Genomic DNA, 71,534 nt, shown 5'->3' on the forward strand with positions numbered 1-71,534 from the left:
GTCAGGAGCCCACTCAAATCCAGTATGACCTTATCTTAACTTGATTACATCTACAAAGATCCTATTTTCAAATAAGGTGACCTTCACAGGTGCTGGGGGATAGGACTTTAACATATCTTTTTGGGAGACACAATTCAAACAACTACAGGGGATATGACTAGGAAGTCTATACTTGACAACAATGAGGAGTGAGTGTTGAATCAAAGCAATGTGAGCCTTAAAAGAGCTGAAGTTTTTGCAAGTTGGAGAAAAATAAGTGGTCTGAAAGTAATGAGGAGCAAAAAAGACACCTACTCCACCTCCTGACCCTATGGTACTAGAAAAGACAACAAGCAGCCTCACCTAGGAAGGCAGAAGAGGAAAGAGAGCCTTTGGGTAGAACTAGCTTTCTGTTGGGCAAAAGAGGTTGAGAATGCTGCTAAGCGAGCAGCTGGTCCAGAAGGCTCTGATGGAAGAGTTGGGGAGATGGAGCAAAACTGGAGGGATGGACTGGGACAAGAAAAAATCAGAGCAGTATGATAATTAATGTGAGGGTAGAAGTGAGGCTTACAATTGGGGAGTGAAATAATTACTTTGGGAGATGTGGAGTAGTGTGAATTTAGTCCTAGTATCTTTGAGAAGTTGTTAGTCTCTCTCTCAGCCTGGGTTGGTGGCAGCTGCAGGAGACACAGACTTTGCATACTATAAGCTCTAGAATAATGGTGGTCCAATGGGTTACCTCTGTACCTTTGTGACCCAGAGTGGGGTGAAGTCTGGGGTGAAGTCACTGCTTCAATTACCTAGGGATGAGGCTGAATTGATTCCTCACACTACAAATTGGAAGTGAGAGGAAAAGCCCAATGTGGGCTAAAATATGGTCATTTACTTCTCTTGGTTTTGACTGAGAAGGTGTTGAAATATCTAAGAGGAATCCCCTAGGTTGTAGGTCTTAAAATGGTGCCCTCTAGCTCTCTGCCCCATCTGTGCCAACTCACCCACCACAGCCAAACAATCAAGCAAGCTGCAAATGCTATTTGGTATAAATTCAGGCAATTATACAGAATCACTAACCTCTTCTGAGTGGAGGTAAAGAAAGCATGAACTCTTGTGTTCAAATTCTTCCTCTGCCACTTGCTAACTGTGTGACCTTAGACAAGTGACTTAACCTGTCTGTCCCTTACTTTCTTCATCTGGAAAATGGAGACAATAACAGTTCCTATCTCACAGAATTATTGTCATGGAGTATTAAGTGACTTAATGTATTTAAATGCTTAGAACAGTACCTGGTACATACTAACAACTATACTAGTATAAGTGATTGTTTTGATTGTTATTAACTGTCCCATCCTTCTACTTAATCACTTGATACTACCTACTTGCTAAAATCCTAACTTGAATAACGGCTTTTGACACTCCTCCTGTGGGGGCTCTTCCTTGTTTACTTCTAGACCAAATAAGTCCAGGTTCTTGAACTGTTCCTCATATGATTTGGCTGCTCGTGTACCAGCCTAGAGACTCACATTTGAACACTTTGCACTCTGTCATTGTATCCCTGTTTAAATGGAGCACAATGCTCTCTGAGTGGGATGTGACAGGTATAGAGAAGGGTAGAACCATCTTTTCTCTTGTTCTGGTTCTACACTTCTATTAATGCAGTCTAAAAATCTAATTACCTATTTTGGCATCATCAACACTCTGTTGGCTCATATTGACTTTACAATAAAATCAAGATCTTTTTCATATATGTTGTTGTTAAACCAGGCAGGTATATTCTGTCCTGTACTAGAAGAATAAACCAGCTCGTTGCTGGGAGAAAGTCAGTTCAGCAGCCAAAGCCCAATAACTGAGGGGTTTAGTAAGAAAGGAAATGTGGTCTAAACAAGTAGTTGGTGGTTGGATTCATGACAGATGCTACCAGTTGCTTGCCCAATAAGGATTTCCCTCTTCCTCCTTACTTACAGAATTCCAACTTTATTCAGAGCAACAATGTGCCCAGCTAAAAACATTAGTTTTCCCAGCTTCCTTTGCATCTAGAAGTGTCTGTATGACACAATTCTAATCAGGGATATGTAGGTGGGTGACACTGGAGAGAGTGTTCCATTCTGGACAAAAGGTAAAGCTTCTCTAGAAGATCCTTTGTCCTTAGCCTTCCTGTCCTGTAGCTGTTTCCCTATCTATAATACAGACATACGGCCGGGAGCTGCAGCAGCTATCTTGTGACCACGAGACAAAAAGCAAATAGATAAAAGCCTTCCCGCGGGATGGTGGAGATGAAAAGCCAGGGTCTTGATGACATGTTGAACTGCCTTATCAGCTCTGGACCATGCCAGGGAATTTTTGTTGCATAAGACAAATAAACCTCTATCTAATTAAGCCACCTATTGCAGAGTTGTCTGTTTTTTGTTTGTTTGTTTTGTTTTTGTGGCAAAAAGTACACCTAACTGAAATAGGGTTACAACATAGGAAAACTGGGGATCCGATCAGAGGGTAAACATGACTACAGGAATTTAGCCATTAAGAAATACAAGTGGGCAGTTAGGATCAGAGAAGTCACTAGGCTATCAGGCCTCAGTCACTGGGTAAGGGTCAGGGTCAGGATGATAGAGCAAAAGAGCATGACTGGGTCTAGGCCCTGACAGGGGACTGGTGGTCAGGCAGCATCTCTGACTGGGGGACTCAGACATAGGACATGAGACATATGGCCAGGGATCATAAATGGGCAACATGGTAGAGGCTCATTGGAAACTTGAGGTCAGAATCAGATTGGTGGCAAAGGAACTACTTGATGCCGAGTTCCAGTATGTAGGGTGGGGTTATTTCAATCCTTCGTGTCTTAGGACAGGTGCAGTCTGCAGCTGGGGGAATATTACTCCAACTATGAAGGGAGGAGGAGAACAGAGTGTGGGATCCAGGCAAAGCCTGAGAAGCATCAGCTCAAGCTGTGCTTTAGCCATCCTGACACTCTTTTTACAGGTTCTTAAATTCACCCTTAATTTCTTGTTTCCATCTTTTGCCCATGACCTTTTAAGATCTGAGCTTAACAGAAAGTTAACAAATGTGTAACTCTGTTGGTCTCTCTAAATGGCTACCACTTTTTATTCTTCCTAATTGTCAGAATTTCGCTGTGGAAAACCTTCCCTTCTCCCCTATACTCCAAGGAATCTTCCCCCTGCCTGGATTGAGAGCACTCTGGGTGCCCTGGGAAGTGACCCACCTTTATCCTCTGCCTTTAGCCTCTGCTGACCTGGAAGTAGGTGTAGAGAAAGAGCTGGGAAGAAGGTTGGCCAGGACCCACCAGTTCTGGGGAGCAGCAACCCCATTCCTACCTGGTTATTTTGCTTCAGAAGCCTGGAGCAAATGCCTTCCCTTCCCCCATCCCAATTTCTTGTGTCTTCTAGAGCGAGAGAATGAGAGCTTCTGACCACTGGTGTGCTACCTTTTTTCTTTTGTGTGCAGCAGGTACTGTGTGGGTAAGTTATTGCTATATTGTGCTCCTGGGAGAAATTGACCTTTGCTGAGATACTTTTTGCCCTGTGTGTGCTGGGGAGAAGGAAGAGGTCTTGCCTGAGTGCTCAGAGCTGATAGTTTAGGCTTGTCATGCTGCTCTTTCATTGGCACGCAAGGCTGTCAATCATTGTGGCTGTGCCCATCAGCTCTGAACTAGGTATCTCTAAGTGACTAGCCTTCTTTGTTATGCAGAACACTGAACCCTCTAAGGACTGAACAAAGAGTCACTCTAGAAAGAAACAGTTGCTAGGTGGGCAGGGGCAGTTGTGCCAATGTCACCAAATCAAACCCTTTGGTTTCATCCTCCTTATTCAGGCCCTGTCTCTACTTTATGCCTTAAATTTAGACCCATCCTAGGTCCTTTCCATTCTACCTCTATCATTTCCCTCCCATGTGCATTTCCTCTCCCCACCCCTAATGCTGCATTCTTTGTTCAGCCCTTAACACCTCTCACCTGGACTACTCTAACCAGACTCCTAACCAGTTTCCTTGCCTCAAGTCTCCTCCCACCCCCCACTCCAATCCAGTCTCCATCCTGCAGCCAAATCAACTTTCTAGAAATACAAATCTGCTGAAAATCTTTCAGCCTCTTCTGTGGCTCTTATTACCCTTGGGATAAAGTCCAAACTGCTTAGCACGCACCCAGGGCCTTTTGTTATTGGTTCCTGCTAAATCCTCACCCTCATTTTTGAAAGTGCTCCCCTTTCACAACTAGTCACAATGAATTACTTTGCAGGTTTCTGAACATGCCATTCTTGGCTTGGCTTCTGGGCCTTTCCACATGACATTCCCTCTGATTGGGACATCCTTCACACACCACCTTCTCTCTTGTCTAGGCAATTCTTACTCAGCCCTTAAGAATTCAACTAAACTCCTTCATCCCAAGACAGGTATTTTATTCATTTCTATATCTTGGATGCCTAATACAGCGTCTGGACCATAACATATCGTCAATAGACATTTGCTGAATAAATAAATGAATGTATGCCCCACCCCCAACTCAAGTGGCTGTGTGCAAAATCATCTCTGAGGGAAGCTGACAGAGTTGATCAGTGCCCACCTCTATGAGAGGAAGCCCTCTCCTCCCTCCCATTCATACCATTCTTGTTTCAATGGATTGCAATGCCTCCTTTAAAATGTCTGCATCCCTAATTCACCATTGATCTTCAGAGAGAGTGGGAGGGAGGGGGAGAGACACACAGAGAGAAACATAGATGTGAGAGACACACATCGATTGGTGGCCTCCTGAATGCACTCTGTCCAGGGCCAAGGATAGAGCCTGCAACCAAGGTACATGCCCTTGACCGGAATTGAACCCGGAACCCTCCAGTCTGCAGGCCAACGTTCTATCCACTGAGCAAAACCAGCTAGAGTGAATTCCACTACTTCTTTAGGAACCAGCTCAAACTCTCCCTCTTCCAGAAACTTTTCCTGCATCCACCCCAACCCACCCTGGCCCATCTCTGAATAGTGCTAATGATCCACATCTATCTTATTTAGCCATTGGCATTTCCTCATGGAAAACCAAGACTCAGTGAGAGAAAGGACTCTCTCAAGGGCACATAGCATGTCAGTGGTAGAACTATTACCTGAACCCAAGTCTCCAGGAAAGCCCTAACCAACATATATGCCTTGCTTCCTCATATAGACTATAATTTCCTGTATGGCAGGAAGGACTGTGTCTTCCACCCCTTCATTTTTTCCAGGGTTTACTGGAGTGTTAAGAGAACTCTAGACTCTAGAGCCAGACTGCCTGGGTTTCTATCTTGGCTTCATTGGTTATTAGCTGTGTAACCTGAGGCAACTTAACCACTCTAAACCTCAGCTTCCTCATATGTAAATGAAGATAACAGTAGTCATAAGATTGTTGTGAAGATTAAATGAAATAACGTGCGTAAAGTGCCTAGAGCAGTAACCAAACACCTAGTATACATGCAATAAACAGTATTTTTATTGTTATTATTCTCAATATTAGCAAATCCTTACTGGTAATGGTTGATTAAAAATTAGAATGTGGGAGTTACTGGGAGTGGGACGGAGTGAGAAAAGGAAGTAGACAACCAGATCACTCTGAGATTTGGTGAAATCCAAACAAGGTTAGTGGCACAGCAGGACGTTTGTTCATCAGAGTTCTTAGTGCCATGTGACTCTGAGGGCCCCAAGCACATGGATCCATCTGGGCGGCACTGCTTCCCGAACTATCGTTCAGCTATTCTCAGCAGCCTATAGGGGGAGCCAGGAAGCTAAAACGGGGAAGAGGCTGCTGGAAATCTTACTAAGGGCAGAAACGACACCCCATCACTAATAACCATCTTAGCCCACTGTCTTGTCCCCTCAAGGACGCAGTCCAAGCTCTGTCCCGCACAGCTGCTAAGCAGGGAGCTGTCATTCAGCACCAGGGGCCTCCTTGGCCTCAGGCAGGACAGCGGAGTTAGGGACGAGGGACTGGTCCGATCCGCAGCCAGCTCCAGCTTCGCCTAGTCACGGGGACAGGGGAGGCAGCGAGACGCTACGGAGATGCCTCCTGCCTCCAAGAATCACTCCCAGAAAGCCCCCGAACCCTCGGGGGCAGTGAGCAGCCGCCCTGGGGAGGAAAGGGCGCTTGGGTTGGCGGCGGTGGGGGAACGCCAGGACCTGGGACTCAGCGTGTGGCGGGTGCACGCGAGGAGCGGGTGGATGAACGGAGGCGCTGAAGTGAATGGAGTTGGGGGTGGACTGGAAACATCCCCAAACAGCACAGACTGTGGCCGGCGGGGGCTGGGGGGCCGGGCGGCGGGGGGTGGCGTGGGGGGGGGGGGGGGAGAGAAAGAGTCCTAAGGCGCAGGCGCAGTCGGGGCCCCAGTCCTGTTCCCTCCTCCTCTCCGTGCCTCTTTCTCCGCCCCGCTCCCCACCAAACACACTCGCACACGGGCTCTCAAGGTGTTCTCACAGCGGAAGATGGCGACAGACTGAGGGGGCATGGCCAGCGGGAACCACGGGCCGTGCCGCTCTGCGGCCGCCTCAGCGGTGCGAACGAGAAGCAGAAGCTAGAAGCGCACTAAGTAAAGCCCGGCGTCCGCGTCCGCGTCCGGCGCCTGTGGCGCTGCTGGGAGCCAGGTGGCCCGCTCGAGCCGGAACTCCGGGAGCAGCCGGCGAGGAGCCAGAGCAGAGCCGGCCCAGAACCGGCCCCGGCGAACGGCCAGAGCGAGAGCGAAGCCCGAAGGGCCAGGCAGCGGGCCGACCGGCGGACCTAGGAGGGCGCGAGAGAGGCAGGGAGCGGAGCGGCGCGGCGCGGCGCGGGCGGACGGGCGGGAGCAGAGCGGCGCGGGGCGAGCGAGCGGAGCGAAGCGCGGCGACAGGGCCCGCACGGCGGCGCTGAGGGGCGCGCAGAGGTGCGCCGAGCCCAGCCGAGACGGCCGGAACGGAGTGCGAGCAGGGCTGCCGCCGGCGCCGAGTGGAGTGTCGCGGAGCAGAGGGCAGCTGAGGGGCCCGACACTATGAAGAGCGCGGCGCTGCCGCCGCAGCCGCCACCGCCCCAGTGCCCCGCACCGCCCCCCGCCGGGACGCCGGGCAGCGCCTAGCGGGCCGGGTGGCCGCGCCCGGGCTACAAGCGAGGGAGCGCGGGAGGGGCGCGGGGACGACACCAGAGCGCTCCGCGACTCCGGCCTGAGTGGGGCCCCGGGCCGGCCGGCCTGCCTCACCATGCAGCCCCCGAGGTAGAACCTGGACGGCGCCGAGGAACGTGGAGCGGCGGGCAGCCCGCTCGCTCGCTGGAGACGGCCTCGTGCCTGCCTGCTTTCTCCAGCCCGGACCCCCCTGAAATATGTTCAGGGGCGCTTGGATGTGGCCTGGAAAAGACGCCGCCGCGCTGACTATCTGCTGCTGCTGCTGCTGCTGGGCTCCCAGGCCGAGCGACAAACCTTGCGCCGATTCCGAGCGGGCGCAGCGATGGCGACTGTCCCTGGCGTCCCTGCTCTTCTTCACCGTGCTCCTCGCTGACCATCTGTGGCTGTGCGCGGGGGCCCGGCCCCGGGCCAGGGAGCTGAGCAGCGCCATGCGGCCACCCTGGGGGACCAACCGTGAGCGGCAGCCAGTGCCTCCTCGTGCGGTGCTGCCACTGCTGCAGCCGTCCGGCCAGCCCAGTGCGCCCCCAGGCACCTGCGGTCCCCGATATAGCAACCTGACCAAAGCCGCTCCCGCCGCCGGTCCCGGGCCGGACTGCGGCGGCATCCCAGAGCCCACGGGGCTGGATGCAGCTTGCACCAAATTGCAATCTTTGCAGAGACTTTTCGAACCGACTACCCCAGCCCCACCTCTGCGGCCCCCTGACTCCCCTTCCCGTGCTCCGGCCGAGTTCCCCTCCGCCCAAAAAAACTTGCTCAAAGGCCACTTTCGGAACTTCACTCTCTCCTTTTGCGACACCTACACGGTCTGGGACTTGCTGCTGGGCATGGACCGCCCCGACAGCCTAGACTGCAGCCTGGACACCCTGCTGGGGGACCTGCTGGCCGTGGTGGCCAGCCCGGGCTCCGGGGCCTGGGAGGTGTGTAGCAACTGTATCGAGGCGTACCAGCGGCTCGACCGACATGCTCAGGAAAAATACGACGAGTTTGACCTCGTGCTGCATAAATACTTACAGGCTGAAGAGTACTCAATCCGGTCCTGCACAAAAGGCTGTAAGGTAGGGACTGGCATCCGTGGCCACGAGGCGGAAGTAGTGGTGATGGGCCCGAGAAAAGAAAAAAAAAGAGGTCTCCCCCTCTGCCCACCACACCTCCTCCCAATACCCCCACCATTTGAGCGCTGCTTTGGAACCCGCCCTGGAGGAGCCTCAGGGATTCAGGTCAGGTCACCACCTGGCCAACTTCTATTAATTCCAGGTTTGGGCATGGTCTGACTGGGGCCTCCTGGCGCCCTGCCCCGCTTGAGGAGGGAGGGGTCTTGGGGCCCTTGGCTGGCAAAGGGGTGGAAAGAGGGATCTGGCCTCCATTTTCAGCCATAGGTACCCTCCATCTTCAGCTATAGGTACCCTCTTTCCTAGGCTGTAATTGAAAGTCTTGGGAGTGGCTGGTGCAGGGGGAAGGCCAAAGGCGGAAGGAAGAATATTTGTCAACCTAGCCCTCATCCTTTGGCCTCAGGAATGGGCTAGAGGAGGGGCACCCCTGCTTGTGGGGCACACCACACTGTTGACCTTATGTGACCTGACGTGGCCGGTCAGAACCTAGATAGGTGGAGCCTGTCATCTCCCAAGGAGAAGCTCCTTGCCAACAACTCTTCCCTGACAAAAGGAGCTGGGAACAGAGCACAAGCTCCCAGTGCTTTCCCAGCGCCCTGGGGTGGCAGTGGGAGGACAGCTGGCTTTCTGGCTTATGGGAAAAGGAATCCAGAGTAGAGGCGACGCTGCTGCAGAACGGGCCTGCCTAGGGTAGAGCTGAGTTGAGAAACTTCTTGACCCTCAGCAGGATAGTTCTGGGCAGTAGGTGTATGGGGGCTGGAAACACTTGTGACATCATGCTACTGCCTTGTTGGCTCAGCCTGGCCAGATGGCCCGCCTTTGGGAGGAAAGAGAACAGCAAGGTCAAAGGGTCAAGTGACAAGGAGATAGGGTGGGCTGGTGGCCTCACCCATCCTCAAGCAGGGACTGGGTGGGGAAGTGGGGGAGATACTGGGAGCTGGAAAGGGAGATAGTTGCCTCCTAGTCTAGCTTGTCTCCCACCAAGGCTTTGGAGAGGGGCAGAAAGTGCCCCTTTCCATCCAGTGGTGCCCCCTGTATACTTCAGTAGGATTCCATGCTCTTGGTACGCTCCTTATATGGTTGGGTAGGTAAGGGGTAGCTCCTTGCTTCTGACTTCACTTTCTCATTCTCCTTTTCCCTTTTCTCGTAACCTACCTGTCTTTCTCCCGCCTCCCTCAGCCTCAGCTGACTCACTGCCTCACTCACACTACCAAATGAGATATTTCATTTCTTAAAGGTGTACACACACACACACACACACACACACACACACACACTGTCATACACCACCACCACTACCCCGGGCAAAGTCACACAGATATAGAGAGGTTGTCACACCAAACAGTGCCATGGAAGCAGGCACCCACACGTACATCTCCCCACCATGTTAGAGACACAAAGGCAGAAGTCCTGTCACATGAAGAAGGACATATTTTGTCATAAAGAGATAGAGACACACATATATATGTACACTCAGTGGGAATAGATGGACATGATCTAATAGTAGAAGGAATATAGAATGTGTGTCTTTTGTGGCCCTCAATTCAATCCCGTGGCCCCAACTTTTCCTTTTCTTCAATCACCAGGATGAATGAAAGACCATGCCACAACTTTTCCATAGGTTTTCCCCATGTTATAGTTGGCTTCAAGCTGTGTCTGATCCCACAGTAAATAAAAATCACTCATGTTGATTATTTTTACCAGGCAGTTTAGTATAGGAGAAAGACCACTGATCTCCAGGATTTAGGCCTTATCAGCCTCTACCACTTGTTAACAGAATGACCTTGGGCATGTCACTTCACTTTAAGCTTTCATTTGCTCAGTTATAAAACAGGGATAATAATCCTTACTCTGCCCACATTCTGAATCTTTTGTGTGAGATTCAAGTAGGAAGAGAGGTAGCTGATAATATTTTAAAATAATAATATAACATCCAACATTGTTCTCCCATATATTATGAGATCACAACTTCCCAAGGAGACTGGTTATACCAGCACCATTATCTCCATTTCACAGATGAGGAAGCTGAGGTGCAGGGGGATCAAGCAGCTTGTCCTAAGGTTTCTCAGCTAATGAGCAGGAGTGCCAGGCCTCCAACTCACATGCTCTGTTGCTAAGCCCATGTGTTTTCCAGTGTCTCCCATCAAGTTCCCAGTGGCCAGGGTGCTCCCTCCTCTGCTATGTCTCTTTGTCTGTCGCTGTTGCTTTCCCTCTCCTGCTCTCCCTCTCAAAGGTACTCTGCCTGCTCTCTTGCTGCCTGCTATGCCAGGAGAAGGGCAGTTCCAGCTCTATAGCTTTCTTCCTGTCTTTCCCACCCCTCTCCAATGCTCTCTCCCTCATCTGAGGCCTAGATCTAAAGGGCTCTTGATTCCAGTTGTATTATGGGCACTAAGGGAAAAGACATCCCTCTCTCCTCTTTCCTGCAGCCCCTCTCTCTTCACCCTAGCACACCACTTGTATCCCAGGCCTTTTCTGCCGATCCTTTATCCTACCCCCAGGCTCTGAGCCTACATATTTAGCTCCTACCCAAAATGGGATCCCTTGGAGATGATGACCATCCTTAAAGCTTCTCCTGGGTGGAGGGCTCACAGCCCCAGGCCAGGATGAGGGGGCTTCCTCTACTTCTGGAAGCCAAGTCTGAACCTGCTTCAGGGCCAGGTGACCCCCATCCCTGGGACCCTGTCTTAAGTGTCTCAGTCAAATCTTTCCTGGGAAGCCCCAGAAACCCTGTTCTCTCCCTTTGCAATGTCTGCCCCTGTTTTGGGCCCCACAGGGCCCCACAAATCATACCTGTTCTCACTGCTGCTGCCTGTGACACCTCCCAATTTAGTACCAGTTGCAACATTTCCTTAATGTGAGACTTACTTCCTCTCACACAGCAGGGCGATGTTAACTGAGGCAGGCCATGCCTATCCCCACCCTGGCCTCTCCAAACCCCATGCTCCACTCCCCTAATTTCCTTATGCATACCCCAAAACACTTACCTCCCCATCTCCTTGGCCCTCCTGGCCCTGCCTAGGGTTATTGGACAGCCACCTCACTTCCCACAGCTCTCCATCCTCCCAGCCCTGCCATGCCCCTGCCTGCTTTTGATTGCCTCTTCCCCACCTCTGCCCTTCCCTCCTCTAATTCAGGGGTTGAGGGGAGCGGTGGAGATAGGAACAAATCTCTGGCCTCTTCTCTCGTAGCTCTTATCCCAAAGGGGCTAGAAACCCAAGAGAAGGATAGTTCTCAGCTTTCTTACCAGTCATTGGACCACAACAGTAAAGGTTAGTGCCAAGGAAGGATGTGATAGTTCTACTCTGTTCTGAACTGGCCCAAACCCACCTGAAAGACCATGTGTTTGGTTCTGGGTCATACACTGAGCAGGTCTGGAGGAGGCTGGAACCCAAATTCTCCTGGACAGAGTTGAAGAAGCTGTTTCACCTGGAGAAGAGGACACTCAGAAGGCTGTGGTTTCTGCTTTCAGACCTCTGAAGAATTGTCATGGTGCAAAAGAAGAGGCATGTCCTACTTAGCCCCAGGGGCACTTCGTAGTTAGAAAGTCCTGGGTTCAGACCCTGCTCTTTCATTTATTATCTATGTGACCTTGAGCTAGGGACTTTTTTCCTCAAAGCCTCACTTTTCTCATCTGTAAAATGAACCTCAACCCTGTGAGGTCATTATTAATGAGAAGTTCACAAGGGCACCTAGGCACAGCAGAGTTACTCAGTTAACAGGTATTTTTTCTTCCAAAGAGGGACCAAACTGCCTTAGGAGGAGGTGAGCTCCTATTCTCCAAGAAATGTCTAGCCTAATTCAGGCAGACTCCTGGAAGAAATGCTGTGGAGATGACTCTAATTCAAGATTATGGGGAGAGCTGGACTAAGTGACCTCTGAGGTCTATTTCAGCCCAGAGTTAAGGCCCATGAGCCCAGCCTGCTCCATGAACACCAGCACTAAATGGGAAAGGCTGGGGCAGGAAGCCTAACACCCACACACAGTAGGGAGTGTCTGCCAGATCCAGTGCCTTGCCTTATGTCCATACCCTTTGGGGTCCTGCTCTTTCTCCACTCTGGCTGGCAGCTGTTTCTGCCTCGCTGCCTTCCTCTCTCCTCTGATGTGCCAAGCAGGACTTCTGGGCTAACGCTGGTGCTGAGAACAGGGAGCTCAGGGCTCTGGCCAAGTGCTGGAGTCCCAAGTTGGCCAGCGGTCCCTGTTGTCACCCAAGCTCACTGGCTGGGAGCAGTGCCCACAGTCAGCCTCCCCAACCCAGGATTCTTGTGGGCAGAGGAGGTGCCCTGGTCCCTGTTTGGGGGTGGGATGAAGGCGACGGCAGTCAAGAAGCTGCCTCCTGGGGACTATGGCAAAGCCTCCTCTGGGGAGGGGCCTCCAGATTCACAGAAGCCTACTTACTGCCCAGGAATTTGGGCCTTGGGTTTTCTAGAAGGTGCAAGGACAGAAAAGAGGCAATGTTTATAGCTCAGACAGGATACAGTGGGTCAAACAAGGGACTGGGAAAGTGGCCTCATGCTACCCATGCCTCTCCAGGCCCTCTGACTCAATCCTGATCCCCCACTATTACACCTCATATTCCTCTTAAATTTTCATCCACACTCAACACCTCCCATCCACATACCAGTGACCCTACAACCTTCCCAATCTTCTACTCGAAGATCACCCTAGCCAAGCATGTCAAACTCGCGGCCATTGGGCCACATGCCTCGTTTAAATCCAAACTACTTCCCACATCTCACTCTCTAGTCCTTACCCCTACACCTTCACTCTTTCTACCCCCACTCCTCACAATAGTTATTCCTCCCCTCCCCCCTCCCTGCCCCACTCCTCTTGACCCTTTCCCATTTCCCACCCCTCTCCACTCCTTTTCCTACCCACCTCTTCCTCACACCCCTCCCAACCTTTACCACAAGCCCTTACCCCCAGTCCTCCTGGAACTGCACCTCTTGCCCTTGACACCTACATGCCTCCTCACCCCTGGCATCCCTCATATCCCACTTTCCCCATCCCTCCTCCTGCCCCCCTTTCATCCTCTGGTCCCCTCTCTTCCTGTCCCCTTTATCCCTCCTCCATCTCTCTCTGCTTTTTTCCTCCCTCCCTTCTCTCCTCCCCACTTAGGGCAGACATGCATGCATGCACACACATACACTTAGCCACATGACTCACACAGACATGCAGTCTTCTTCATGGCTACTTCCCATTCTTCCCACAGGCTGGTTCTTGACTACTATAGTCACCATAGCAATGGGAACTTCCGAGAAGGATACACTGGTATCTCCTGGAGGTGGGGGTAGGGGAATTGAATGGAGGAAGGGAGCCTAGCAGCCTCCCACCCAATCTCATGGTCTGGCTGGAAGTCTAGTCTACTGAACACAGTGGAGGTAGGGAGTGAGGAAAGGGAAGACAGTGGGTGGGGGCGAAATTAAAGGAGAGTCAGGGATCTCCAAACTCATCATGAGCAGGAGAGAGTGCATTATAAGCCACATAGGGATCTAGACAAATATGGGCTTTCAGAAGCACCATACTCTGATGCTGACCTGGGAGATCTCTGGGGAACATGCATGTCATGCATGTTCCTGTGGTTATGCAGACCAGTGTCTGTGCAGGTGGCCAGGGACACTGGACTAGGCTTTTCTCCATGGGCATAAGAGGGGGTTCAGAGAAGCCTGAATTTTTGACACCTTGAGCCAGGCAGGTGCTTAGAAGAGAGAGCAAGGGCACCAGGTGAGCGGCAGCTGGCCCTGGAAAGGGAAGTCGTTATTATGGAATGATGGGCTTCCAGGGCTGCTTGAATGGATTCTGGAGAAAGGAGCTGGAATCTAAACCACAAGTCTCTGGGCCAGAAGTCTGGGCAGGCTGGCACCAGAGAAGAATGGGGTAAGAAAGGGGAAGGGGAAAAGGAAACAGCAAGCTTTTGACCCACAGCGTGCCTAGGAGATGCCAGGGCCCTTGCATGTGTCCATGAAATCATTTTATTCTGATAATGGTCCTATAATTATCCCCATGTTGCAAGTGAGGAAACTGAGGCTCAGTGAGGAAATGTGACCTACCCAGGCCACATAGCTAAAAGGTGGGAAGACTGGGATACACAACCAGGTCTGTCTGTTCTTTCCCCAGTGCACACATGTATAAAAATGTTAATAATCTCCTCTAATTGTCCAAGGCAACCAATGGCCAGCTGGCTGCTGAAAGACTGGGGCCAGAAGCTGAACTGTTGGCAGGTGCCATCCGGCAGGGCCTTTTGGTAGCTTGTAGGGGGCCCCTGGGGCATTTCAAAGAATGGGGATCCACCAACATCCTCTTTGTTCAATACCCTAGTCTCATGTCCCTGAGAATCAGTGCCAGTCACCAGTATCCTTCTAGGATAGTGATGGAGGAAGGCATGAGGAAGGGGGATATTTACTCCCTCTTTTTTCTGCAGGCTCTGCAAATGAGATAGGAGGAGCTGGGCTCCTCTTGCCTAGAGAGAAGGTATCTGTTATAGTCTCAGCTTCAATCTGCTGGAAAGATCAACTGGGGCAGGAGGACAGAAGGTCCCCTAGGCAGGCCTAGTGCAAGCCTGAGCCCTGTCCACCTGCTGGGTGGGAGAGCTGAAAGGGGAAAAGTGACATTTGTCACCCCACAGCCTGATTAGGCCTGGCCTGGGCTTTGGGCACCTAGTTTCCATGCCAGGGTTTAGGTGAGCCCTGGTCTGGAATAGCTAGGCTTCTCTTGGGGGTAGAAGGAAGTGCCAACTCACCAAGTTTTGCCTGGAGAGGACATGTGGTAGTGGTAGGGATACCATTATTTCCTGTCTTTTTGTTTGGTGTTCAGAAGATAGTATGGCCATCTGGCTGGTTTGTGAAAGGTGAGCCTGTCTGCTTAGTATTGAACCCAACTAAAATTTCCATGTTAATCCTTCAGAATTATTATAGTCTCAGAATCTTTTTTTACAATTAAAAAAAGGTCTTTGAGAAACTTTGGAAAATAGAAGTATAACATAAAAAAGGTCGCAGAAACACTCTTAATGTTATAGTGTATTGATATGTATTTTTGTGGCACATATGAAAGATACATAGATATAGATATATAATAGTTTTAGTTTTTTATTGTGGTAAAATACACGTATAAAATTTACCACTTTAACCACTCTTAAGTGTACAAATCCAGTAGCATGAAGTACATTTGCACTGTTGTACAATCATCACCACTATCCATTTCTAAAACATTTTTATTCTTCTAATCAGAAACTCTATACCCATTAAGCAATAACTCCCCTCCCTCTCTTCCCCCAGCTCTTGGTAGCCTCTATTCTACTTTCTTTCTCTATGAATTTGACCACTCTAGGTACCTCATATAAGTGGAATCATACAGCATTTGTCCTTTTATGTCTGGCTTATTTCATTTAATAAGTTTTCAAGGTGCCCCCATTTTATAGCATGGATTAGTACTTCATTCCTCTTTATGGTTGAATAATATTAAATTGTCTGGATATACCACATTTTGTTTATCCATTCATCTCTATGGACACTTGGGTTGTTTCTACTTTGGGGCAATTAAGAATAAAGCTGCCATGAACATTCATGATCAAGTTTTTGTGTGGACATATGTTTTCATTTCCTTCCACCTCTTTCTATTGTGAATGAGGTTGTTATAAACATTGGTATACAAATATTTGTTTGATTCCCTGTTCTCAATCCTTTTGGGTATATACCTAGATGTGGACTTATTGGATCACATGATAATTCTATATTTAACTCTCTGAGGAACCGCAGCACTGTTTTCCACATTGGCTCCATCATTATACATTCTTACCAGCAATGCAAGAGAATTCCAATGTCTTCATATCCTCATCAACACTTGTTATTTCTCATTTTTTATAATAGCCATCCTAATAGGTGTGACTATATTTTTACACGTTGAAATCACATAGTTTTTTACTCTGGTCTTTTTAACATTGTATTAAAAGTTATACTGAGTATATTTCCATGTAATTAAATATTTGTAAACATCATTCTTTTTTTTAATCCTCACCCGAGGATATGTTTTTATTTATTTGAGTGAGAGAGAGAGAAACAGAAACATCAATGTGAGAGAGAAACCTGATCGGTTGCTTCCTGTACATACCCTGACCCGGGATGGAACCTATAACCTAGATAAGTGCCCTGACTGGGAATCAAACCCACAATCTTTTGGTGTATGGATGACGCTCCAGCCATCTGAGCCACCTGGCCAGGGTCATAAACATCATTTTTAATGAGTGTACAATATTTCATCACATGAATATAATGCAATTTATATATATTGCAATATAGTTCTCTGTTGTTAAATATTTACTGCCAACTTTTACTATTATAAATAATTCTGTGATGAATATTTTTGTTCATAAATCTTAGTCAGACCTGTTTCCTTTTTTTAAATAAATACTATCTCAAATTATTTTTTTCTTATTTCTCTACTTTGCTGAGTTTCGTAAATCACAAAGTAATGCATACTCATTGTATAAGACCTAACAATACAGAGGCTAATAAAGAAAACATTAATAATCCTCCCAGTCCCTCCCCTCACAGTCCCACTGCCCTTAGGTCACTGATGTTAGCAAATTTTGGAACCCCTCTCCAATGAACACCAGAAGAAAACAATACTGTCAACAGGAGGGTTGATAATTTTACTTGACTCTGTGTTGATAAACTCTATCTGGGGACACAGTTGCAAGGGACACAGGAAAATAGGAACTCGTCTGACTATGGACAACCAGTGTAGAGACAACCACATTACATGAAAAAGTTGAGGAAAAACTGGAAATCTTTGGCTTCTTGGAAGAGTAATCTACATATAGCTATATCCATTTTTCTTTCCTCATGCTCCCTTTTATATTGGCTAGTCCAGTTTCTTTCCCCACTGCTCCACCGAAACTGATCTCACCATGGTGAGATTGCCAACATGATACTGTCTAAGTCCTAATCTGTTGACCATTCCCTATTCTTTGAAACTCCTCCCCTAATTTACAGAATGTCACTCTCTTCTGTTTCTCTTCCAACCTCTTAAACCACTCCTCCATCTTCATCAGATTGCCTTCCTCCATCTGCCCCTTAAATGTTAGTGTTTCCAAGGGACCCACTGTTGATCCTATTTCTCTCTGTGCTCACTATCCCTAGACAATATCATCACTTCCTTGGCCTTCACTATTGCTTTATCAGTCAGGGGTGGGGGTGGGGGAGGCTAGTTCATGCTCTGGTAACAACTCCCAAATATCAGAGGCTTAACACAACAAACAGTTATTGCTTGCTCACAATACATGTCCAAAACAGGTCAGCAGGGACCAGTGCTCATGATAGTCACCAAGAGACCCAGGCTAGTAAAGGATTCATTTCAACACCGCTTACACAGTCAGCACCAGAGGGAAAAGAATATGACAAATTATATACTGGATCTTAAAGCTTCTCCCAAGAGTTATCCATGTTACTTCAATTCACATTTCATTGTCATGCCTACTTTAAAGAGTGTGGGAAAGTATAGGCCTACTGTGTTTGTAATGATTAACCCCTTAACTCTTTTGTTTAATTTAATAAATCTTTATTGTTCAGATTATTACAGTTGTTCCTCCTTTATCCCCCATAGCTCCCCTCCACCCGGTTCCCACCCCGCCCCATGCCCTTACCCCGCCCCCCCACTGTCCTCGTCCATAGGTATAAGATTTTTGTCCAATCTCTTCCCGCACCCCCACACCCCCTTCCCCCAAAAAATTGTCAGTCCACTCCCTTTCTATGCCCCTGATTCTATTATATTCACCAGTTTATTCTGTTCATCAGATTTTTTATTCACTTGATTTTTAGATTCACTTGTTGATAGATATGTATTTGTTGTCACTTTGTTGTTCATAATTTTTATCTTTACCTTTTTCTTCTTCTTCCTCTTCTTAAATAATACCCTTCAGCATTTCATATAATACTGGTTTGGTGGTGATGAACTCCTTTAGCTTTTTCTTGTCTGTGAAGCTCTTTATCTGACCTTCAATTCTAAATGATAGCTTTGCTGGGTAGAGTAATCTTGGTTGTAGGTTCTTGCTATTCATCACTTTGAATATTTCTTACCACTCCCTTCTGGCCTGCATAGTTTCTGTTGAGAAATCAGCTGACAGTCATATGGGTACTCCCTCATAGGTAACTAACTGTTTTTCTCTTGCTGCTTTTAAGATTCTCTCTTTGTCTTTTACCCTTGGCATTTTAATTATGATGTGTCTTGGTGTGGTCCTCTTTGGATTCCTTTTGTTTGGGGTTCTCTGTGCTTCCTGGACTTGTAAGTCTATTTCTTTCACCATGTGGGGGAAGTTTTCTGTCATTATTTCTTCAAATAGGTTTTCAATATCTTGCTCTCTGTCTTCTTCCAGCACCCCCACAATTCAGATGTTGGTATGCTTGAGGTTGTCCCAGAGGCTCCTTACACTATCTTCATATTTTTGGATTATTTTTTCTTTTTGCTTTTCCGGTTGGGTGGTTTTTGCTTCTTCATATTTCAAATCTTTGACTTTAATCTTGGGATCCTCTAGTCTACTGTTGGATCTCTGTATATTATTCTTTATTTCAGTCAGTGTATGCTTAATTTCTGAATGGTCCTTTTTCATATCCTTGAGGGTCTCACTAAATTTCTCAGAGTTTCTAGAAGATTCTTGAGTAGCCTTATAACCGTGGTTTTGAACTCTATATCCAGTAGTTTGCTTTCCTTCATTTCTTTCATTCGTGACATGTTTCTTTGTCTCTGCATTTTGGCTGCTTCCCTGAGTTGATAGAGTGGCCTTGTGTAGTAGGTGTCCTATAGGGCCCAGTGGCTCAGCCTCCCCAATTACCTGAGGTGGATACTCTTGGTGAACCCCTTTGTGGGCTGTGTGCACAGTCTTGTTGTAGTTAAGCCTTGATTGCTGTTGGTATCACCAGGAGGAATTGACCTCCAGGCCAATTGGCTGTGAGGACCAGCAGTGTCTACAATGGAAGAACTGCTGTGCAGGAGACCCCCTTATGGGGAAAGACTTGCTTCAGTGGGGCTTTGGCGCTCACTGAGTCTGCCCCTTGAGTGTGTCCCTTATTGGTCTGAGGAGTTGTAATTTGGTATGGTCTCACACTGACCACTGGGTACACTGGCTCTTGGATCTCCAAGGAGTGCAAAGTCAGCCACTGCCTGAGACCCGATTCCTCCTCTTTGTTTGGGGTTTGGAAGTGCCCAGGCTAGGTCCAGCTGTGAAGCAATGCAGGCTGTTGCTGCAGGACCTTGGGCCTTCTTCGCAAGCTTTGGAGCTCTCTAACCCAGCTGCAGTTTGTTAGGTTTTATGTTGCAAGAGGGACAGGCCATTCATATGCAAAAGCTGCTATGCACAGCTTGGGTGGGTTGTAAATTGGGTGGGGCGGGATCTCAGGGAATCACCAGGGCAGAGCAAACAGCAATGGCTGCCAGTCAGCCCTGCCCCGGAGAGGTACCCAGGTCTCTGTGTCCTGCAGCCCCGTGCAGGAACAATGATCACTGCGAGCACTTCTGAGAGAAAGCCGCCCTCACGTTCCTGCCCGATGCCAGACAGTCCAATTTCTCCCCTTATGAGTCTGGGTCCCCAGAGTCTCGCCTAGAACTGGATTTCAGAGCAATCAGGAGCTTGTATCTCCCCCCCAATTGAAAAAAAACAACACACCCAGTTGCCAGCCCGTTTCGCGTGTGCCTCCGTACCTCCGTACCTCCACACTTTCGCACCTCCTACCCATCTCAATGCGCTTTTTTATTCCTTTCTAGTTGTAGAACTTCCACTCAACCAGGTTTCCCATGGTTCTGGATGATATTTGTTTTGTCTTTTAGTTGGAGTTTTGATGTGGTTGTGAGAGGCAGCAAGTACAGGTGTTTACCTATGCCGCCATCTTGATTGTTCTCCCCCTTAACTCTTGATGACTCCCAAACTTTGATGTCTAGTTCAGAACCCCTTCTGAGCTCACACCAGTATGTCCAACGGCCTCTTTGACATTTCTACTTAGCTGACCCACATATGCTTCAAAGTCAAAATGACCAAAATGGAATTCATCTTCTTCACTCCTAAATCTATTTCTCTTCCTGGCTTCCTATCCTTAATGAATGAAACTACTATTCATCCTGCCACTGAAGCCAGAAACCTGGTAGTCATCCCAGACCCCTCTTTCTCCCTCACTCCCCACATCTAGAAGTTATCCTGTTGATTATACCTCCTTGACATCTCTCCTTACATCCACCCTCTTCTTTCAGTTTCTGAATTCTGCTGCTGCCTTCATTGAGATCCCCATCACCTATCCCTCAGATCGTTGCAATAGTCTCCTAACTGGTCTCTCAACCAGTCTTGATGCCTACAGTCCCAATATAGTCTGAAATGTTAGTCACAGAAGTAGTAAGCAGTCTTTAAGAAGCATTATGTAAAACTTGTTAAAGGCTCCCCCTTGCCTATAGGGGATAAACCCAGCTCTTCCTCAGTGTCTAGGGCATATTATAATATGGGCATAGCCTTCCTCTACTTATTACTGTGACTTATAATGAATGATAGATTCACATGGTTGTCCCTCCTGCTCCTTGAAGATGGCAATCTTGTCTTACTCATCTCTGTGATCTGTAGCTCCCAAGCACAGTGTCAGGTACTCAGAAGATGTTCAGAAAGTGATCATTGCATGGACAAATGGATGGGAAGACCTGTTTCAGAGAAGTTTACAAATACTTTCAGGGCTGGCATGGGGGACAAGAAGCCAACTATTCTGTATGGTCCTAGAAGAGCTATTAGGAGCCATGAGTAAAGCCACAGAGTAAAACTCAGAAGGAGGAAGAACTTCTTTAACTGCTAGAATTGTCTGAAAGTATGGGCTGCCCTAGGAGACATTGAATGCACTGTGACAAGAGGTTCACAATAAGTAGCTGGATAGAGCTTTGTGGTGATGTTGGAGTGGAAATTCCAAAAGCAGATAGGAAAGTGGAGTGATGCCTGTCACAGTCCCTTCCATTCTGGAGTGGTCATGAACCTGTCTCCTCTGCTCATATGATTGATATGGGTCATCTAGACTCCTTAAGAGCTGCCCCTGTGTTAGGGACACTGCATCTCCATTAACCAGGCTGACACTGGCCAGGCCAGGCCCACCCAGCAACTGGCCTTTGAACAGATGGCATAAGGGGCTTGGAGGCTCCAGGGCTCTCTGGAACTATACTTGCTCTAGGTTCTCACCCACCTCTCAAGCCATCTCCCCCACCTTTCCTCTAAGCCAGGCCAGGCCACTTTGACTCATGACTGCTCATTCTCAAAAGCAGGAAAGCTGTTGCTTATTTTTATAGCCACTTAAGTAAAGCCATGTCATGCACCTGGATTTGCCTCGTAATGCCTCTAATCCCAGTATGACTCTGCCAATCCCATTGAACTGCTGTCACTAGAGTTATGTCCATGATCTCCCCTGGATTGGAGAGACTGACTTTGACTTTACCCTATTCTGATCCAACTCTTTGAAAGTCCAGAATCAAGAGTAGGTGCACAATTCTAGGTGTGCTGATGGATGCAGTGCAAAGAGACATCAGAGTACTTCCCTTCCAGCCCTGGCTTTTCTGGGCCTCAGTTCCCTCCTAGGTAAAATCTGAGAGTGGGGTGGTTACTTCTGTGCTGTGAACAGTGAGTTTCATTCCCAAGCCCAGCCCAGATTGCTGCTCTGCCTCCATAGGCTCTGCAGCTGCAGCTCCTGGCCAAAGATCCCAGAGGTGCATTAAGAAAGCAAGCAGCCGTGAAGGGAAGGTCTGTAGGGAGGATTTGGATGGGGAAACAGGCCTTAAGGAGGGGAGCCCATTGGAATCCAAGAAGGAAACTGCCAACTTCCTTGTTGGCAAGAACTGACGCTCTCCTCTCTACAGGCTTTCCAGACTCCAAACTGAGGAGTCCAGGATGGCCTCCTCTTTCTAAACCCTCTGGCCCCGAGTCTTGGATTTGGGCTGTGTGTGTACACATGCACTTGTGTGCATTCATGCAGCACCCTGGGAGCCAGAAGTCAGGTACTTCTTTCCAGAGGAGGATAGGAATAATAATGCCCTGTTCAGGGCTTTGATATAGGGAGCAGAAAGGTGAGGCTCTCCAGGTACCCCTGCTCCTCCCTAAACTGGCAGCTACAGAGCCCAAGAAGGGTAGGGATCCCCTTCATCTTGCCTGCTCTCATTTCAAGAGTGGCTTAACAGCCCAACTGAGAGGAGTGGTGGGACAGCCTTTCCAGCTTCCTTTTTGGGTTAATTGGTGTTCCCTCTAGTTACTCCCTGCTTCCTTCCCCTCCCAGTTCCCATAGCAACTTGTCTGTAGCTGCCAGAACTTGATTGAGCCCAGCGGTGGCCTGACTGAAGTGGGAAAAGGGGTTCTATAGGGAAAGGAGGGCACTGCCAAGCCAAGGCTTCCTACCCCACCCCATCCTCTGCCACTACCTCAAGGATCCAGGATGGGTAAGCTCAGAGGACAAGGCATGATGAAGAAGAAGCCTTTTCTGCCACAGCTGGAGTTTGAATAGCTGGAAAATCCAGGCAGGCCTGGTTTTTAACTCTTCCTCCCCAATCATGCTCTTGTGTCCTGCCCCCTGAGTTTAGACTTCAAAGTCACTGGCAGGATTGCCCAGTAGAAGGAACTCTGGAGCTGGAGTTGGGAAACCAAGTTTCAAGTTTCTCCCTCTGCCATTATTTTATGTGACTGTAGACAAGTCCTCCCCCTTTTCCTAGGCCTTTGTTTCCTCATCTCTAAAATGGTGTACTAGGGCTAAGCTGATAGTTCTCTGCATACTGAAATTACCCGAGATGTGTTGAGAAACTACAGATGTGTGGGCCCCACCCACAAAGATTCTGACTTAGTTGGTCTGGAGTGTGATGTGGGCCAAGCAGGAGCATTTTTTAAAATATATTTTATTGATTTTTTACAGAGAGGAAGAGAGAGGGATAGAGAGTTAGAAACATCGATGAGAGAGAAACATGGATCAGCTGCCTCTTGCACACCCCCCACTGGGGATGTGCCCGCAACCAAGGCACATGCCCTTGACCGGAATCAAACCTGGGACCCCTGAGTCCGCAGGCTGACACTCTATCCACTGAGCCAAACCGGTTTCGGCAAGCAGGAGCATTTTAAAAAGACTGTCTGAGTGATTCTAATATGCAGCCAGAGTTGCATCTTAGAGCAAAAAAATATCCAACCCTCTGGCCCTGAGTCTTGCCTCAGTGGGTCTCTCAACTGCCTATTGTCTGGTTCTAAGACATTTCCTTTTCCCTGCATGCCCCAACTCCAACAAGCACCACAACTCTCCTAACCTGGCTCTTCTCCATCCTTATGGATGAGTACCCAGGGTCTCTGTGCCTGTGCAAACAAGTCAGCCAGCCCCCTGTGGCTCAGTCCTAACACTGATGAGACAGGGCAAGCTACTTAGGCCCGTCTAGGGAAGAGGGCTGCAGAAACTAAGGCAGGCTGCCCATGTGGTAGCACTGAGAGCCAGACTTTTCATCTGAGAAGGACCCCAGGCCACCCCTGAAGCAGATGGGCTAGCAATAGCCTCAGCTGGCTGTCTGTGGGACCAAGGAATTGAATTACCTCTCAGCCCCTTGTCGATCTTCTTCTTCCATTCCCCTCATTAGCTCCTTGCCTGTTCCTGCCTCACCACCCACAAGCCTGGTGTCCTCCTCAGGCAATCTGCTCACTGACTTGTTGCCATGGTGACTCTGGCTGGGGGTGTGGGGCTTGATGGAGGGTCCTCTAATTAAGGAGAAAGGTCGCACTCCCACGGTCAAGCCACCCATTTCCTCCTCCCGCCTTTCTCCCTACATTTCTTTGTAAATACCTTTTATTTCAATAATTTCACTTTTCATTCCTCCCTCTTTCCCCCAGCAAATGAGGGGAGAGCCCAGCCACCACAGCCTGCCATTAGGCTAATTGTAGTTTTCTGGGAGGAAGGCTGGAACCTCCTCACCTAGGTGAAGATATGTTGAATTGGAAGAGCTGAGGGAGAATCCCTTGGGAGTCTCTGAACCCCTCTGGTGGAAGAGGGGGTGATTCCACAGAGTTTGGGGTGAGGCTTGAGGTGGACTCTGGTTCCAGGCTGTAGAGATTGTGGCAGAGGCTGTGGAAACAGCCTCATCTTGGCACTCTGGGGCCCAAAAGGTGGCAGGGGTCTCTGAGGTACTGGGGCCCTTAGCTCTAGGGGTTTCCTTTTCTGCCTTACTTTTATGTCTTTCTCCTAGTCTCCTTCGGCTCTTGTATTTCTCTCTCTTACCCCTGCTTTCTTGTACTCCCATCTTCCTCACCCACCTTTCTTTCCTTGTTCACTCTTACCCTCATCTTTCGTACTCCCTCTTTCTTGGCCCTCATTTTCACAGCCTCCCTCTTAACCCCATTCTCTTACCCCCTGCTTTCTTACCTTTATCTTCTTTCACCCTCACCATACCTCTTTATTTTCCATACACTCTCTATCTCTTATTCCCATGTTCTTTCTCCTTAACCCTGTTTTTTCCTACCCCTGTTATCACCACTATTTCTTACCCTCCAACTCTATACTCTTTCCTATTCTCTCTTTCTTACACACCCTTGTACTCCCTTACCCCACTGCCACTCTCTCCTACCCCTTGGCCCCATCTCTGATGCCTCCAGCTCTCTTTCCCTGCCTTTTACATTCATGTGTTCTTTTCCACCTTCCTCTCACTCCCTTCTCATTCCTTTGTAAATATCTTTTATTCCAATAATTTCACTTTTTGTTCACATAAATAAAATGTAACATAGGTATGCAAGAAACATGAGTACAAAGATATTCACTGAAGCATTGTTTATAATAGTGAACACTTAGTAATAACTTTAATGTCCATCCACAGGAGATTGGTACCATTTTCACTCCATTCATACAAAATCATTCTCTGTTCTTTTAGCACACCTTGTGTTCACTCCCCTCCATTGCGTTGTTAAAGCTGTTGCCTCTGCCTAAATGCCCTTTTGTCTTATCTCTACCCAACCGTCTAAAATCCTACTGAGTCCTTGCTTAGCTATTATCCCCTGGCTGAAACATTTTTTTCTTTTTTGCTTTCTTTTCTGTTTTTTATACTTTTAAAAAATGTTTAAAAAATTTAAAATTTTTTCCATAGCTAGAATCTTTCCCAACTTTTCTATTTGCTTCCCTCCAATGTTTAACCTCTCCTATAGTATGGATCATATGCCAGAGATTCAAGTTAGATGTGTCTACCCATGAAAATGGAATTTCTCTGAGAGTAGGGACCTGTCCTCATTTACTTGTCCTGTTCATTCCATCAACAGACGTTTTTTACATATATTATGCTAAGTACACAATGGTCAACAAGACAAACCCATGTCTGTTTTCATGCATCTCACATTTTAGTGAGGTTGACAGAAAAAAAAATGCAGCCAAAGACATACTTGTGGTGAACAGTTAAGAAAAAGGGAGAATGATGAGGGGGCATCCTCTAGCCTGACTAGTCAGGGAGACCCCCTCTGAGGAGGTGATATTTGAACTGAGGCCTGAAAGATGAGAAGGACCTAGCTATGCCAAAAGCATGGGGGAAGAGCATTCCAGGCCAAGAAAACAGTATGTGCCAAGGCCCTGAGTTGGGAAGAAGTAGGTCATGTTCAAGAAAAAGAAAATCTCTGCATGTGGAGCATGATGAGCTTGAAGGGAGAGGTAGAAAATGAGGCTGGAGAAACAGAGAGGTCATGTTTTGCAGGGGTTTGAGGTCTGTGGTCAAAAGTTTGAGTTTTATTCTAAATGCTTTGAAGATTTGAAGCAAGGGAGTAACATGATGCGATGACATTTTGAGATCACTCTTAATCCTGTGTGAGCAGTGGATTGGAAAGACCAAGAGTGGAAGCAGGAAGGCCAGATAGGAAACTGTCATCCATGTGACAAATAACAGTGGCCTGCATAAAGCTGTGGAAGAGGATGGACTGCATGTGGGGACTCAGGGAAAGAGGAATGAAGGCTGACACCTAGGTTTCCAGCTTGGACATCCGAGTGGATGGTTGTGGCACTTACCTGAAATGGCCAAGACTTTGGGGTGAGAGAGATTTGGAGTGGAAAAAAAAATCGAGAACTTCGTTTTAAGATTTAGAGCATGTTAAATTTCAGATGCCAGTAAAATATCAAAGTCCCAAGCAATGCTTTGTTCTTCACGGGGTTGATTTGCACCATAACCCACTACTATTCATCAATGATGGCTTTGGAAAAGACCAGTGTGAAATTACATTGCCAGAGTCCATGTTCACAGTGGAATTATTTGTATTTTAGTGTAAATGTTTGAAATCAGTGTGAGAAGCTCTGACCATGTTGTTCAGAGTGTGGGTGAAAGGCCTTCGGCAGCAGAATGACCTGGATCCTTATCAAAATGCAGATCCCTGAACCCACCTCAGTCCTTTTGAAGGTTAATTGGAGGGGCTAGTTGCATATTAACAGATGCCCCAGGGATTCTCAGGCACACTGAAATCTGAGAACCATTGCTGTGAGGAGCAACCATTGCTGTGAGAAGGTGCTGAAAAGATGACTGAGTGTGGGCAGGACTCTAACCCCAAGCTTGAGTTGCAGATGCTGACTTGAGTCTAGGGAAGGGCCAGGGTTCTGCACTTCTTACAAGCTTCTAGATAGGTGATAGTATTGCTGCTAGTCTGGCTCCATACTTTCAGTAGCAAGTGATTATCAATGGGAGATGATTTTGCCACCCTCCCCCCCTTTCAGGGGACATTTGACAATGGCTGGAGATATTTTTTGGTCATTACAATTGGGCTGTGCACCTGGAAACTAGTAGATAAAGGCAAAGGAAGCTACTCAATATCCTGTAGTGCACAAAACAGCCCCTACTACAAAGAATTATCCCAGATAAAATGGGTAATTTAGCTTGGATAATTATTTGAGTGTTGCTGTTGAGAAACTCTAGGCTTGATGATAGCCAAAGAGTACAGAGCAGGGAACCTCTCTTGGCTAGGATCCAGCACCTGATTGGAGTGGGCTAGATAAGGGACAGGAAATATACTCATGAAGTGAAACTGCAAAGCAAAATTTCCAAATGAAGCATGGTGTCTGCCCCACACCAGGGTTTAGCATTGGATTAAATAGAGCTTGAAGGCACAAGTAGTGCTTGGTAAGGCAGATTCCTGTTTTTATTAAAAATAACCCCTCACATTTGTATTGCACTTTAGAATTTACCAAACATTTTCATGCATCATATTATTTTTTTAATTTCTTTATTGATTAAGGTATTATATATGTGTCCTCATCCCCCCATTAGCAGCTCAACCCCCCCACTCATGCCCTCAACCCCCTGTTGTCTGTGTCCATTGGTTAGGCTTATATGCATGCCTATAATGGTTGATCTATCCTCCTTACCCCACCCTCCCTACCTTATCTCTGAGGTTTGACAGTCTGATCAATGCTTCTCTGTCTCTGTTTTTTTTTTTTTTCATCAGTTTATGTTGTTCATTATATTCCATAAATGAGTGAGATCATGTGGTATTTTTCTTTCTCTGACTGGCTTATTTCACTTAGCATAGTGCTCTCCAGTTCCATCCATGCTGTTGCAAGTGGTAAGAATTCCTTTTTTTTTACCGCAGCATAGTATTCCATTCTGTAGATGTACCACAGTTTTTAATCCACTCATCTGCTGATGGGCACTTAGGCTGTTTCCAAATCTTAGCTATGGTGAATTGTGCTGCTATGAACATAGGAGTGCATATATCCTTTCTGATTGGTGTTTCTAGCTTCTTGGGATATATTCCTAGAAGTGTGATCTCAGGGTCAAATGGGAGTTCCATTTTTAGCTTTTTGAGGAAACTCCATACTGTTTTCCACAGTGGCTGCACCAGTCTGCATTCCCACCAGCAGTGCAAAAGGGTTCCTTTTTCTCCGTATCCTCTCCCAACACTTGTCGTTCGTTGATTTGTTGATGATAGCCATTCTGACAGGTGTGAGATGATACCACATTGTCGTTTTGATTTACATCTCTCAGATAATTAGTGACTTACAGCATGTTTTCATATGTCTCTTGGCCTTCCTCTATCTTCTTTAGAAAAGTATCTATTTAGGTCCATTGCCCATTTTTTGATTGGATTGTTTATCTTCCTTTTGTTAAGTTGTATGAATTCCCTGTAAATGTTGGAGATTAAACCCTTATCGGTGATAACATTTGCAAATATGTTCTCCCATACAGTGGGCTTTCTTGTTGTTTTGTTGATGGTTTCCTTTGCTGTGCAAAAGCTTTTTATTTTGATGTAGTCCCATTTGTTTATTTTCTCTTCAGGTTCCATTGCCCTAGAAGCAGTATCAGTGAAGAAATTGCTTCAGCATATGTCTGAGATTTTGCTGCCTGTGGATTACTCTAGTATTTTTATGGCTTCCCATCTTATGTTTAAGTCCTTTATCCATTTTGAGTTTATTTTTGTGTATGGTGTAATTTGGTGGTCTAGTTACATTTTTTGGCATGTATCTGTCCAATTTTCCCAACACCATTTATTGAAGAGACTGTCTTGACTCCATTGTATGTTCATACCTCCTTTGTCAAATATTAATTGGACAAAGTGGTTTGGGTCGATTTCTGGGTTCTCTATCCTATTCCATTGATCTATATGTCTGTTCTTGTGCCAGTACCAGGCTGTTTTAAGAACAGTGGCTTTGTAATACAGCTTGATATCTGGTATTGAGATCCCACCTACTTTGTTCTTCTTTCTCAGGATTGCTGCGGGTATTCGGCGTCTTTTTTTTATTCCAGATGAATTTTTGGAAAGTTTGTTCTAGGTCTGTGAAATATGCCATTGGTGTTTTAATGGGGATTGCATTGAATCTATAGATTGCTTTGGGTAGTATGGACATTTTGATGATGTTGTTTCTACCAGTCCATAAACATGGTATGTTCTTCCATCTGTTTATGTCTTCCTCAATCTCTTTTTTCAGTGTCCTGTAGTTTTCCGCCTATAGGTCTTTTACCTCCTTAGTTAAGTTTATTCCTAGGTATCTTAATTTTTTTTGGTGCAATGGTAAATGGGATTGCTTTTTTAGTCTCTCTGTCTGTAAGTTCACTATTGGTGTAAAGAAATGCAGTAGATTTTTTGGCATTAATTTTGTATCCTGCTACATTGCTGAATTCTTTTATTAAGTCTAATAATTTTTTGATGGAGTCTTTAGGGTTTTCTATGTACAGTATCATGTCATCTGTGAATAAGGACAGTTTTACTTCTTTTCCAATTTGAATGCCCTTTATTTCTTCTTACCTGATCGCAATGGCTAGTTCTTCCAGTACTATGTCAAACAGTAGTGGTGAGAGTGGGCATCCCTGTCTTGTTCCTGTTCTTAGGGAAAATGGTTTTAGTTTTTGTCCATTGAGTATGAAGTTGGCTGTAGGTTTGTCATATATGGCTTTTATTATATTGAGGTATGATCCTTCTATTCCCACCTTGCTGAGAGTTTTTATCAAGAAAGGGTGTTGGATTTTGTCAAATGCTTTTTCTGCATTGATTGATAGGATTATGTGATTTTTATCTATCAATATGTTTATGTGATGTATCACGTTTATTGATTTTCGGATATTGTATCCATCCTTGCATCCCTGGAATAAATCCTACTTGGTCATGGTGTATGATCTTTCTGATGTACTGCTGGATCCAATTTGCTAGAATTTTGTTGAGGATTTTGGCATCTATGTTCATGAGGGATATTTGCCTATAATTCTCTTTCATTGTGTTGTCTTTATCTGGTTTTGGTATTAGGGTAATGCTGGCTTCATAGAATGAGTTTGGAAATGTTCCTTCCTCTTGAATTTTTTGGAATAGTCTGAGGAAGATAGGTTTTAGTTCTTTCTTGAATGTTTGGTATAACTCCCCTGTGAAGCCTTCTGGCCCCGGGCTTTTGTTTGCTGGGAGTTTTTTGATGACTGCTTCAATTTCTTCCATAGTTATCAGCCTATTGAAATTTTTAGAATCTTCCTGATTGAGTTTTGGAAGGTTGTATTTTTCTAGGAATATGTCCATTTCCTCCAGGTTGTCTAGTTTGTTGGAGTAGAGTTGTTCATAGTATTTTTTTTTAACAATCCTTTGTATTTTTGTGGGGTCTGTTGTTATTTCGCCTCTTTCATTTCTGATTTTGTTTATGTGGGTCCTCTCTCTTTGCTTCTTGGTGAGCCTGGATATGGGTTCATCAATTTTGTTTATCCTTATAAAGAACCAGATCTTGGTTTCATTGATCCTTTGTATTGTTTGGTTTTTTTTGTCTCTATGTAATTTATTTCTTCTCTGACCTTTATTATCTCCTTCCTTCTGCCCATCATGGGCTTTTCTTGTTGCTCTCTTTCTAATTCTTTGAGTTGTAGAGTTAGATGATTTACTACCATTTTTTCTTGTTTTTTGAGGTAGACCTGTAGAGCTATAAACTTCCCTATCAGGACTACTTTCATTGTGTCCCATAGGTTTTAGATTGTTGTGTTTTTATTGCGATTAGTTTCCAGGATGTTTTTAATTTCTTCTTTGATCTCATTGGTAACCCAATCATTATTTAATAGCATGCTATTCAGCTTCCAAGTGTTTGAGTTTTTTGGATTGTTTTTATTGTAGTTTATTTCTAATATTATGCCATTGTGGTCTGAGAAGATGCTTGGTATGAATAGAATCTTCTTTAATTTGGGGAGACTTTGCTTGTGACCCAATATGTGGTCTATTTTTGAAAATGTCCCATGTGCACTTGAGAAGAATGTATATTCCGTGGCCTTGGGGTGAAATGTTCTGAAGATGTCATTTAAGTCCATCTGATCTAGTGAGTCATTTAGGATTGCTGTTTCTTTGCTGATTTTTTGTCTAGAGGACTTATCCAGTGATGTCAGTGGTGTATTAAAGTCCCCTACTATGATTGTATTGTTGTCGATCTCTCCCTTGATATCTTCCAGGAGTTTTTTTTTTAATATATTTGGGTGCTCCTGCATTGGGTGCATATATGTTTATCAGGGTTATATCCTCTTGTTGTATCGATCCCTTTAGTATTATGAAGTGGCCTTCCTTATCTCTTATTATGGCCTTCACTTTGAGGTCTATTTTGTCAGGTATAAATATCGCTACCCCAGCTTTTTTTTTTTTATTTCCATTTGCCTGAAAGATATTTTTCCATCCCTTCACTTTCAGTCTGTGTGAGTCCCTTGTTCTGAGGTGGGTCTCTTGTAGACAGCATATTTATAAGTTGTGTTTTTTAATCCATTCAGCCACTCTATGTCTTTTGATTGGAGCATTTAGTCCATTTCCGTTTAAACTTATTATTTAAAGGTACTTGTTTGTAGTCATTTCTATTTTTGTGCCTGTGTTCCTTCTTACCTTTTTATTTCTTCTTTTTACAGCATTCACTTTAGCATTGCTGGCTTGTTAATGATAAACTCCCTTAGCCTTTTTTTTGTCTGCGAAGCTCCTGATTTCCCCTTCAATTTTGATTGATAGTCTTGCTGGATAGATTATTCTTGGATTCAGTCCTTTGCTTTGCAACACTTTGTATACCTCCTTCCATTACCTTCTAGCTTGATGTGTTTCTGTTGAGAAATCATTTGATAATCTGATGGGGGATCCTTTTTAGGTAACTCTCTGTCTCTCTCTTGCAGGCTTTAAGATTTTCTCTTTGTCATTAACATTTGCCATTGTAATTATGACGTATCTTGGTGTGGGTCTTTTGGGATTCCTCTTCGCTGGACTCTCTGTACTTGCTAACTTTTTTCTTCCCCATATCCAGGAAGTTTTCTGTCATTATTTCTTCAAATAGATTTTCTAATCCTTGCTGCTCTTCTTGTCCTTCTGGTAGCCCTATTATACGTATGTTACTTCGTTTCATGTTGTCCCAAAGCTCCCTTAGGCTCTCCTCCTGCTTTTTAATTTTTTTCTCCAGTTGCTGTTCAGATTGAGCTTGTTTCTCTACCTTATCTTCTAACTCACTAATTTGGTCCTCTGCTTCTTCTAGTCTACTGTTGAAACCTTCCATGGTGTTTTTGATTGTAGCTATATCACTTTTCATTTCTTCCTGACTCTTGCATAGGTTGTTGATTTTCTCATCCATCCGGTATATGAATTGTACAACCATTACTCTGAATTCTTTTTCTGTTATGTTGCATGCTTCAATTTCACTAATTTCATTTCTTGGCGATTCCTCATTTTCTTTCCTCTGGGGATTGTGTCATCTCCCAATTCTGATTATCATCGGAAGGTTCAAATGCCGAGTTGCTGTGGCCTGGGCTGTGTGCAGTGGGAGCTTCGCACCACCCAAGTGTAACTGAAGAGCTCCGTCACTAAGACATGTGGCTGCCGTGGGTTAGTGGGAACCAGGCTCGCCCAGGGTCTGTGTTACTGGCGTTCAGTGTGGCCTCGTGTGCGCACCTAGAATCAGGGACCCCACTTGCACCACACTGAAACAGAGACCCCGCTGACGTGTGCTGAAAATCAGAGTCGCCTAGCGTGTGCCAGGAGTCAGAGTTCCCCTGTGTCTGCACCACGAGTCGAGTATCAGAGTGTTGCTTCATGCAGCCTCGCACTGAGAATCAGGGTCCCTGTGTGCACATGCACCAAGAATTGGAGTCACTGGCTCTTAGTGTGAATGCACTGGGAGTCAGGGATCCCAGGCGCACACAATAAGAAACAGAGTCAAGTCACTGGTGCTCAGTGCTACCTCCTGCCTGGAGAATCGGGGTCCCGGTCAGCTTGGGGGACTGGGTTGCACAGTAGCACTGTTTCGGCAGGACGTCCAATCCTGTGCTGTGGAAAACAGACTTCCGTGTGTGCTTGCCCAGAATTGAAGTCAGGTGGCACTGCCGCCCTACTTGGATTTTGGGTTTGGTCGCCCAATTGCATTGCAGGGAACAGATTCTCAGTCTGTGCGTGCCCAGGCTCAAATTCCTGCAGGGGCTCTGTGGGCCCTATGTGAGGGGCAGATCTAGCAGTTCATATGGTGCTGCTGCGGGCCTGCGGAGAGGGGGATGGGCTCTGTGACTCACAGAAATCTGCAGCTGGGATGTCTGGATTCTTGGTGTCTGTGGGTCTGCAGCTGTGGTCGCAGGTCTCTGTCCCCAGTGGCTGCAGGGTCCTGGTTTGCGTCTGAGACCAGACTGGGTGGTGCTGAGGCCAAGATCCTAATCTCAAGCAGCTATTTCTCAAGATGGCTTGGTCTCTGTGCCTGCACTGGCCGCCCCGGAGTGTCCGCATTGGGAGTGGGACTCCACCGTCTAAGACTGCCCAGTTTGGCAGCCCTTTGGAAGACCTGCAGCATCTAACTGTCCCTAGCTCACACACACACACACACACACACACACACACACACACACACACACCACATGTCTACACACTCCTCTATCGCTCCCTCACTCTCTCACACTCTCTCCCTCCCTACCTTCCTGCTGGTCGCCATCTTCCGACCTCCATCACATTATTTTTTTAATGTATATTTTTATTGATTTCAGAGAGAGAGGAAGGGAGAGGGAGAGAGAAACATCAATGATGAGAGAGAATCATTGATCGGCTACCTCCTGCACACCCCCTACTGGGAATGGAGCTCTCAATCGGCATGTGCTCTGACTAGGAATTATGACCTCCTGGTTCATGAATCAATGATCAACTGCTGTGCCATACCAGCTGGGGTGTGTCATATTATTTGATCCACATAACACCCTAATGAGATAGAGCAAGGATTATTGTATCTCTTCCTTGAATTTAGAAAGTTAACCATCAATAGCCAAATAAATGTTTGCTGAATTGAATAGAACTCAAATTGACCCCATTGTAGGTGACCTCAGACAAGTCAGGACACCTCTTTGGGCCAACTGTAAAATGGTAGGGTTGGATGGGATGATTGGTAAAGCCCCTTCCAGTTCAGACATTGGAGTCATTTTTTGATTTTACCAATGAACAAATTCTCAGTCTTGGATTATTGTAGACTCAGGGACTCGGGAGTCCTGGCTATGAGATGGTAGATCTTAGGGTAGGATGTAGTGGTCTTGACCCAAACCCTTCTTCTCCTGGATCCTGGGGTTGGGTTGGTGAGCACACCCCGCCCCCCAGAGTACAAGTACACCCTCCTCATCCCTTTTGTCTGAGGTGGGAAGGGGCTGACGCCTGGGCTGACACTCTTTCCTTTCCCCACAGGCTGTCTACAAGGCCTGGCTGTGCTCAGAATACTTCAGCGTGACCCAGCAGGAATGCCAGCGGTGGGTGCCCTGCAAGCAGTACTGCCTGGAGGTGCAGACCCGGTGCCCCTTTATGCTCCCTGACAATGAAGAAATGGTGTATGGAGGGCTCCCTGGCTTTATCTGTACAGGTAAAGGCAGGGCACTGTGGAGAAGGGAGGAGGCTGGGGCCCAGGGAAGCACCAGGTCTGGGGTATGGTAGCAGGGAGAACAACAGGGAAGTCAGGTTAGAAGAAGGTAAGTGGCTGGAGGAGCGAGCAATGAGGTCCCCAAGTTGGGATAAGGGCGAGTGGAATAGGGGCAGAGAGTAGAGTGGTCCTCTCTATCCAAATCATGCCCATCCAGGGAGCTATCCCAGAGAAATTATCTGGAGTCCCTGGAAGAGAAGACTCCAGAAAAGGAAAGTGGTAAGGGGCAGGGGGAAAGGTGTCTTGAGCATGGCTACCTGAGAAGTCAGTCCCAGCTTTGAAAAGCTCATCTCTAGGAAAGGCCTAGGCCTTAGCCCCTTGAGCACCCCACCACACCTTCCTTATCCATTGGCAGGGTTGCTGGATACTTCGCCAAAGCGGCTGGAAAGCAAGTGCTGTGACGTGCAGTGGGTCTCCTGTGAGTCGGAAAAGAAGAAGTTCAAGGAGTCTGAGGCCCCCAAAACTCACCACCAGCAATTCCACCACTCCTATTTCCATCACTACCACCAACAGTACCGCCACTACCATCCCCGCCATGACCCCCCAGGCCGTATCAGCCACAAGCCCTCCCTGCTGCCGGTCTCTGGGGACTCCCGCCTCAGCCCCAGCAGGATCCGGCTCTATGTCCTTGTTCTCATGCTCCTCCATACCATGGTGTCCTTCTCCAGCAACCAGAGTGGTGGGGGACTGGGGCTGGAGGCACTGCCTGCCCTAGATGAGGGCCTGACTCTGGAAGAGTGACAGCAGGGAGGGAGGACAGACCTCCACCACACACTGACATCAGCTCCAGCTCCCCCAGGGGCAGGGGGATGGGGCTCCTCCCATGGGAGATATAGGACCAGGTGGGGGATGGGGGGAAATGAGTGACTACACACGGTCCCCAGCCTACTCCCACTCCAAAAGCAGCTCCATCAGAATGGCCAGAGGGCCCCGGGAGCTGCAAAACTCATCCAGGAGAAGAAGGCAGGAGCAGTAGGCGCCCCATCCTAGGCCCCATTTATGGGGTTCAGCAAACAAAGTGGGGGCTGGCATTGTCCACCCCTGCTGAGAGCCTTGACCCCAGGGAAGGAGGCTGCTAGCCCAGCCTTGGCCCTGCAGGGAATGTTGGGGGGCCCAGAGGGGAGAAGCTCTTTCACCCCTTCACATTCCTTTTGTTGCCAAGATCCTTAATTCCCTTCTGCCCATACCCCTACAGGCAACGGCAGACGCAGACGGTGCAGTGGCCCTCCTCCAGTGCACCTTGGCCCACATGAGACCACAATAGGGAAGTGCCAGGCTGGGAGATGAGTTGCGCGCAGTCACCGCTGGGTCAGGACTGCCCCCAAACTTCCCCACCACCCTAGGCAATGAGGGGTAGGAATGGGGTGCAGAATGAGTGGTGAGAGAGTGGGGATAGGGAAGAGGGAGAGGAGAGTTGTAGGCAGAGGGCTTAGAGAGATGGCTAAATGGGTTATTGCTATCAGGCTTTGGGTAGGTGGATGATCAGTGTTGAGGCAGGTTCAGGGACAGCTCCCCAAATCAAAAAGGGTTGTATAAGGAGCCCTGTGGGGGAAAATTGCAGGAAATGGGTTGTTGGGCCTTGAAGCAGAAGGCTGAGGTCACATGGTCAGACTGCCGCTGTCTGGAGGGCCATATCTTACAGAAGGTGCACATACTCCCAAGGGCCGCTCTTGCCCTGGAGATCTTAGCCTTGGGGACAAAGACATTTCCATTTCTGATCTCCATGGGGAGGAGGGACTTAAGCCCAAGTGGGTCAGGCCTGGCTTGGGTCCCCATACTCCCCCATCTTGCCCTAGCCCAGGCCTCCATGAAGGAGAATCTGGTGGCATTGCCCCAGAGCTTTCCAGAGATGAGCCCCATCCCTGCCCTGTCCCCATCCCCAGCCTACCAAAGAGTATTCATCTCTCCCCATTCCTGACCCCATGATATACTATTCCAATAGTGAAACAACCAGACTCCTCCTCACCCTGTGGCAGGTCCCCTGATCCAGCCACCCTTGCTCCTTGCTGGAGAACATCTAGAAACTGGCAAAAATGACCCACTGAATAAAGAAAATGTGCTGTCATCTGTTGGCTGACAGACTTGAACTATTTAGCCAGGTTAGAGGGCTGAGTGAGAGAAGAGCATCAAGAGCCCTTTGGGGGCCATTAGCCTTGTGCTGATCTCTTGGGAGTGGGAGACCACATTGCCTGGGACATCTCAAAGCCAACAGGAAGCCAGAACTGTCTGGAACAAGCCCGGCAGCTTTGGTGCCAGAATAGCCTGTGTCCTAGGATGTGATGCTAGTGAATTAAGGGGATGGGTAGCCGTGGAGCCACATTAGGTAAAACCAAGAAGGGAATCGAGAGGGGACAGCTGAAATTGGTTGGCTGGGGGATAAATGGGAGACTTCCCTTGTAGAGAAGGAATCATTCAAGGGCCTCAACTGTGTCCCATATAGACTTCATGAGACTGGGAAGTCCTTCCCTACCAGTTTTTTCATTTCTCATAGCGTGCCCCCTCCCCCTACCCATATGCCCTGCCCACACACTCCCCTGTTTGGCCCTCAGCACTTTGGGCCTAGCCACATACTCCATCCCTAGAGTGCTCTTTTCAGCTGGGGAGGGAAAGAGGTGCTGGCTCCTTTCCAGAGATACTTATGTAGACATGAGAGACCCTAGATACTGCCTTCTAACTCCTGCATCCTCAGGAGGGGAAAAGGGGACTGGGAAGTAAAGGGGGACCTTAGGGCCCTAGGGAATGGACCCTTGGAGACTCCCATCCTCTCTTCCCCCTCACCAAGTGCCCAGGAGACCCCTGGCTCAGACCAGCCCAGGGCCTTGCCCGGTGGCAGGGGAAAGGGGCACCTCACTCCACCTCAAAGTCATTTGATTGTCCCTATCCACCCCACCACCCAGATCTTACACTACCCCTCAAGCTGCCCTGCCCTCCGCCACAGGCAGCAGAGCTGGACAGCTTTCTTACGCCATTTTCTACACTGTGCTTCATGAGTAGGACTTTCTTGCACTAGTTTCTATGACTTGAGTCTCCAAGCTGGATTCCTAGTAGTCCCCTGTCCCTTCTTCCCTCACCTGGCTATGATTCAGTTGTCTCCCTTCCCCTACCTCTGTGTTTCAGTGAGAGTCTGTATGTGTACTGCTTTCTGTTTTGTTGCATTGTGGGGCAGAGGCCTCTCTGCTCTTGTTTAACCCCATAAAGAAATAAATTGTAAGACTTGATGATAACCCTCCCTTCATGGCTGTGTTCTGTGGAATCAAGTGCTACCAGAGGAAAAAGTCTATGGCTTGGGGAGGAGGTGGGACAAGAGGTTGCTGACACTGTGCCTGGCTCCTTGATGGCTCACGTGAGGGGCCGAGGAGGGAGGCAAACTCTGTAGTAGGCCATTATAGACAAGGAATCACAAACTCAACCTCCTGCAGGGATCAGGTAGCCCAGCCAGGGGTGAAGTGCAGACCCCAGCATTGTGAGTGGTGATGAATACAGGGCACTGCAGGCTACACAGCAGCTGAGGCCCAAGGTTGTCTTTGGGAATGTGGGCTCAATGTTGCCAGATCTCATTCTTTAGGGGAAATCAGGACTCAGGGTTTTTACGTGAAGCCCTCTAATTTCTAAATGTTGGCTCGAGTAAAAAACAAACAAACATCTGTGGGGACTAAACACATCTGCAGGCCCCACATAGCCTGGGGATGAGCAGTTTTGTACATTTGTTGCAGCCTTTGGTTCTAGTCTACCAGCCTCATCTCCTATACTGCTTCACCAGGTCCATCTTCCCACCACAGGAGTGAAAGGGGCTCAGGAAGAACTGATGGAAGAGCAGCAGGCAGAGCCCTCCACAACTACCACCTCTTCACATAAACGGGGAAAGGGAGAGCGTGAGTTCGGAGGGAAACTGGTCTCCTCACTGAACTGCTAAATTCCTTTGCCAAGAAAACACAAGTTCCCCAGCTCTCTGAAGTCAGCATAGCATGGAGGTTAGGTACTGGTCTACACAACCAGAGTGTATGAGTTCACTGTCTAGTACCTATTTGTATGACTTTGCACAAGTTCCTTGACTTCTTTGAGCCTTAATGTCCTCATCTATCAAAAGGGTTATTGTGAAAATCAGATGATATACACAAAATACTTTGCACAATGGTTGGTTATTTGAATACTGATGGTTATTATCATAACTAGAGGCCCAGTGCACAGAATTCATGCAAGGGGGGGTGTCCTTCAACCCGATCACCCTCTCCAATCCGGGAGCCCTCAGGGATGTCCTACTGACGGCTTAGGCCTGCACCCCCCGGGGAGCGGGCCTAAGCCACAGTCCGGCCTCCCTCTGCAAGAGGCAACTGGGATGATCAGGGGAAAGCACCGCCCCCGTCACCCCACTGCTGCTGCTACTGCTGGCCGCTGCAGTTGCCAAGGTGTTATCATCAACACGGACTCTAGTCCCTTCACCACGAAAAAAATGACAACTTTCTTTAGGCATTTTCAATATGTCTCTTTCATAAGATATGACATTTCTTTCCTTCCTTCCTTCCTTCCTCCCTCCCTTCCTTCCTTCCTTCCTTCCTTCCTTCCTTCCTTCCTTCCTTCCTTCCTTCCTTCTTTCCTTCTTCACCTGAGGATATTTTGCCATTGATTTTTAGAGAGCGTGGAAAGAGAGAGGGAAAGACAGAGAGAAACATCAATATGAGAGGGACACTTTGATTGGTTGCCTACTGCATGAGCCCTGACCTGGGCCCCGGCCAGGAAGGAGCCTGCAACCTAGGTACATGACCTTGACCAGAATTGAACCCGGACCCTTCGGTCGGCAGGCCGAGGCTCTATCCACTGAGCCAAACCAGCTAGGGCAGGATATGACATTTCTTAGCCCCTCCAACAGCGGACCTTCATTTTTCCTCCAGGAGTGAGGTGGAAAAACCCTAGATCACGCAAGTTATGCAAGTAACTTGGATTCTTACTACACAAGTTACCAAGAACACCGCGAGTGGCATACCGGGAGCTTAGCCTATGAGCGGTCAGAAAAGGTGTTTCCTCTGCAGCTCATGCGCAGAGGCGGGACTGCCAGCGCACCCCGGCTGATAGGCAGGCCCTGCTTCCTGCTCTCTGCAGGCCTGCTGCTCCCTGAACTCTGCGGGCCCTGCTTCACCCTGCTCTCTGCAGGCCTGCACCATCCATGGCTTGCCTCACCGCACAGCAATCCCCTCCTGCCCACCTGCGCACGCAGCCTCCTCCTGAGTGGTTGTTACTGTTACGGCGTCCCAGCTAATTTCTGTATTACCTCTTTATATATATGTAGATAATATGTCTTCTCTTTCCTTCACCTCCACCTAAAATGGTCACCAAGTTCTATCAAATCCACCTCTGTAATAAGGGCCAGTCCTCTTTTCTATCCCCACTCCCACTCAGCCACTTTAGGCTCTCAGTAGCTCCTGCCTGGACTATTGCAATGACCTATCAAGTAATCTCTTGTTCAATTACTTGGCTCCAATCCACCTTCCCCCAGCACAGTGCACTTAGGCTATTAGGAGACACTTCACAAATACTTTGTTGAAAGAACTGCTGCCATAAAGTATACATCTCATCTTCCTAAAGCAAACACATTACTCCAGTGATCAAGAACATCAGATGGCTCCACATGGCCTGTAGATTCAAGAGTAAACTTCTTAGCATGACTGTCAAGGCTCTTAATATTCTAATCCTATCCTTCCAGTCTGATCTTCCACCAAAAGCTATCACACACATTTGTCCCAGCCACATTTCACTGCTGTTCATTCACTGAATGAGCTCTGCACCTTCTCATCTGTCCTTTGCTCACATTGTTTCTTCTGCCCTTAATGCCTTCTTTCCATCTCTGCCTATCACTGCCTTACCCAGTTTTCAAAGTCCAGCTCAAATGACCACTCTGCTATGAAGACTTCCACATTCCCCCTCTCCCAAGCTGAGAACAACCTCATCCTCTTCTTTAATTCTGTAACACTTTGTGCCTTGATCATGGTACTTATTATATCCTACCTGTATTCAACTTATTCATTCATTCATTTATAATATACCTATTGAGCAATTACTGTATGTGAAGCACTGTGCTGGGTGCTTGGAATACAGTAGTAAAAGACAGACATATTGTGGATCCACAAGATAACATGATGTTATACATTTGGCAACCATGATATGCTTACTAGAACATTTAAGTTTTTATCTCACCAAATGTCTATGATGAGAGCCAAGCTTTCTTGGTCTTGGGGATAGAGAAGAGATGTAAGGGATTGGAGGCGGTTGCATACCCATAGTGCTAAGGCAGTAAAGGGCACAATGGCTGTGCCAAGGAAGTAGCCCTACCAGCCACATGTCCTTTGACCCTTGCAGCCACCCCTCTGAGCAACCCCTTCAACCCAGGCCCAGGCCTTAGTGTTCTCCCTTCAGTTCCATCTAACTGCAGACAGTCTCAGTGGCTCACAATCCTGCAAGTACAACAGTGTCACCTGGAGAGTTTTCACTCTAGCCCTACCAGCAGAGATTTGGATTTAATTAGTCTAGGTTGGAGTCCCAGCTTCAGTATTGTTTAACAAACTCCACAGTGATTCTAATGTGCAGCCAGGTTTGCCAATCATGGATGAAGAGAAGGCTGGAGTGACATGAAGTTCTTGTTATTTGAGGATAAGTGGTGCTAGAAAAAGGCCACTTGCCATGAATCCACTTGAAGCAGAGATCGACATTTCACAACAGAATAGGGGAAAGAAAGAGGAAAGGGTTTGATTGGGACTTTGCCTTGAGAAATAAAATTGAAAATGTGGAAAATATTTCTGTTTAAATTTAAAATGAATAACTGCAAATATGCACTAATTCTTAGAATGAACAAAAACTGAATCAAGCATTGGGGAAATAACATAATTTTCCTGACCAAAGTGCATGAGAACACACAGACTTTTGACACACAATCATAATCACATAATCAGGTTTTTTTTTATTACTGGTTCACTTTCATTGCTAATAATCCATCTGTTTAGATTTTCTTATTTCTTCCTGGTTCCTTGGGAGGTTACACGCTTCTAGAAGTTTCTCCATTCTTCTAGATTATTGAATTTGTTGTTCATAGTATTCTTTAATGATTCTTTGTATTTCTGCAGTGTTGGTTGTAACTCAATCATAAACAGTCTTGCTTTGTTTTGTTTTTTTTAAATTAGAGAGCTTCTTCAACTATTCCAAGGACCTCTTATTATCTTTTAAGAGTTGAATCATTCTCTTTGAAGCCTTGATCCTGTCATTACCCAGGTCGATTTTCTCTTCTGCCAGTGGTAACTGGTCTATCTCTGCCAAATCCTCACTTATCAAGGACTTTACATGACATTAGAGATGGCCTTCAGCATCACTTTTTTTTGAGAATACAATATTTTTTCCCATCACCATTTATCCCTCCATACCCTTTTCTACAGCATCACTTTCATTGACTTCATGAAAACCTAGATCTATTTAAAAACCTGCCGTTTCATTCTGAAATTTATTGAGTTGTACAATGCTAACAATTAACAAAAGGCTGAAATAATGGGTATAGATAAACAGTAGTAGGGTGTGATATGGAGGGAGGGACTAATGGAGGATGCAAAATATCTTGTGCTATGACAACTTTGGCCTTCCATAAAGTCCCTTTTCCTTTGTGGATTTTTATCAGCTTATCTCTAAAATGAAGGGATAGAGTTAGATGTTATAAAGATTAAATAAATTAACTTAAATGAAATAATATATGTGAAAGTGTTAAGCACAGTTCCTAGCAGAGGGAGAACTCATAATTCCTGCTTTGCCTTCTCTCCCCAAACATTTTTAGATTCTTTTTTTAAAAATATATTTTATTGATTTTTTACAGAGAGGAAGAGAGAGGGATAGAGAGCTAGAATCATTGATGAGAGAGAAACATCGATCAGCTGCCTCTTGCACACCCCCTACTGGGGATGTGCCCGCAACCAAGGTACATGCCCTTGACCGGAATCGAACCTGGGACCTTTCAGTCCGCAGGCCGATGCTCTATCCACTGAGCCAAACCGGTTTCGGCCATTTTTAGATTCTTTTAGATGACACTAAGGAAAAGAATGAAAATGGAGAAGTGCATCAGTGTAACTAGAAAGAAGACCCAGGACTTCTGCCCCAGGCTAAAGTTTCTGTCTTATTGCCATTTCCTCTTGTCATATTCTCTGTGGAGATGCACCAAACACCGAGCACCTATTAGACTAACTGTGTAGGTGTGTAAAATCCAAAGATCACTCAGACAGGGAATCTGCCCTCAGTAAGGTCCTGGGTTGGTTGGGAAGAAAACACATGAACAGAATTTGTTCAAAATACCTCTACAATATGACAGTTTCCCCCAACTCCATTGTCATAATCTAGACCAGGCCATCATCAACTCTCTCCTGGAGCACTGCAATGGCCTCCTAACTGGTCTCCCTGCTTCCAATCCCCCACCACCACCACCAACAACAACAACCCAACATTCCACCCAGAGTTATCTCTAAAAACTGCAAATCAAATCCTGCCTCTCCTCTGCTAAAACCCTCCAGTAACTTCCCATCTTGATTGGAATAAAATCTGAAGTCCTTACTATGGCCCACACTGCCCTACATGACTTGTTGCTCTCTAATCTCACCCAGTACATCCTTTACACTATCCTCCAGCCACCCCGCCTTATTGGTTTTCTTCTGATGTAGGTTTGTTCCCGTCTCAAGACTTTTGTATGTGCCCTTGCTAAGCCTGAAATGTAACCCCCTCCCATTTTTTCCAAGGCTCACTCCTTATTATCAGATCTCAGCTCACATGTTACTTTCTCAGAAAGGCCATTCCTGACTATTCTAGGTATGTATGGTAGTGCCCTTCTTGGCCTGGACACTCCATCATATTGTCCAGCTTTTTATAGGATCTAGTGCTGGTAACTATTTGAAATGAGCTTGCTTATACATTGGTTTTCTTGTTCATTGCCTCTTTATTTGAATGTAAGTTCTGAGCAGACAAAGATCTGTGTGTCCCCTGTCTGCCCAGTGCTTTAGTAAAGGTTCACTGAATGAATGGATGGGGATGCAGGGGAGTAGAGGTTTATTTGGGCAGAAGTGAGTAGTGGCAGGATGTGGAGTGGTGGCAAGAGATGAAACTTGACAGATGGCTTGAAGTCAAAACATGAAGGCCTTTAAAGTCAAACTAGGGAATTTGTGCTTTATACAGAGACCCACTGGGAGCTATGGAAGATTGTTGAGCTTAAGAGGAATATTATCAGTTGACCTGGAGTAAGATTCATCTAGCGCCACGTGCCAATGGATTGGTGGGTGAAATGAATGGATGGCCTGCTGTAAGAGTCCATCAACTACTATGTGCTCCACCTTCACATTCACTTGCCTCCAGGCTTTCCAAGGAGGATCCATTCAGCTCCCTCAATCTTCTGGGGCCACAAAGAACCCTGACTGCTGTTCCCCGCCACCGGCCGCTGGGTGGCACTGTGGCTCCTCTTACCCAGGTTGGAGACACCAGGCAGGCTGAGGAGCAGCCGCCTAACAGGATCTGGCGCAGGGTCCCCTGGTGTGCCTGCCAAGCAGGCTCTTTCTTGTTGGCCTCTTTCTCCCATTTCCGTGCTGCCAGGCGTTTCAAGCCCGTTCCAGCCCCTGCTCCACCCCATCTCCACCCCATCCCCATTGCCTGCTTCCCCCTCTCTTTGGCGATCCTTGGCTTTCTGACCCTCCAGACCAAAGTGGGGCCCGAGATGGGGGCCCAAACAGAACGCAGGAGCTGTTAGGGCCATATGGCTCTCTCTTTTCAACTCATCCAGGCCTCAGGCCTCCCTGGACTCCAAGGACACGCTGGATCCAGCCAGGCCCGAACTAAAGGGAGGTGAGGGCTGTAGGGACAGCCTTTTGATGAAAAGGGGCCTAAGCCATTAGGGGCCAACTTACCATTTGTGTTAATACCACTGTCTTTCTTCTTGGCCTCTAGAACAAGAAGCCAGTCGTCTGGGACTCCCCCTTTGGTCCCTTCCACTCCCCTACTATATGACCCAGATAATCCTAACTCTCTATGTATAGTACATATCCTAAGCTGATCCCTCCATCGTCACTGCCCAGATCCTGGCCTCCCTGCCTTTAGCCTCCAGCCCCAGACTTCATCTCACAGTGTGGGCAGCTTCCTGGAGTACTGGCCTGGCAACATACTCCAGCAATATCTCCAATTGCTTGGAAAAATCTAAAGCTGGCATTCAAGACCCTGCATACTCTGACCTCACCATTTTGGCCTCACTTCTACTCAAATATGGAGTAAAAGGCCTACCCCTGGTCGGTTGCTTGAGTAGAAGAGCTAGAACAGGAACTGAACACAGTACAGGGCTCCACAGGCATCTATTTGGACAGCCCTAACTCATGATCACAGCCTGCAGAGATGCAGAGAACACAGTGCCTGCCTCCCCTAGAGCACAGGAGCGCATCCATGTTTATTCTTTTGCCCCCTCCTTTTGTCTCCCTGTCCCCTGGATCTGTTCTGCTCTCCTGCAATCGCCCTGTCCCCCTCCCATCCATGTTGCCCACTTTCCTATAACCCTCCTGCTGGTGCATGAGGCTTTTTCTCAACAAAGACAGACCATTATTTCACAAAGTGGTTGATGACATGCATGACCAGGTTTCTCCATAATGCTGTTTCAGTTTCAGCAGGGTTTTTTTTTTTCTTGAGGAGCCTAATATTCACAGATGCTGAGACTATAGGTAGCTCTTTGTGAGGAAAGGTTGGAGACGCCTGAATTAAATTTAGCCTTGTTGAATCCAGCACACAAACATGTAAATTAATATGGAAAAGCATACAAGTGAATAGGAAAATTGGCAAAGGCAGATTTATTGGCAAACAAAGCACCGGTGGTCAATTTAAGGCTGCCCTGCACCCCTGTACTCCAGGAATCTGTGCCTAGTTAAATATGGCTCAGTTATGGTCATAGAAGTTATGGTGGACAAAAGAGCTTGTGATAAAAAAACATAACCATAAGAAGGGTGGGCAAAGAGGAGACAGCTCATCTTCCCTGTCTCCATCTTGGGGTAGCTTTCCCTGGGAAATTACAGTTTCCTGTCCCCCGAACAAATTCTACTGCTAAGACTACTCCTTTTCCATGTGTACTACTAATGGATACAGTGTCTCACTGCTCCTCAAAATAACCCTGTGTAGTATGGATTATTATTTTGTGTTTTCAGATGAAGAAACTGAGGCTAATGAGGCCAAAAGACTCCCCTCCCCTCCCTTTTCCCCACCCCCCCAAAGAAGAAAAAGTTATAAAAAAAAAAACACTTCAGCACAAAAGGCCAGGACTAGAATCCAAGAATTCCAACTCCAAGATCAGTGCCAGCGTCTTTTCACCCACAGTTTCATGACCTGTTGAGAAGTCAAAGCTAGGCCAACCATCCCTGTACCCTCACTCTGTTCTCAAGAGTGAATATAAATGCAGGCAGTGTAACTGAAGCAGCAGAAAGGGCTTTCACCTGCCTCCTGGGTTGTGTTGACACCTGACCTGGGTCTAAATGATGGCAGGGGGACTCAGTTGAAGTTTGTAGAACCAGCAGAGCAACAGCCAGCCTCCAGACAGGTGCCTCACAAAACCAAGGTCTCCAACTAGAGGCTTTCAGAGGCATTTTGTTTGGCTTGACAGTGTCCATTTGTGCAGTGCTTAAATTTGACTTATATTTCCTCAATAAGACATTAAGTTTAATAAAAGTTCAATGAAAGTATAGTCATTAACAGCATGGCCTTGGTTTGCATCCTGACTTTGCTACTTATTCTGTGTGATTTTGATAAGGTTACTTAAATTCTCTGTGCCTCACTTTGCTCATCTGTAAAATTGAGATAAACAATAGCACTCTACCTCACAGAGTTACAATGAATATTAAGTTATGATATTTAAAGCACTTAGAATGGTGCCTGACACATAGTGCTGTATGAGTATTTGATATTATTATTATTTTATAAATTGAGGCGAGTTCGCATATAATCCACATTTCTAGCTTCTTAGCAATTTAGAAGATCTGACAGCCTGGGCCACCATTGCCAGCTGGAACTGAATCTGCCCTCTGTAGGTGGTGTGTTCTCTCCTGGTCAGCATCAGCCCCACAACTCCCCATTTGGTCTCTGAGGTGTCAGTTGCTTTTTATCATATTACATGCAGGTCGTTTCGTGGTTTTCCATTTTCTATCTGGTTTCTAAAATCAGTCTATCATCCCACTGCTGCTTAAGTGGTTCAAGGGGGGAAAATGTGACCAAGTATAAATTGTTAGCCAATGGGGACATTGTTAGCCAATTTGGGTTAGACCCCTACCAGGCTTTGACTTCTTCTAATGTCCCAGAAAGGCACTTAAACGCATCAGCTTGAAGATCAAGAAAAGAAGCAAAGTGGTAAAGGGAGGCAAAATTAAGCTATAACATTCCAGAACATTCCCTCCTGCAGTCTCACAGTTGGGTTTAAAATTTGGTTCAAGGGTAGTAAGATATACCCACATATATGCCAAATTATGTATGTTCAAGATTCATTTTTGCAACATTGTGAATAATAAAATGATTAGAAGGAACCCAAACGCCATCAATAAAAGACTAGTTAAATAAATTTTGATGCATACATATAATGGAATACTATACAGCCATTAAAAAGAAAATTAGCAGTGTGTACAGAATACTTCCATTTTTGTGGGAAGGGAAATAGAAATATACATATTTGCCTATATTTGCATAGAATATCTCTGGAAGGTTTATGAATATAGTATAGGCATAAAATATCTGTGGAAGGTTACATCAAGAAATTGGTGACCATGGTTGTCTCTGAGAAAAGGCATTGTGTGACTTGAGAAATAAGAAGACATACTTTTTATCAAGATATATCTTTTTATTCTTTTTAAATTTTGCACCATGAAGCTAATAACAAATATCTCATTTAAAGAAATTCTGCAGTAGATACAAAAGGAAAATTACAATGAACAAACAAACAAAACTAACTTCATGGTTTCTCAAGAGACAAACTGAAATCGCCTGCCAGTCAAGGATGGCTGCATGGGAAACAACCTGCCTCCTGTGGCACCCAAACCCTTGCTTAGTAAGCTGCTTTGCAAAATCATTTCCACAGTCATCATTCCATGTCCAAGTGTACTTAAAGCAGTTTCACTCTGGTCCTTCTTGCCCAGGCTACCTCCTCTACTCTGGTCAGCTTGGCTTTTACTCAATCTCTAAAAAAATCCTGGTTGGACTGCCTCCTGGGCACCCAGAAGTGAAGCCTTCTGGGAATGGAGGCTGAAATGGAAGGGGGTTTGACAAGAGTGATACACCTGAAGACCAGGACTTAAATCCTCCTTCTCCAAAAGTGCTTCTCCCAGTTATCTGAAAGGGAGCTCCAAAGGGGGCAGAGTTCTTGTGTTTGGGTTGGGTACCCTCCCAACCAAGGCCTACCTCTGTTACCTGACCAAAGGTCCCCAATTCAATCCAACAGACTTTTTAAACCTTAAAAAAAAAACTCTACAAAGTCATGGGCCAGGTATAAAGGTCCCAAGGTGCTAGGGACACAAGGTAAAGGACGTAGAGTGCCTGCTTTCTAGGGACACACGTCTAGATTCTGAAAAAGTCTGAATTGGAAGGAGATGACTGAGGTGATGGTTTTCACCCAGATGACCAGATGATGGGCACCCTTGAGCTGTATAGAGAAGCTTCAGGAGTTCTGCAAACATTAGATGTGTTGGCAGATTTCAGACATCTTAAACCATTGATTTGATCAAAATTGTCTCATAATTCTAATTGATTCACTTGATATAAGGTAAATGACATAAATTTGAACTCAATAAACACATTTTTATTAACAAAGCACTGCTTTTATCTGTTCTATATAAGTAGGGTTCTGTGTAAGATGTCATTAAAAGGGGAGGGGGGTTCCCGCTGCTTTAAAAGGTTCTCAGAAATAGACTCAGAAGAAATGAAGGGACTTGCCCAGGGTCATATAGCCTTGCAGAAGTAGAGCCTGGTCCAGTAGGGCCCCTGCCAACCTATACCTCTTATGTATTGAATACAAAATCTGAATTAAGAATTGAGTTGGGTTAGGAGCATCCTACCCAGGGCTGGAACAGATATCCCAGGATACTTTGGAGCTCAACCAGCCCAGCAAATCACCTTTTTTTCCATCACATGACCTTTTTACAGGGGCCTAAGCTTGCAATAGGCCCCAAGTTTAGGCTTCTTTCTGTCAGAGGTACCTGATTGCTCTGTTCTCTGGGGATTCCAGGGATTCCCTCAAGCCAGGGCCTGGGCTAAGAAAGCCAGAATGTATTACGTGCTCAACATGGCTTGACTCCCAAAGGTTGGGTCTGAGCTCTAACCCTCATTCTGCACCCCCCTCCCACGTGTTTGCCCCCTTCAACACCCATTGGCTGGCAAACATTCTTGTGGCCCCTCCCCCTTAGCCATCACTCCCCCTGAAACCACTACTTCGGCCTCAGACCTCCTGCCTTTTATCTTGCCCCAGAAGCTGAGCCCTTGGGTCCCTTAATTGTTCAGGTTGCTCTTTTTTGAACTCACTCCAATTGAGCTCCATAAATTGAAGATAATTGGACTGTCTCACTCAGGTTATGAGCCCCTGGGGCAGTGTCTTCTTGGTCTGGTATAGCCCTGCCCAGAAAGGGGGGTGGTGAGGGGGAGGGGCACAAAGCAGGCCAGCCTAGGGATCTGGTTCAGATCCCTGGGGAGAAGGCACAGGGTCACAGTGCAGACATTCATTCTCCATCAGCTAAGCTTTGCAGCCTTGATCCCTGCTGTCTTCCCTAGTCCTCACAGGTCAGCGACTGTGTGAGGAGCCAACCCTTCTCCACCAATAATGTTGAAAGCAATTGTCTAGTATATATGGTACTTTTGCAAATAGTATCTGAGAAGTTCTAGGACTCTGGTTAAAAGGCCCTCTTTGGGAGGACACCTGAATGAGTCACCAGTGAAGAAGAGCTAGAGGCTTATTGAAGGGAAACTCAGACTGAGGAAAATCCAGGGCAACATGTCGTGAACATGTTCCATTCCACACAATAACATCTTACCAGAAAGTTTATGTTGCCACCCATCCTGAGCACTGCCAGGAAGGTTGACTTGGCTACATCTAAGTTATCCAGGGAGATGGAGATAACTGTTGCTCTAAGGAGTGGTTAGAGCAAGGAGTAAGGGGCTAAAGAAATAAGGTTTTGCTCCAGACTCAGGACTCCCTCTTTGGCCGCCATCTCATGACATCTCATTGCCCTGGTACTGCAGTGGGCCAGAACATATCCTGGAGCAGCTTTTTGCCCATTGTCCCTGGACAAGGGAGTTGCTCTCCCGCCCACCCCCACCACCACCAAGGTCATGCTCCACAGGCTTATCCTTTTCTAGTTCCCATTTTGTCAAAAGCTCCTGTCACTGTCTATCAATGCACCTGAAGGCAGCTGAGCCCACCATCATACGCTCAAGGCCTGGCATGGAGCCTGGTACAGAGTAAATATCTATTGAGTAAATTAATTAATTAATTAATTAATTATTATCTGATTTCTTCCATGTTTAGACCTTTATAAAATCTACCTGCTTGCTTCCCTTATGGGTCTAACATTATAGTATTCCCTCATGGGGACTGACAAGGGGAGGTCATATCGTCTGTCCTCTTGCCTCCAGCTGGGACTGCATCCAAATGCCCCCAATCAGAAGGTTTCCAAGACTTTCATAAAACTAGGAAGAAAGGTAAAGAAATTAAAGATTGAAAGAATGAAAACTAGGCAGAAAGGGAAACAGTTGAAAGAGCACTCAAACTTGGAATCAGAAGACTTGTTATGAGATCTGTTCTTGTACACCCTAGTTAGAACCTAAATTACAAGAGAGAAAATGAGGCTGGAAAATAGTAACAGGCTTTGTATATCAGCCCAGAGAGCATTTGGACATCCATTCATTCAATATCACCTTACTGAATACCTACTATGTCCCAGGTACTGTACTAAAGGCTTTCCATTACTCTGGCTGCTAGGTGAAGCAATCACTGAGGAGCAAGAGTGCAGACAGGGAGACAAGTTAGGAGATTATATCACTGGTGTTGAGAGATAAAAACCTGAATGAAGGTAGTAGCAATCGAGAGAAGCAGACACACTGGAGAGCTATTTAGGAAGTAGAATTATTAGGACTTAATGATTAATCAGATGTGGCTGTTGATGGAGAGAGGACACGCTAGCTACACCCAGGTTTCTGTTGAGAGAGACTGAATGAATAATGGTGTCATCAATAAAAATTAAAAACACCTGGCTTGAGTTTCATAGTTTGATGCAGGCGGATTTAGGAAGATAATGAGCTTGGTTTGGAACTTGTAAAATTGGAGGAGGAGAAGGAGGAGGAGGGAGAGAAGGGGGAAGAGGAAAAGGAAGAGTAAGAGGGGAGGAGGGGGAGGAGGGAGAGGACAGGGGGCAAAGGAGGGGGAGGAGGCTAGATAGCCTCCTTAGTATAAGGCTATCTAGGGAGAAACAATGCCTGCTAAGAACAGAACCTTCAAATCTGCCAACTTTTAAAATACACATAAAATACATATGAAGCAGTCAGTCTGACATGTAGGACATGAGCCACGGTAGGGGAAAATCATGAGAGCCAAAGTAGGTTTTCAAAAAACAGAAGTGGTTTGCATGGATGGTATGGAAAACAGTTCTAATAAAACGAAATATCTGGAGGGGGGGGAATATCTGGAAATGTCCTTATGGATTCTGTCCTGACCATTGCAGTTAGTGGAATAGTGGGAGCCTGGTAGCTGTGGTTTGAGGAATAACGAAGAGGTGAGGCATGAAGACACTAAATTAGACTGCTCTTTCTAGAAGCTTGGCTGGTATCAAACAAATGAAAATAGTAACTGATGAAAAATATGAGCTCAGAGTTTTAGAAGGTGAGCTGTCTCAGGGTAGGAAGCCAGCAGAGATTGAAGATTCAATAAAGAAGAGTCATGATGATAGGATAGAGAATAATTGTCAGGAAAAGGAACACTCCTTTCAGAGCTAACGGAAATAAGAAAGGACACTAGGAGATGCAAATAAGCTTATAGTTGTGAAAGAGGATTTCACACCCATGGCCTATATTAAAAAAGGGGCAAAGGTTTAGGATAGTGGTTAAGGGAAATGGGGGAGAGTGTTGAGCAGAAATGAAAGGATCAACAGTGTTCATAAAACAATTAAATTATAAATCATACATTTGTAGTGGTACCCATCTGACTGGCATTCAATTTTTCTCCAGAAATTCTGGCAAAATAACAGAGGAGGCAGATTTTCCAGTTGATTTAGGGTCTGGGGTTTGTAAGGTAAGTGCAATAGACAGGCAACAGAGCTTGGGTGAAGTTATACTTGTGAGAATTATCCACCATAGGAGCCAGGATGTGTAGGGAAAGAAGCAATGATGAGGGACTGTTAATAAATTAGGAAAAAATTATGGGGTCAAGGTCTGAAATTGTAATTAGATGGAAAAGATACCAGAGTAGGGAAGTGCAAGATAGTAGTGGGTCTCTTGGAATGAGAGAATTCAGAGGTAGCAAGATTCTAGGTTATGGCAAGGTCAGAATATGACCATGAAGTTGGTATTCTTAAGTCTAATGGAAATGAAAGTCAATAGAGTTCAGGAAGTCAAGGAACTTTGAGGTCAGAGCAGTAGTCCTCAATCCTGGTTTGCAATAGAAATATAAAAAAGTGTCATTGCAATACTGACACATTAGAATCACCTGTAATATTTAAAAATATGTCTATGCTAAAGCCACATCCCCAGAAATTCAGTTTCAATTGGCGTGAGTTAGTCCCAGGCATCAGTATTTTTTAAATTTTCCAAGTGATTGCAGGTTGAGAACCATTGAGCTACAGAAATACATAGAACCATCCACATGGATGTTTAAATCAGTCAGTGTGATGACAGAAGTTGGAATGGAGAAGGAATATATAAACCAGGGGGGATTGAAATTCTCTAACAATGTGTTAGAATGGATGACAGTGATAGTGGGTGGAAGAGGATAGAGGGTGATAATATCAGATGGAAAGAGTATTAAAAGAGGAAGGGGTTTTACCTGATAATGAGCAATGGTATGGAAACAGCTGCAGGGATTAGGTGATGCAGACTCTACTTTGAGGCAATGTGCTGGCAGGATGTGGGAAGAGAAGCTGGGTTGTAGAGGAAGTATTGTGCCCACAAAAAGCCTGATTTTAAGAGTTAGCGCAGGAGGTATAGGATGCACTCAAAGAAGAGGTTGAGAGTGTAGGGGAGTTTGCTTACCTTAGAATGGCATTTCCAGAGCACACATTGGAATCAGGGATGCCACACTGTTCAGTTCCAGGTGTGCCATTGACATTGGGAAGAAATGGGCCTGCTAATGAGGAAAGTCCAGAACAGGATGGGAGTGAGAGTAAGAGAATGTTTGTGACCATATGATAATTCAGTGCTTCTCCTCACTCTTCTTGCTTCAGGTTTTTCTTTGGCTTCATGAAGGACTGATTAGCAAACAGGTTTGGGATTCCATTCATTTCAGGTGGGTCTCTTCTAATGACCTTCCCCTTATATATCTAAATTAACTTATTTTTCTGAATTTTTCTCAACCTTCTCAGCCACTTACTCTCAGAGAGGTGCAGAGGGACAAAAAGAGTCCCATAGCCAAAAGAAGTCACTGTTAAAAGAAGTTTCACCTTTGGACCCCAAACAATGCATATTAGCTGAATGTCAGTGACAGAACACTGACTTTGATGAAGGTTAGAAAATAGATTGCAAAGGAATGGGTATTTCTTATTGGGCCTACAACAAGCTTCTGCTCTGACTTGGTTAATCCAAGCTCTATTTTCAAAGAAAAGACTCATGTAATAATGCCCTTCCCCCATCTACCTCATGTTTCACCTCACCATCTGAACTGTTTAGTCCAGAGTGAGACCACCCACCCCAAACTCTGGGAAGGAACAGGCAAATCATATTTTGCCTGGGGCTTGGCATGCAAACAAGTACCCATACCTACTCTCAGCTCCCTATAAAACTTTCCAAAACAGCCAATCGTCACTTGTATAAGATCCTAGGGCTAGTTTTTCTCAAACCCAGGGGTGGGGAATGGGTGTGGATGGATGTTCCCAGCATCCTGATAGAATCCTGATAGAATTCTAGGATGACCCACCCACCCAATGATCCACACCCTTATACAATGCTCTCCCCTTGAGTGTGAATGGGGGCATTAAATATATGGGCTGTCACTCCCATGATTATGCTACTATATGGAAAAATGGGTGCTTAATGGTATAATTAAGTTCCATAGTCAGTTGCCTTTGAGATAATTAAAAGGGAAATTATCCTGGTTGGGCCTGACTTAATCAGGTGAGTCCTTAAAAGAGACAAGAACTGTTTTCAACAAATAATGCTATTGCATTTGGATATCCATAGGCAAAAAGTAAATAAAGAAACATGACCTACATGAAACCTTACATAAAAATTAACTCAAAGTGGATCATATAAAATGTAAAACTATTAACATTTTAGAGTAAAACATAGGAGAAAATCTTTGGGACCTAGGAATTGGTGAATAGTTCTTAGATTTGACATGGAAACCATAATCCATAAAAATAATAATAATTTTAACTTCATCTAAATTAAAAACCTTTGCTTGGTGAAATACCTAGTTAAGAAGAAGGAAAGACAAGCTACAGACTGGGAGAAAATATTTGCAACCATATATTTGATAAAGGAAAGGTATCTAGAATGTATAAAGAACTCTCAAAAATAAACAGTAAAAAAACCAAACAATCCAATTAGAAAGAAAGCAAAAATGTGAAGATACATTTCACTGAAGAGAATATACACATGGTAAGTAAGCACTTGAAAAGATGTTTAACACCATTAGCCATTAGGGAATTGCTAATTAAAGCTACCAATCCAAAATGCTAAAACAGGACACACACACAAAAAGGAACAACACCAAATTCTGGTGAGGATGTGAGAAACTAGATCACTCATACATTGCTGGTGGGGATATAAGGTACTACAGCCACTCTAGAAAAGGGTATGACAGTGTCTTTAAAAACTATATATATATGCTTAACCATATAACTTAGCAATTGCACTCTTATACATTTATCCCAGAAAAATGAAAACCTATGTTGACACAAAAATATGTGCACAATTGTTCATAACAGCTTTATTTGTAACTAGTGGCCCGGTGCACGAAATTTGTGCACGGAGGGAGGGTTCCCTCAGCCCAGCCTGCACCTTCTCCAATGGGGGACCCCTTGGGGGCTGTCCGACTGCCGGTTTAGGCCCGATCACCCCCAATTGTCCTCCCCTGCCGGCCTGGTTGCCCCCAACTGCCCTCCTGGGCTGGCCAATTTGGTTCTGATTGTTTGGTTTCTATGCCAGTCAGCATCAAAAGCTCTGCCTCCTGGGCAGTCATTGACTCCTCACAATTGACCCAGATTTGATTCTGATTGGTCAGTTTCTATGCCAGTCAGCGTCAAAAGCTCCTCCTCCTAGGCAGCCATTTGCTCCTCACAGTGACCCAGATTTGGTTCTTTTTTCTTTTTTTTTTTTGGGGGGGGGGAAGGGTGGGCTATTTATTAAGTGGTTATTACAGGGGTCAGACCACATAAGTGGTGTCAGCCCTGGGAATGTGACCTGTCAATGTTGATCACAAAGCCCCCAAGGCTGGTCCTGGTGAGCCCCAAGGTCAGAAATGAAACTGAAAGGCCTCGGTCACATGCTGCTTCCAGATGTCCAGGCTGGGCAGCAGGGAGGAGATGCCCATGACGTGCCAGGTCTCCGCATTGGACACCACCGAGGTCTGGTAGGAAAGCAGCTGCACACCTGCCTCTGCCAGGAGCCCAATCATGATAGGCAACATGGCAGGGTTGGAGGGCTGACTCCATTACAGAAGCAGGGGCAGATCCCTGCAGAGAGGAACTTCTGGTCTGAAGGCAGCTCCGTTGAGTGCCTGCAGCACAGATGCGGTTCCCTGAACAAATCCCACAGCCTGGTTAGAGGGCACCTGCCAGGGCCACGCTCAGGAGGCCTTCCCCACATCCTTGCTCTCCTGGCACAGTGGGGTTATGGGAGGTGGTTACATTGAAGCCAGCCTCCTTCACCAGCAGCTTGGCGTTCACCAAGTTCACATCCGCATGATTAGAAGCATCTTTGAGGAGGCCGACAATGACTGTGGGGCTCAGGCAGTTCCTGGCATTCTTCAGGGATAAGCCCTGCGTTACCACCTGGATGGTCCCTTTGGGGGACCCTGCCCAGGCTCACATCAGAGTCCCCAGAGCTTCTGCCAGACCCATCCAAGGTTTGGTGTGTGGAGAGAAGGTGCTGGTAAGGGCCTGGGCATTCACGACCCCTGCGAGGGCTCTCCCCTTCACCATGTCCACGAACTGGACAGCAATCTCCTCCCTGCAGTGGCTCTGGGCCTCCTTGGTGCTGGTGCCCAGGTGGGGGCAGCTGATAACATTCTTGTGGTCCACCAAGGCGCGGTCCCAAGGCTGCACCTCCGTAAACACGTCCAGCACTGCACCCACACACTGCTCCGACTGCAGGGCCCAGAGCAGGGTGCCCTCATCCACGATCCCTCTGTGGGCACAGTTCACCACGCGCACACCCTTCTTGCACAGGGCGAAGGTGCTGTCATTCAGCAGGCCTGTCGTGGAGGGCAGGAGAGGGGTGTGCACAGTGATGAAGTCACAGAGGGGCCAGATCTCCTCCAGGGGCAGCTGCTGAATGCTGAAGGAGGCCAAGACCTCTGGTGAGATGATGGGGTCATACCCTACAGTCTTCATCCTGAAGGACTGCATCCGGACGGCCACCTCTCTCCTGATCCTCCCCAGGCCAAGAATTCCCAGGGTCTTTCCATTCAACTCGGTTCCCATGAACTTCTTTGGGTCCCATTTGCCATCCTTCATAGGAGCCATTGCCTGGGGAATCTGCCTGGCCAGACACATGATCATCCCACAGGTGAGCTCCACAGCACTAAGACTGTTCCCATTGGGAGTGTTCATGACCAGGATGCCCTTCCTCATGGTGGCCTCCAGATCCACATTGTCCATGCCGGTGCTGGCCCTGCCCACCACCTGGAGCTTATCTGCTGCATTGATGACATCCATGGTCACCTTGGTGGCCAAGCGGAGAATAAGGCCTTCACAGTCCTGCAGCTCAGCTATCAGCTCCTCTTTGCTGAGGTTCTGCTTCTCCACCACCTGCAGCCCTCCATCTTGCAGGATCTTCTGGCAGCAAGGGTCCAGGCTGTCACTGATGAGCACTTTCTATAGATTTGCGAAGGCCATTGCTGGAGTCAGCCTCGGGATTGATTGCTCTCCCTGGACAAAAACACCTCTAAGCCCCCAGATTTGGTTCTGATTGGTCAGTTTCTATGCCAGTCAGTGTCTCTGGGCTATCAACGGGGCCTGATCAGAAAGGTGGAGCTGATCAGCAGCCCCGGTGGAGGCCTGGAGAGAAATGGAGGCATGGCTGCTGGCCAGACTGGGAGAGAAAGAGAGAGGCAAGTGCTGGTCAAAAGCTACCACATAGGCAACGGATCAGTCCCTGCTTCTCTCTTCAGGCCTCTCTCTGGCCCTGATTCGCAGCTCCCTCAGCAGTCAGTGCTGGGGCACCATGCCTGCAGCGGAAGCAACCCAGCACTGACTTCCGGTCTGGTCCAGCTTAGGTGGTAAAGGTGGTACACCCTGCCTCTTTATTATAGAGATAGCCAGAATTGAAAACAAACAAAATGTCTCTCACAAGGTGAGTGATTAAATAAACAATGGTACACTCATACCATGGAATACTACTAAGCTGTAAAAAAAAAAAAGGAATCAACTATTGATATATGCAAAAGCTTGGATGGCTCTCAAGGGCATTATTCTGAGTGGGGGAAAAAGCCATTATCAAAAGGTCACATATTGCATGTTATAAAAATTCTCAAAATGACAAAATTATAGAGTTGGGGAGCAGATTAGTAGTTGCCAGAGCTTAAAGATAGTGGGAGAGAAAGAGGTGGGTGTGGCTATAAAGGGGGAACTTTTGAAGTGATGAAACAGTTCTGAATCTTGTGGTTACACAAATTTATACATGTGATAAAATGGCATGGAACTATATATACACATGCACCAAGGTCAATTGGCTGGATTGGATATTTTACTAGAATTATATAAGATGTAGCCATTGGGGAACACTTGATAAAGGATACATTGGACCTCTCTGTACTATTTTTACAACTTCCTGTGATTCTATAATTATTTCAAAATGAAAAGTTAAAAATGAGAGGGGGTGGGATCACCACAGACACATGGAAAGGGACATGTGGCCAGGACCTGAGGGTGGCCTCTCTAGGAGCTGAGAGTAATTCCTGACCAACAGCCACCAAGAAAATGGGGACTTAAATTCTACAATTGCAAGGAACTGAATTCTGCCAACAACCAGTTAGCTTGGTAGAGAAACCCAAGCTTCAGGCCAGGTCTCAGCCCTGCAAACACCTTGATTTCAACCAAGTGAGACCCTGAGCAGAGAATTCAGCTAAACTGTGCCCAGACTTCTGATGTGTGGAAACCATGAGGTAGTAAACTTTATGGTTTTACACAGCAATAGATAACTGAAGCACAGCCCTTTTGAACAACTGGGAGTTTTGCTTCCAGGGGCCACAGTTGGGGCCTTACACATTCTGACAAAAGAAACCAGCAACATCAGTGGGGAGGATCCAGTCTCAGAATTGAAACAGATGCTCATGGTAGTTCCCCAAAACTGTGGCTTTTCAGCTTAGAGGCTTGAAATGCCTCCAAACCAACACAGCTCTGCTGGCTGCTTGACCCTGCAGTCGGTTGTCACATCCCAAATCTGCTGTTCACAGTCACAAATCAATTGCACATGGAGGGAACTCTGCACTTGCCCTGCTCCCTGCTGCAGATTTTCAGCTGCAGCTAATTCCTCTTGCAGTGTTACTGGACCTTCCTGGGAAGGTGGCCTCACATCCAGGGCCTCCTATCCAGTTCACAGGCAGCTTCACCAAGCTAGCCTAAGCCTAAAACACTGGCTCTTTCCCCCTTTCTTCTAGGCCTCAGGACTAGGGCTTACAGGACAACCCTCTCAGTGAATGGCAGAAAGGTCAAAGACATAGAGTAGGATTACACAAGTGGGCTGGGAGCTTTTTTCCCATCTTGCTTTATGCTGTTGCATATCATGGTCACTGTCTTAGTGTACTCAGGCTGCCATAACACATACTACAGATCAAGTGGCTTAAACAACAGAAATTGATTTTCCCATAGTTCTGGAAGTTGAGAGAGAGAGAGAGAGAGAGAGAGAGAGAGAGAGAGAGAGGTGAATGAGCCTAATCTAATCACATGCGCCCCTGAAAGCAGAGAACATTCTCCTGCTGGTGGCAGAAGAGGAAGGCAGAAGGGAAAGTCAAAACACTGTTGCTAGTTTGAAGATGGGGGGCACATGAAAAAAAATGCAGGTGACCTCTCTCAAAGCAGTAAGCAGGCCCCCAGCTGGCAGCTCACAAGGAAATGGGCCCTTTTGACCTACATCCACAGGAAGTAGATTCTGCCAACAACCTAAATAAATGTGGAAGTGGATGTTCTGACTCCAAGACTCCAGAAAGGAGTCCAGCAGAAACCTTGATCTTGACCTATGAGACCCTGAGCAAAGAACCCAGTGGAGCCCATCTTACCTTCTAACCAACAAAACTGTGAGCTAATAAATAGGTATTATTTTAAGCTGCTAAGTTTGTATTAATGTGTTATGGCAGCCATAGAAAACTAATACAGAGGCCTTGGGATTTTAGTCATATGAAGAGGCACCATCCCAGGCCCTAACAAGCATGTTAAACAAGGCATGTGGCCCACCAGCCGCCAGTTTGACATGCTTGCCCTAGAAGTTTGATGCTGTAAGCTTTATTTATTTAGATATTTATGCATGCACTTTTCTACATATTTGTTGAGCGCTTCCTATGTGTCAGACACTGTGCTAGGCCTTGAAGATACAGTAATTAGCATAAATAGAGCTATGGAACTTCCAGCCTAGACCAGGGGCAAGTGTCCCTCCCTTTGGCCAAATATGGAGGCATGTATTCTGACCTGTCACAAAATCCCCTTGAGCCCTCTAAGCACCTGCATGTTTGGTGCCATTCCCCAATTGTTGTGATGGGAATGACAGAAAAGGGTGTTTACAGAAAGGTATAGGCCAGGAAAATCTCTCTGAGGCCTAGAGCCTGGGTACTTCGATTCTGCCCCATGGCATGTAGACATTCCTTGGGGATGCTTGTGGGAGGTGGGCAGGGCTTTCAGCATCTTGGGATAGACTGAAGCCCAAACAACTTAAATTGAAGATTCTGCCTGGGTTTCTGAAAGAATAAGTGTGTGTGTGCGGGGGGTGAGGGGGGGATGAAGTGAGGGTTATTATCTATGACCATTTTCAAGGTTCATGGTGGATATTTGAAAAGGAGGCCCAGAAGGGGAGGCTCATGGTGGTAAATGTGCTTGAAGGGTGTTGGGAAAGTGACTATGAGCAGTGAAAAACTGGCAAGAGATGGCAGAAGTGCCAGAAGGACATGGACAAGAGCCCAGGCTTGAGAAGCAAAAGGAATTTGAGGGGGATTCTGGGTGAAGAAGCCAAGGAGAAAGAGGCAACGGTGAAGAGAGGCCCAGGCCTGGCCAAGCTCAGGGCTTCCCTCAGCAACTGAGAGGCTGGGTGGGGCCTAGGCTTTGGAGACCCAATCCCACTTAGGCAAAGCTGGGCCTAAGCTTTCAGGGAAGTACCAGGGGTGGGGCTTGGGGAGAGCTCAGCTCTCCAGCCCTATAGCAGCCCTTCATGACTCACTGGTAATCTGTTTATGTGTTTATTTGCAAGATTGGTTTCTGCTTCAGTGAGGAGAAGCTTGGCTTCCTGCCCTTGGGGCCCCTAGTTCTGTGTTAAACTTCCCTACTGGGCGAGCTGGCTGCTCCCTGCCCTGTTTGGCTGACTTTCCCCTGCCCTCTCTGTTCCTTTGGCCCCTTACTGGTGGACAAGGAAGTTCTGGGGGACTGCTCCCTAGGACTGGCCAGGGCTCTGGTTACCTACAAGCCCAGACATCTGGGGTAGGGGCAGGGTGGGTCTGGGCATGAACTCAGGCTCCATAGGAACCATGAGAAACTCAAACTGAAGTCCTGCCCAGGGAAATCTACAGTTGTCCAACAAGAATTTTACTTTAATACATGTGATGATTTTTCTGTTGTGCTTATTCAGGCTACGGCAGCTGCAGAGGGAGAGGCCCTGTGAGGGGGGCAATGAGACCAGAGTTAGGTGGCAGGGTGGGGTAAAGGTAAAGGCTGCTTTGCCACTGAAGGCCAGAGCCTAGTTTGAGGAAAGGGGAGAGGTTCATGCAATTGGGGTCTCAGAATGGAAATCCTCAGGAATGCAGGACTGTGTCTAAAGGGAGAGAGGAAGGGGAGGTACAGTGGCAGCTAAGGGGTGAAGTGAAGGCCTGATTGGTGTGGCACATGATGGAGATGATAGAGGGGTCAGAGGAGAGAGGGCATGAGGGAGCAACCCTTTTTACTATTGATGAATATTGTCTATTATCATAACCAGCATGTGAAGTAATTCTATATTGCAAAACTGAAGAGATAAAATTCTGGAAGATCATTTCCAAGGCTAGGAGAGGAGAACCTGAATGAATCATCAGAGAAACCCTGGGAAAGTAGGTGGAGTTTGTAACCTGAACTGGAAAAGGCCTGAGAATTCATTGTGTTCAAGACCTGTCCATCCTCTCTCCTTTGCCAATAGACTGAGAACTGGAGGCATTCCTCAGACAAGACACTGGAATTCAGTGAGTGCTGTAAGAGGGGGAGGAGAGTGAGTGATGACACAGGAAGAGACAGAGTCTGCTATTGACCTTTGAAGGGGTATATCCTTCAAAGAACTAGAAATGACCTTGTGATCATTTGATCCAACTTCTTTATTTTACACTTAAGGAACTGGAGCTCAGAGAAGGAAAATGATTTCTCCAAGGTCAAAAAGTTGTGTTCTGAACTAGAAAGATTAGCAGGCTATAAAAGATGCCACATCGGCTACTAGAGAGAACAGCCCCAGGTATTAGCCTAGATAGAGTCTGTAAATACTTAGTGCCATTTAGCCACTCATGTGCCTATGGTGGATATTGCTAATTGGTAACTGCACCCCAACTTCAGTGTGACTCTACATCAAAGTCCTTCTTAAGTGAGTATACAGCTACTACCAATGGATCTGCATTGACATGGAAATGAAAACAATGTCAGGCCTAGAATAAATAGCTGTATGTCATAAAAGGATAGAAGTAGGTCTAATGTGGAATTGGTTAGATGTCAATTGGTTAGTAGGTCTAATGTGGAATTGGTTAGATATCTAAGGCTCTTTTGGTTGAAAGCAATAGCAGAAAGGTTGCCTTCAGGAAAGGCAGGAACCAGAACAGTAGTTTAAGCCTACTTCACTCATTGTTAAATAGTCTACTTAACTTCTTGATTCTTCCTCATTAGAGCAATGCCACCTGTGAGAGTCATTGCCAATGACTGCCTCCCATACTTTATGTCTCCCATTACCAGTTTTAAATTCCCTAGAGAGTGAAGTTGATTAGATAAACTGGAAAAAGATTTTTAAACCCTGGAACAGTAATTGATGGACAGAGGAGAGGGTCATATAGCATAGGGCAGATTTGACCATTGGGTCTGTGAATTAAGGTGTTCCCAGAGAATCTTTCAGCTGCAGTTAATAGGGAACACATTAAAAAGTGACTTAAGCTATTAGGGAAAGTCATTGTCTTGTTAATATGATGTCCAGAGATATGCAGTTCTGGGATTGCTTAATTCATCATCAAGGACCCAACATATTTCCACCTGTTAGAAAAATAAAGTGGGGAAATAGCTAATGGATAGACAATCAATAGCAGCTGTCACAGGGGTGTTATTGTGAGCTGAACCCCTGCTCTAAGAAGTGTCTACCCCAGATAGGCTTCAAGACAACTAGAGGAGACCAAGAGAAACAGGCTGGAGGGAAGGTGGGCTTTTCAGAGGCCAGAGCCATAGAGGCCTGTAAGGGGAATTATAGAAAAACTAAGAGGCCTCCTGAAGTACAAGAAAGGCATTTCTAGGGCTAGGTGAGGAAGTTCTTACTTCACTCATGGGACCAGGAACGAAGGCAGTTCTCTCAGGACAAGTACAGAGTTTCCCAGGACCAGAAGGTAATCTGTAAATGTACCTCACCTCATCCTCCCATCACAATTAAATTAATAAAGCAGGTGGTTCTAGAAAGGACAGAATCCCACCAGCCCTATTGGTGGCACCAAACCAAACTTTCAGAGGCAATGAGTCTCAGTAGTGGCTGTTAAACATGCAACTGAGACAGGATTGAGGCCAAGAATAGGAATGGGGATTGAGTGCCCTGTAAACTGTGCCAGCCAAGACCATCAATGGAAAGATCTGAGTTCCATAAGGAAAAGGAATCAGTCTTCTGTAAACTCATTTATTTCTAATGTTTCAAAATTTTAAAAAAAATTGTTGTGCTCCCCTTAGCTTCTTTTTTTTCCAATTTTTTTATTAAGGTATTATATGTGTACATATCTTACCATTGCCCCCCCACACCCCATTCCCATATATGCCCCCACCCCCCAGAGTTTTGCATCCATTGGTTATGCTTATATGCATGCATACAAGTCCTTTGATTGATCTCTTATCTCCCCCACCTCTCCCTAACCTTCCACTTGTAATTTGACAGTCTGTTTGATGCTTTACTGTCTCTGTATCTATCTTTTTGTTCAAGTTTATAATGTTCTTTATTATCCATAAATGAGTGAGATCATGTGGTATTTTTCTTTCATTGACTGACTTATTTCACTTAACATAATGTTCTCCAATTCCTCCCAGGTTGCTGCAAATGATGAGAATCCCTTCTTTTTTATGGCAACATAGTATTCCATTGTGTAGATGTACCACAGTTTTCTGATCCAGTCATCTGCTGACGGGCACCTAGGCTGTTTCCAAATCTTAGCTATGGTGAATTGTGCTGCTATGAACATAGGGGTGCATATATCCTTTCTAATTGGTGTTTCTAGTTTCTTCGGATATATTCCCAGGAGTGGGATTACTGGGTCAAATGGGAAATCCATTTTCAGTTTTTTGAGGAAACTCCATACTGTTCTCCACAGTGGCTGCACCAGTCTGCATTCCCACCAGCAGTGCATGAGGGTTCCTTTTTCTCCGCATCCTTGCCAACACTTGTCGTTTGTTGATTTGTTGATGATAGCCATTCTGCCCGGTGTGAGATGGTACCGCATTGTCGTTTTGATTTGCATCTCTCGGATAATTAGTGACGTTGAGCATGTTTTCATGTGTCTCTTGGCCTTCCTTCTGTCTTCTTTTGAAAAGATTCTATTTAGGTCTGTTGCCCATTTTTTTATTGGATCATTTATCTTCCTTTTATTAAGTTGTATAAGCTGCCTGTAGATGTTGGAGATTAAACCTTTATCAGTGATGCCATTTGCAAATATGTTCTCCCACACAGTGGGCCTTCTTGTTGTTTTGTTGATGGTTTCTTTTGCTGTGAAAAAGCTTTTTATTTTGATGTAGTCCCATTTGTTAATTTTCTCTTTAGCTTCCATTGCCCTAGGGGCAGTGTCAGTGAAGAATTTCTTTTGGCATATGTCTGAGATTTTGCTGCCTGTGGATTGCTCTAGGATTTTTATGGTTTCCCATCTTATGTTTAAGTCCTGTATCCATTTTGAGTTTATTTTTGTGTATGGCGTAAGTTGGTGATCAAGCTTCATTTTTTGCATGTATCTGCCCAATTTTCCCAACACCATTTATTGAAGAGACTGTCTTTATTCCATTGTATGTTCATGCCTCCTTTGTCAAATATTAATTGAGCATAGTGGTTTGGGTCAATATCTGGATTCTCTATTCTGTTCCATTGATCTATATGTCTGTTCTTGTGCCAGTACCAGGCTGTTTTGAGAACAGTGGCTTTGTAATACAGCTTGAAATCTGGTATTGAGATCCCTCCTACTTTATTCTTCTTTCTCAGGATTGCTGTCGCTATTCGGGGTCTTTTTTTATTCCAGATGAATTTTTGGAGAGTTCTTTCAAGGTCTGTGAAATATGCCGTTGGTATTTTAATGGGGAGTGCATTGAATCTATAGATTGCTTTGGGTAGTATGGACATTTTAATGATGTTGATTCTACCAATCCATGAACATGGTATGTTCTTCCATCTGTTTACGTCTTCCTCTATCTCTTTTTTCAGTGTCCTGTAGTTTTCCGTGTATAGGTCTTTTACCTCCTTAGTTAAGTTTATTCCTAGGTATCTTAATTTTTTTGGTGTGATGGTAAATGGGATTGCCTTTTTAGGCTCTCTGTCTGTAAGTTCACTATTGGTGTATAGAAAGGCCATAGATTTCTTGGCGTTAATTTTGTATCCTGCTACATTGCCGAATTCATTTATTAAGTCTATTAGTTTTTTGACGGAGTCTTTCGGATTTTTTATGTACAATATCATGTCGTCTGCAAATAAAGACAGCTTTACTTGTTCTTTTCCAATTTGGATGCCTTTTATTTCTTCTTCTTGTCTAATTGCAATGGCTAATACTTCCAGTACTATGTCAAACAGGAGTGGTGAGAGTGGGCATCCCTGTCTTGTTCCTGTTCTTAGGGGAAATGTTTTTAGTTTTTGTCCATTGAGTATGATGTTTGCTGTGGGTTTATCATATATAGCTTTTATTATGTTGAGGTATGAGCCATCTATTCCCACCTTGTTGAGAGTTTTTATCAAGAAAGGGTGTTGGATTTTGTCAAATGCTTTTTCTGCATCAATTGATATGACTATGTGATTTTTATCTTTCAATTTGTTTATGTGATGTATCACGTTTATTGATTTGTGGATATTGTACCATCCTTGCATTCCTGGGATAAATCCTACTTGGTCATGGTGTATGATCTTTCTGATGTACTGCTGGAGCCGATTTGCTAGAATTTTGTTGAGGATTTTGGCATCTATGTTCATGAGGGATATTGGTATGTAATTCTCTTTCATTGTGTTGTCTTTATCTGGTCTTGGTATTAGGGTGATGCTGGCTTCATAGAAGGAGCTTGGAAGTGTTCCTTCCACTTGAATTTTTTGGAATAGTCTGAGGAGGATAGGTTTTAGTTCTTTCTTGAATGTTTGGTATAACTCCCCTGTGAAGCCATCAGGCCCCGGGCTTTTGTTTGCCGGAAGCTTTTTGATGACTGCTTCAATTTCGTCCATAGTTATTGGCCTATTGAGCTGTTTAGATTCTTCTTGATTGATTTTCGGAAGGTTATATTTTTCTAGGAATATGTCCATTTCCTCCAGGTTGCCCAGTTTGTTGGAATAGAGTTGTTCGTAGTATTTTGTAACAATCCTTTGTATCTCAGCAGGGTCTGTTGTTATTTCACCTCTTTCATTTCTGAGTTTGTTTATTTGGGTCCTCTCTCTTTGCTTCTTGGTGAGCCTGGCTAGAGGTCCATCAATCTTGTTTATCCTTTCAAAGAATCAGCTCTTGGTTTTGTTGATCTTATGTATTGTTTCCTTGGTCTCTATGTCATTTATCTCCGCTCTGATCTTTGTTATTTCCTTCCTTCTGGTTACACTGGGCTTTTCTTGCTACTCTTTTTCTAGCTCTTTGAGTTGTATGGTTAAGTAATTTATTACCATTGTTTCTTGTTTTTTGCAATAGGCTTGTAGAGCTATGAACTTCCCTCTCAAGACTGCTTTCGCTGTGTCCCATAGATTTTGGATTGTTGTGTTTTCATTGTCATTTGTTGCCATGATGTTTTTTATTTCTTCCTTGATCTCTCTGGTGACCCAGTCCTTGTTTAATAGCATGCTGTTTAGTCTCCATGTGTTTGATTTCTTTGGATTGTATTTATTGTAGTTGATATCCAGTTTTATGCCACTGTGATCTGAGAAGATGCTTGATATAATTTCTATCTTCTTGAATTTGAAGAGACTTTGCCTGTGACCCAGCATATGGTCTATCTTTGAAAATGACCCATGTGCACTTGAGAAGAATGTATATTCTGTGGCTTTGGGGTGAAATGTTCTGAAGATGTCAATTAATTCCATCTGGTCTAGTGAGTCATTTAGGATTGCTGTTTCTTTGCTGATTTTTTGTTTAGAGGATTTGTCCAGTGGTGATAGTGGGGTATTAAAGTCTCCTACTATGATTGTATTGCTATTAATCTCTCCCTTGATATCCTCAAGGAGTTTTTTTATGTATTTGGGTGCTCCTATATTGGGAGCGTATATGTTTACCAGAATTATTTCTTCTTGTTGGATTTCTCCCTTTAGTATTATGAAGTGGCCTTCCTTATCTCTTGTTATGGCATTTACTTTGAGGTCTATTTTGTCAGATATAAATATTGCTACCCCTGCTTTTTTTTCATTTCCATTTGCCTGAAAGATATTTTTCCATCCCTTCACTTTCAATCTGTGTGAGTCTCTTGTTCTGAGGTGGGTCTCTTGTAGACAGCATATATATGGGTCGTGTTTTTTTATCCATTCAGCTACTCGATGTCTTTTGATTGGAGCATTTAGTCCGTTTACATTTAAAGTTATTACTGAAAGGTATTTGTTTGTAGTCATATCTATTTTTGTGTCTGTATTCCTTCTTACCTGTTTATTTCTTCTTTTTACAGTATTCCCTTTAGCAATTCTTGCATTGCTGGTTTGGTGGTGATAAACTCCCTGAGGCTTTTTTTGTCTGCGAAGCTCCTGATTTCCCCTTCAATTTTGATTGATAGTCTTGCTGGATATAGTATTCTTGGATTCAGTCCTTTGCTTTGCAACACTTTGTATACCTCCTTCCATTCACTTCTAGCTTGTTGTGTTTCTGTTGAGTAATCATTTGACAATCTAATGGGTGTTCCTTTGTAGGTAACTCTCTGTCTCTCTCTTGCGGCCTTTAGGATTCTCTCTTTATCATTTATATTTGCCATTGAAATTATGACATGTCTTGGTGTGGGTCTTTTGGGGTTGATCCTGCTTGGGACTCTCTGTACTTGCGTAACTTTTATCTTTCCCATATCCGGGAAGTTTTCTGTAATTATTTCTTCGAATAGATTTTCTAATCCCTGCTGCTCTTCTTGTCCTTCTGGCAGCCCTATTATACGCATGTTACTTCGTTTCATGTTGTCCCGAAGCTCCCTTAGGCTTTCCTCCTGCTTTTTAATTTTTTTCTCCAATTGCTGTTCAGATTGAGCTTGTTTCTGTACCTGATCTTCTAACTCACTAATTCGGTCCTCTGCTTCTTGTAGTCTACTGTTGAAACTTTCCATGGTGTTTTTGATTGTAGCTATATCACTTTTCATTTCTTCCTGATTCTTGCATAAGTTGTTGATTTTCTCATCCATCCGATGTATAAATTCCATGACCATTACTCTGAACTTCTTTTCGGTCATGTTGCAAGCTTCAGTTTCACTAATTTCCTTTCTTGGCGACTCCACATTTTCTTTCCTCTGTGAGTTATTTCGTTTCCCCATTCTGGCTATTACCAGAAAGCTCAAGCTTCCGTTTGCGTGGACCTGGGCCGTGTGCTGTGGGGACTTCGCTCCACCCGAGTTTCACTGAAGTGCTCTGACACTAGGACGTGTGGCTGCCTTTGGTTGGTGGGAACCAGACTTGCCCAGGATCAGTGTCCCCAGTGTTCCGTGTGGTCTCGTGTGCACATTTAGAATCAGGGGCCCTGTCTGCAGCACACTGTTGGTATGTGCCGAAAATGAGAACCTTAGCATGTGCCAGGAGTCAGAGTTTCCCTGTGTCTGCACCAAGACTCGAGTGTCAAAGTCTCTGTTGCCTTTTGCGGTTTCTCGTTGAGAATCAGGGTCCCTGTGTGTGCACGCACCAACAATTGGGGTCACTGGCTCTTAGTGTGAATGCGCTGTGAGTCAGGGTTCCCAGGCAGCTGTGTCCGGCGTGCCAAATTCCCTGAAGTGGAGCTGCGTCCTGTGTGTGCTCTCTCTACTGAGCCAAACCGGCTAGAGCGCACATTCTTAAAATCCTGAAGGTGAGCTGGTTCAGTACACTCTCCCAGAGTCCCGGAAGGGTGGCGGAGTCCGTCCTGCGCGCCAAATTCCCTAAAGGGAAGCCCCTCTGTGCACGCTCTAAGAATCCCCGAAGGGGGAGCTGTGACCCGCGAGCCAAATTCCCCCAGATTCCCCGAAGGGGAGCCCTCTGTGCGCACTGACAGATTTCCCGACGGGGAGCTGCTTCTGTCCCGCGCGCGCACATGCGCGCGCCAAATTCCCTAAGGGGGAGCGCGTCCCTGCACAAAGCTCGGCAGCTTGGGCGAGGGGCGGGTCTGTCAGTTACTATGGCGCTGTCTGTGCGCGCGCCTGTGAGCAGCTTGGGCGAGGGGCGGGTCTGTCAGTTACTATGGCGCTATCCGCGAGCCTGTGAGGAGGGGGATGGGCTCTTTGACTCACGGAAATCTGCGCGGAAGTCTGGATTCTTGTTGTTTGTTGGTCTGAAGCTGTGATAGCAGTTCTCTGTCCCCAGTGGCTGCAGGGTCCTGGTTTGTGTCAGAAGCCAGGATCCGAGTCTCAGGCAGCTCTGTTTCTCAAGATGGCGTGGTCTCCGCGTCCGCACCAGCCGCCGAGAAGTGTCAGCTTTGTGCGCTGGGCTCCGCCGTCTAGGGCTGCCCTGTTAGGGAGCCCCTTGGAAGACCTGCAGAATCTAACTGACCCTATCTCATACACACACACACACCACACACATCTACACTCTCCTCTATGGGTTCCTCACTCACACTCTCTCTCTCCCTACCTTCCTGCCGGTCGCCATCTTTTTTCCCCTCTCCCCTTAGCTTATGAGAAAAGTTCCTTTTGAACATTCTCATCTTGTCACAGATCAATTCAAGTGAAAAGGCATTTGGCCAGAGATTGGTCAAGACAGACAGGAAGATTATCAAGCTCCCAAAAGAGATGAATGGAGGTGGCTGTGAGGAGCCACTTGAAGTCTTGGAATGAGAAGATTAAACCAAGGTAGAAAGAGGGGTAGAATTTCTATGAGACTTAAATGGCCCTTCCTGGATGTTTTTTCTCAGATAGAGGGGATATAGATGACTGTGGTATGTAGATAGGACAATATTTGAAGGCTTTGGGTCTGAAGGCAAGATGGAGCTGGTAAGGATACAGGTTGGGACCCTTTTGAGGAAAGATTGTTCTGCTTTGAATGTGAATTTGTGCAGGGTACCAAATCTCAGATAGCCTCAATTTCCTCATTTTCAGATAGACATACTAGGTAAGAAGGCTGTGAGGGTTAAATAAGGTAATATACAAAGTATTTGACATTCTTGGCCCAGAACAGATGGTCAAAGAGACAATAAAGTCAATAAAGCATACTTTCTTTTTTCCTTACCTTAATGTGTGTGTGTGTGTGTGTGTGTGTGTGTGCGCCAGACACTGGACACTCAGCTAAGGGCTGGATATTCAGAGATGAAATTATACAGTCCCTGTCTTCAAGTACATTTCAGTCTAGAAAAGAAGATAATTAAGGAAATATTATTTACAATGACATTTCTAGCAAAGGCATATATATATATTAGAGGCCCAGTGCACGAAATTCATGCATGAGAGGGGGTGTCCCTCAGCCTGGCCTGCACCCTCTCCAATCTGGGACCCCTCGGGGGATCAGGCCTAAACCAGCAGTCGGGACATCCCTCTCACAATCCTGGACTGCTGGCTCCTAACCGCTCACCTGCCTACCTGCCTGATTGCCCCTAACCACTTCTGCCTGCCAGCCTGATCACCCCCTAACTGCTCCACTGCTGGCCTGATTGATGCCTAACTGATCCTCTGCCAGCCCAATCGCCCCCAACTGCCCTCCCCTGCAGGCCTGGTCCCTCCCAACTACCCTCCCCTGCCGGCCTGGTCACCCCAACTGCCCTCCCCTGATGGCCTGATCTCTCCCCCAACTGCCCTCCCCTGAAGGCCATCTTGTGGTGGCCATCTTGTGATGACATGAGGGTGTGGTGCGAGGGCACGAAGACCACCTAGGCTTTTATTAGTGTGTGTGTGTGTGTCAGTGGAAATAGGTGAGAAGTGAGACCAAAGGCTACCCGAAGAATTCAGGGAGGGCTTCACAAAGGAGGTACCATTTAATTTGGGCTCCAAAGGATGAGTAGAAATTTGCTCAGTGGAAAAGCATTGGGGAGAGTCTTCAATGCAGAGGAAACAGCATGTGCAAAGCACAAATGTATGAGAGAGCATACTTAATTCAGTATTGCTGGTGCAATACCTGTTACCATATCAGGCAAAGAAGGTAAATTTGATTCTATAATCTGGGGCATGTTGCTAAAGGATTCTAAGCAGGAAAGTGGCTTATCATATTAGCAGTTATATTAAGGATGATTTGGAGGAATAGAGAAAAAGATGAGCAGAGGTTAGATAAAAGAGTACTATTTTGGGCAAGATGGGACCTTAATTGGTGCATTTGCAAAAAGGGATGTAGAGGAGGAGATGCATTGGAGAGTTATTGAGCAGACAGAACCTTTAGAACTTGGTGATGAATTGGATGTGGAGAATGAGAGAGGAAAGGAGTCTAGGATTTGTCTGGTGTTTGGGCAGCTATGTAGATTATGAAAACATGCACTGGGACAGGCAACACGGGAGGAAGAGGGAACATAGTGTGGGGCAGGGAGGAGATGACTTCTGTTTTGAAATGTTAGGTTGAAGAACCTGTGGGATGTCCAGGTGGAGATGTTTGTAGGCAGCTCAGGAGAGAAATCTGAATGGAAATGGATATTATCAGCAATAGTTAAGAGGAGGAGAGGAACAGCAACATTAAAAGTTGGACAGTTTGTCTAATCACTGTATTGTACAACTGAAACTAATCCTAGCTAATAAAGAGGGAATATGCTAATTGATCCTCACACCATCGCAAAGGTGGTGACGCCCACAGCCAATAAGGAGGCAATATGCTAATTGACTGCCCCACCCTCAAAGATGGCGGTGCCCACAGCCAATAAGGAGGCAATATGATAATTGACTGCCATGCCC

The 71,534-nt window shown here is 46.0% G+C and overlaps 1 protein-coding gene and 1 pseudogene across 2 annotated transcripts; one reads left to right on the forward strand and one right to left on the reverse strand.

Annotated features, from left to right (window-relative positions):
- Nucleotides 1-6,375: 6,375 nt before the first annotated feature.
- Nucleotides 6,376-37,712, forward strand: NALF2 (NALCN channel auxiliary factor 2). The gene is made up of 3 exons (XM_079765183.1): nucleotides 6,376-8,146; nucleotides 34,305-34,476; nucleotides 34,889-37,712. Exons 1-3 carry the CDS (start codon nucleotides 7,289-7,291, stop codon nucleotides 35,272-35,274), a joined length of 1,416 nt encoding a protein of 471 aa, XP_079621309.1. The 5' UTR covers nucleotides 6,376-7,288; the 3' UTR covers nucleotides 35,275-37,712.
- A 17,489-nt stretch (nucleotides 37,713-55,201) lies between these two features.
- On the reverse strand, nucleotides 55,202-56,804 carry LOC307095215 (D-3-phosphoglycerate dehydrogenase-like; annotated as a pseudogene). The gene has a single exon. The product of its transcript is annotated as a D-3-phosphoglycerate dehydrogenase-like (transcript).
- Between the last annotated feature and the right edge of the window lie 14,730 nt (nucleotides 56,805-71,534).

The sequence above is a fragment of the Cnephaeus nilssonii genome (assembly GCF_951640355.1).
Source record: "Cnephaeus nilssonii genome assembly, chromosome: X".
Lineage (NCBI taxonomy): Eukaryota > Metazoa > Chordata > Mammalia > Chiroptera > Vespertilionidae > Cnephaeus > Cnephaeus nilssonii.

What these genes read in the sequence shown, in the direction of transcription:
- NALF2 (XM_079765183.1), top strand. Translation starts at nt 7,289, where the DNA reads ATGTTCAGGGGCGCTTGGATGTGGCCTGGAAAAGACGCCGCCGCGCTG. An exon ending in CCTGCACAAAAGGCTGTAAG is followed by an intron (nt 8,147 to 34,304) that starts GTAGGGACTGGC and finishes CTTTCCCCACAG; the next exon opens with GCTGTCTACAAGGCCTGGCT. An exon ending in CCCTGGCTTTATCTGTACAG is followed by an intron (nt 34,477 to 34,888) that starts GTAAAGGCAGGG and finishes ATCCATTGGCAG; the next exon opens with GGTTGCTGGATACTTCGCCA.